Source organism: Tenrec ecaudatus, chromosome 8 (genome assembly GCF_050624435.1).
Source record: "Tenrec ecaudatus isolate mTenEca1 chromosome 8, mTenEca1.hap1, whole genome shotgun sequence".
Lineage (NCBI taxonomy): Eukaryota > Metazoa > Chordata > Mammalia > Afrosoricida > Tenrecidae > Tenrec > Tenrec ecaudatus.
The window spans coordinates 88,226,773-88,298,861 of NC_134537.1; the positions used below are offsets into that span (position 1 = coordinate 88,226,773).

Here is a 72,089-nt window from a genome sequence, read left to right on the forward strand (position 1 = left end):
TATGGCATGGCTGTGTGAGTCTAAAGAGGAATTTATGGACCAGTATTGAACATACTGCTTGTGGATGCAAGTAAAATTAAATCCTTGACATATTTAATCTTTTCTTCAGTCTTTCTTATTCACTGACTAATCTTCACTTGCATATGAGCTGACTGGAAACCCAGGCTCGCTTTAGTCCTCACATCTTTGCAGTTTAGTGCCTTAAAGAAGTCTTGGGAAGCAGATTTGTCCAATATCAGTGGATTTCTTGACTGCTACTTCCATGAGAACTGATTATAGATCCAAGCAAAATGAAATCCTTGGCAACATCAATCTTTTCTGTGTTTATTATGATGTTGTCAATTGATCCAATTGTGAGGATTTTTTCCTTTATATTGCACTATAATTCATTCTAAAGGCTGTGGTCAATGACACTCATCAGTGAATGTTTCAATTCCTCTTAACTTTCATCGTGCAAAATGACCTAGAAGACACACACACACACACACACACACACACACACACACAGGGAAACCCATAACAGAAAGGAGAGAGGTGATACTACAAAGTCTATAGGTCTTAAGGGGAATTCTGGTGGTACTATTCAGAAAACACTGAACTGCTAACTGAAAGGTTGGTTGTTCAAACCCACTAACGCTTTCAAGGGTGAAATATGAAGTTATCTGCTCCTATAAAGGTTTATAATTTCAGAAACTCTATATAAGTCCATTATGGAGTAGAATTGACTCAATAGCAGGGGCTCTAGATAGATTTTTGGTTTTTTAGTTTTTTACAGATATTAAAAGAAATTTGGGGATAATATGAACAACTTTATGTCAATAAATCAGGCTAAAGGGTGAAATGGAAATTCCTTGGTAGACATGAACCCTCTAAGATAATTCTGAAAGAGACTGATAGCTTGAATAAATCTATATCTATTAAAGAAAATTGAAATTGTAGTTTTAAACCTTCCAAAAAGGAAATGCTAAGCCTAGATGGCATTGCTGGTGGTTAATAACAAACAATAAGCAAACAAACAAAGACTAAGTTTATACTAATTCTTTCAGAAATTTTGAAAGAAATCACTTTCTAGAAAACCAAAATTTTCTTAAAACAAATAAAAGTTTTACATCACAAGTAAAAAATGGTAGACTAATATCAATAAAGAGCATTTATTCAAGAACTCTTCACAGGGTTTTAGCAAATTGAATCTTAAAACACATTTCAAATAATAACAATAATGTAATGACGAAGTGAGATTTCTGCCAGGAATTCAAGGTTGGTTTAACATTGAAAAAATACGTGTAGTGATACAATTCACTCTACTAACATACTAAAAAGGGAAGTCTATATAGTCATTTCAATAGATGTAGAAACAATGTTTGGAATAATCCAACATGCATACTTGTCAAAAACTCTTGGAAAACTAAGAATAATTAAAATTTTAAAATCTTCCTCAGTATAACAAAGGACATTCAGCACACTTAATAGTGAAGATGAAATATTTCTTTCCTTTTAAATCAGAAAAAGAAGACAAAGATGACTGTTCTCACCACTTCTTTTCAGCATTTTACTAGAGGTTCTAGTCAGTGTAAGCAGGTAAGAAAAAGAGATGAAAAATAAAGACATATTACCATCTTCACTGGCACATGGAATGATTACCTATGTAGAACATCCTACAGATATGCATAACATTTTTAGAATTAATAAGTAAGTTCATCAAAGTTAGAAGATAAGTACAAAAATTTAATTATGCTTATATATCATCAATTAATAAGAATTTTAAAAACATACTTATAATAGCATCAAAAATATTGACTATTTAGGAATACATTTGAAATAATAATTCCAATAACTATACACTAAACACTAAATCATAGCTAAGAATAGTTAAATATTTAGATATACTATTTATAATAAAAAGTTTTGCTACAATTTAGATGTTCATTCTCACCAAATTGACTAATAGATTCAATGCTGTCATAATCAGAATCCCAGTAAGAGTTTTGTGGTTGACACTCCCTCAATACAAGAGCACCTTGCTCAGTTAAATGGTCATTCCATGATACCCACCTTCCCGACATGATCGCTGAAGACAGAAGTGTGCATAAGCAAACGTGGTAAAGAAAGCTGATGGTGCCCGGCTATCAAAAAGATATAGCGTCTGGGGTCTTAAAGGCTTGAAGGCAAACAAGCAGACGTCTAGCTCGGAAGCAACAAAGAAAGCCCACAGAGAAGAAGCACACAAGCCTAAGTGAACATGAGGTGTTGAAGGGATCAGGTAGCAGACACCAAAGAACAAAAACCATCATTGTGTGATCACCTTCCCCACATAAATGCTGAAGACGAATGTGTGTAGAAGTAAGTGTAGTGAAGAAGGCTGATGGTGCCCGGCTATCGAGAGATCTAGCTTCTGGGGACTTAAAGGCTTAAAAGTAAACAAGCGACCATCTAGCCCAGAAGCAACAAAGTCCACATGGAAGCAGCACACCCACATGTGTGATTATGAAGGGCCAAGGGGACTAGGTTTCAAGCAACAAAGGCGGGGGGGTGGGGGGAATTATATCATCATGAATGAGTGAAGTGCATGATGGGGGCCCAATGCCCATCTGTAGACAGCTGGACATCCCTTGCAGAGGGGTCGTGGGGAGGAGAGGAGTCACTCAGGGTTCAGTATAGCAACAATGAAACTCACAACCTTCCTCTAGTTCTTAAAGGCTTCCTCCCCTCCAATAATCATGATCCCAATTCCACCTTGCAAAGCTGGTTAGACCAGAGGATGTACAGCGGTGCAGTCGGGATCTGGAAACACAGGGAATCTAGGACAGATGAACCCCTCAGGACCAATGGTGAGAGTGGTGACACCTGGAGGGAAGGGGGTGTAGAAAGGAGGAATCGATCTGGGGGATCTACATATAACCTCCTCCCTGGGGGATGGGCAACAGGAAAGTGGGTGGCAGGAGATGCCGGGTAGTGTAAGATACGATAAAATAATAATTTATAAATTATTAAGGGTTCAGGAGGGAGGAAAAACAGGAAAATGAGCTGATTGCAGGATCCCAAGTGGAAGGCGAATTTTGAGAATGATGAGGGCAACGAACGTATAAGGGTGCTTTACTCAATTGATGTATGTATGGATTGTGATGAGAGTTGTATGAGCCCCAATAAAATGATTTTTAAAATAATAATAATAGGAATAAACTCTGGGTAGACTAGAGCATGTGCACTGGTACAGATAGGAGCTCATTACACATGGAATCCAGGTCAGATAAACCCCCCAGGAACAGAATTTGAAGTATTGATACCAGGAAGTTAGGGGATAGGTAAGGGGGATAGGGGAGGAAGGGGGAACCAATTGCAATGAACGATACATAATTTCCTCCCAGGGGGATGAACAACAGAAACATGGGTGAAGGGAAACAGTGGTCGATGTAAGATATGAAAACAATAATAATTTATAATTTATCAAGGGGTCACGAGGGGGACAGGGGAGGAGGGAGGGAAAAGGAGGAGCTGATACAAAGGGTTCAAATAGAAAGTAAATGTTTAGAAAATGATGGTGGCAACATATGTACAAATGTGCTTGATACAATTGGTGTATGTAATGTTATAAGAGCTGTATGAACCCCCGATAAAATGATATTTTTAAGTGGGGAAAAAAGAGTTTTGTAGTTGAATCCCATATTCTGAGATTTATAAGAATATGCAAAGGATCCAGAAGAGTCAAATCAACTTTGAAAGAATAAAATAAAATTATACTATAACTCTTGATAGTAAGATTTGCTTAAAGTTATAATAAGCAATTTACATAATTTTGGCTTGAGTATAGACAAATAGATTAATAAATAGAGTCAAGAAACACACACACACACATATACTTGTAAACATAGTAATATTGGTCTGCTGACCAGCAGTTCACCAGTTCTTCTGCAGAATAAAGTGGAAGCTTTCTACTTCTGTAAAGATTTAGCCTTGGAAACCCACAGGCACAGTTCTACTCTATCCTGTAGGGTCGCTATGAGTCAGAACAGACTCACAAGTAATAAGTTTTATGCTTGTAAATTTATAGAAAGTGTGAAAAAAATTATTTTCAAAAAAATTTATTTTCAATTATTTTCAAAAAGTAATTCAACTGGGAGTCAAAATTCTTTTTAGTTTTGGGAAATTTTAATAATCATATGCAAAAAATACATATAGATACACATATAAACTTTGATTCCTATCTTATTCAATATACAAAATAAATTCAATGTAAACAATAGTCCTAGCTTTAAAAGATAAGCCTATAAAACTTCTGGAAGAAAATATTTGCAACTCAAAGTTTTGCTAAGATTGCATAAAAATACAATCAATAAAAATCAATCAATTGGACTTTATCAGATCTAAAACTTCTTTTCTTTCAAAGATACCACATTTCAAGATCAATCCTGAAAAGCATGTTCTCAGTGATAGGATACTATCCAATTTTATGCACTAAACATCATTGTCAAAGATAAAGAAATTGAGGATCTTTACCAACTTCTACACACTGAAATTGATCAAAACTTCAATCAGTTGAGCAATAATTACCATTGATTGGCTTGAAAGTTAGAAACAAAGTAGCATCTGTAGCTAACAGTACAGGTTTAGTGATAGAAATTTTGCTGAGATCACATGATAAGCATCGCAAGAGTAACAACTCAATTATTGTAAATACTTTTTTCAACAACGTAAATGGTGATTGTAGAGGTGAATTTGTCAGATGGAATCAAATTAACTTCATCCGTGGAAAGAGACAATAAGAGAGCTCAATATTATCGGGCAGAACAAGGCTATCGGGGCTGGCTGCAGTGGAAGTCATCAATTGCATATGAACATGAGTTCAGGTTCAACTTGAAGATGAAGACAATAAAAACAAGTCCATGAAAGCCAAAGTCAGATGTTAGTATATCCTTGCTGAACTTAGAGACCAACTCAAAAATTGATTTTATCATTAAGTTTAATCATTAGATTAAACAGTGATCATTTGCTCAATAGATTAAACATTAATGATCAAAGACTAGGTGACTTATGGGATAATATCAAGTTCACCATACATGAGGAAAGCAAGAAGTCATTAAAAAGACATGAAAGAAAGATAAAGCTAAAATGAATCTCAGAAGAGCCTTTGAATGTAGAGCACTAAATGGTGTAGTGGTTAAGCATGGTGCTATGGTCCTCGTGGCCAGCAATTTGAGACCACCAGCAGTTCCGCAAGAAAAAGACCAGGCTTTCTACTCCTGTAAACAGTTACAGTCTCAGAAATCCACAGTCGATCGCTATGAGTCAGCACTGAAACGATGGCAGTGCGTGAGAAAGCAAACGGAAGAAATGATAAAGTAAAGGGGCCAAACAGAAGATTTCAATGGCCAACTACAGAAAACCAAGTATAGAAATTATACTGAAGTGTACAAAGGCCTGGCATTAAAGAAACCCAAATTGAAGGATACACTCAGCTGCCCAAACTGCCAGAAACTCAAACAAGATTAAGAAGAGGAGGAAGAACAAGGGAAATGACTGCTGAAATTTCAGAAATTTCACTGAAAACAGGGAATACCTGAAAGATATTGCCTATGTAATATCTCAAGCTGAAAGAATGGAAGAAAATATCAAGCTTCAAGCTGTAATATTAAAGGGTTCTATCCCATGGGCAAGATATTAGCCAACATAGTAAGTATCAAACAAAGACGGAAGGAATACACCAAATCATTGTACCCAATGTTTAACCATTTGGGAAGTTAGCTATGGTCAAGAGCAGATGGTGTTGAAAAGAAGTCCAAGTTGCATTGAAGGCATTATTTAAAGACAAGGCTTCAATTGTTGATGAAATACTGAAATACTTCAACAAACATATGCATTACTGGAAGCTCACACCCATCTATAATAACCTGGCCAGCAAACAGGAAGAAATCCATATTTGTACCCATTGCAAAGGGAAAAAAATCAACAGAAGGCAGAAAATATTGAAATATATATCACTTACATTTCACACAAGTAAAGTTTTGCTAAAAAATAATTCAAAATGGTTGCAGCACTGCCAAATCATATATGGGTTTTTTTAAAATAACAATCATAACAAGTAACTTAAGGAGTTAAGGAATGCTATACTTGTGATTCATGCAAAACACCAACATTTGGGGTTGTACATATTAGAGAAATATCTCAAAACAGTTTTCAAAATACTGTAACAGCCAATACATAGAGGCTTGCCTTAGGTGGGCATAAGAACACAGTTTAGAAAAGGGAAAAACAACAGAAACTCACAGCACTACTCAATTTCTGTAAAATCACTGAGCAAGAAAAACAATATTGAATTTCACATACGGATTCTGCACAACTTCTATAAAGTACTTGACTTAAATCCAAGAGCAAAAGTTAAGACTCTCCTCCCCTATTTTTGGTAAGCTTGGTAAACAAGCTTGGCACACTTGGATGACTTTCCCTGCTGGATTTTACCTGGGAGCAGCCTTTTAAATTTGTTCATGTAAAAGAGGACAGGTTTGGCACTTGCACACCGATGTCACCAACATTACTATTTCTAGGGATCTCAGTAAGATTCATAGTCTTTACTGCTGGCGCCGCACAGGCTCGAGTTCCTGCTAAGCGAGCCTCAGATTCCTCCAGTTTATTTCGTGCATCAATGTGTGTAACACTCATTCATGTGGGTTTCCAATAATATTTCCCCCATCACCATAGCTGCAAGAATATTGTGAACTTTATCTACATGGAAAATTAAAACCAGTTCACAGACATTTTCAAAACACTTGTCTCACATTTCCACGAATACTTGAATGAGATCTAAAATGCCAAGTTCACTTTCTGAAGAATCCACACAGAAGACAAAATATTATGTTGTGTAATGTCTATCTATCTGTTTGTTGTCAGATCCTCTTAACAATCCTCCTTCTAGGAAAGGACAAACATGTTCTCTCAGATGCCAAGTGGAAGGACTCTCTGATGATTGATGGCAGTGCATCTTCGCCATAGGGTTGGTCCAACTTGGAGAACCGTGGCATCCTGTGCTTGTGGAAGATGGGGATCACCTTGATTATGACTGGGCCGCGCTGACCTGTGGGGACTGTGGGGGGCCATGGCAGTGGCCCCTACCAACAATCTTTACAGAAGCTGACTGCTGTATCTTTCTCCTACCTAATAGCTGGTGAGTTCAAACCAGTGACCTTTCAGTGTGCAACTGAGCCCTTAACCAGAGCTCCCCCAGGAGCACCAGCAGGGCTCCTTGCCTGAACGCCAGGAAGTACCAATGTGGAGCCCAAGGCGATTGGGATCATTTTATCTAAAGGAGAGTGATAATCTAATGGAAAATAAACAACACCCGGTGAAGAATAGACTCAAGAAAATCCAGAGAGACAGAGTGGGCAAAATAGCTGGACTCTTGAAGTTCCCCAACAGCTCCAGTCAGAAGAAAGTAGCAGCAAAGAGCCTTGTTGACTAAATAAACAGATTAGATTTTCTGCCTTATATTCTTGATCTCTCAACAATTCTTCCTCATTTCATGAGTCATTCTCTTCCTCTGGCGATCAGACTCTCCTACCTTTCTGGACATTCGCTCTTGCTCCCGCTCTCACTCCAGCTCGTTTGTACCTCCTCTTCCACTGCCAAGTCGTTCAGTGTGCGATTTCTGATCACACCTTCTAAGTAACTTCAAACTGTGCGATGATTTTATAATCACCTATTCAAGACCCCAAATGCACACTCTAGCTCACGGCCCCTCCTGTGGATTTACCCCTTGCCCCAACTCTCTCCTCACCTTGCCCCACTCCAAACGCCTGGCCCGATGGGTATCCCTTCCTCCTGGAGCCATTTGTGTGACTCCAAATGTCACTCTCACCCCAGTCTGAACAATCATTATTGTTCACTTTTATTTTTTTTAAGATTTAAAATTTTTTTTTAACATTTTATTAGGGGCGCATACAACTCTTATCACAATCCATACATACATCAATTGTATAAAGTACATCTGTACATTCTTAGCCCTAATCATTTTCAAATCATTTGCTCTCCACTTAAGCCCTTTGCATCAAGTCCTCTTCTTCCCCTCCCTCCCCGCTCCCCCTCCCTCATGAGCCCTTGATAATTTATAAATTATTATTTTGTCATATCTTCCCCTATCCGGCGTCTCCCTTCACCCCCACTGTTCACTTTTATTATACAATTTTTTCAATACAAAGCTCACCATGGTAATTTCCTGTTTAAAACCTGCTAATGGCCTCTCATTGCCCTTAGAGGAGTTGAAAAAGGTGAACTACAATATCATGTTTGATCTAGCCCTGGTTCGACCTTTTTTCATCTCCCCTCCTATCAACTCACTCTCTCCCTGAGTATCACATTGTACTTCTTTTGATTCTCAAACATATCACATGGTATCTCAGGATGGTCCCGTAGGCTTCATACAGAGAGACTGTGTGGGCTATGTGTGGTGATCCGTGGCACCGAGGAACACGATCACCCTGCCCTGCCATTACTTAACTACATTTGCATGATTGTTCAGAATTTAATTTAAACTCCACCTTCCCTGGGGATACTTCTCTGGCTGCCCGTACCAGGTTTGCTCAGAATGCTTTCTTGAATGTTTGAGTTGCCACATTCCGCAAACTCACAGTGACAAATAGCTCATTGTTTATCCATATTTCTTATAGCACCAAATTAATGTCATTCAGAAAGGCCCGAAAATAATTGTCAAAATTAAAGACATTGGTGGCGTTTCCCTCTGGTACCATGGGACATGCCCTCAGTAATATTTAACAAACTATACTTTCTCTCTATCCCTGACAATGAACTTAGCTTAGAGATGGGATGCAAGGGGCGGGGGGGGGGGCACACGACCTAAAATAATCTGAATCATTCTCTTCACTTCAACCTGGAGAGGATACTACTATGTGTATTTGCAACCTCCCCTCCCCGCACCTCTCAAAGGAAGGCTATAACCCTGCAAAGCTTGACAGGTGAAGATGGAGAGTCACAAATTTGGATGGCAGAGAAAATGGACTCTGATGAAAAAGAGACTTTGAAACTAAATTCTACAAACTTTACCAGGTGTGCACCTCCTATACTAATTATAAATATAATTTTTCCAACCATTCTGAGGTCTGAGGATTGGGGACCTCTCAAATGAACAGCACTGATAGCTGTAACATTAAAAGTCCTTTCTTTAGGTAGAGAGAAAGTTATGAAAGCCTTGTACTCGTTCAGATTTGTCAAAGGTGTTCTTGTGTCCCAACACCACTTTCTCAATTCAAAAAAAAAGAACCCACAATCAGAGATGGGATCAATTTCTAGTACAGGGCAAAAGCGTGTCCAACAAGACAATGAAAGAAACAAAAGTAACCAGACAATTTTGTTTTGCTACAGTATTTTAGGTAGCTTGTGGCAAGCTCAGTAGAAATTGCTAGAAGGAGCAGTGTAGGGACATGACCAATGGGGAGATAAATCTAACAGAGACACAGACGGGAGGCTGTACTCCTATGCCTCTGCGTACAGCCTGGCCTGACACCCTTGTATCCTAGAACTTTCAAGGTTGGAAGAGAAATACCATTTAGATGCACCCATGTTTCTGTTTTCCCTACTTCGCTCAAACACACGGCATGGGAAATTTCTGTCCATTTGAAGATCCACAGGTGCCATTGAATCCATTCCGATGCACACAGACCCGATGTACCAGTGAACAAAACACTGCCCAGTCCTGTTGGAGTCCCTTGATGCGGTCAGTACGTCAATCCATCTTGTTGAAACTCTTCCCTTTTAACAAGCACGATGTCCTTCTCCAGGGACAGGCTTTCCTGACAACCGGCCCAAAGTAGGTAAGATGAAATCTCACCATCCCTGCCTCTTAAGAGTATTCTGGCTATATGACTTCTAAGATCGATCTGTTTGTTTTTTTCTTTTGCAGTCCATGATACTTCCAATATTCTTCATTAGCATCATAATTCAAATGCATCGATTCTTCTTCAGTCTTCTTTATTCAATGGCCAACTTTTGCAGGCATATCAGGCAATTGAAAATACCATGGCTTGCGTCAGGCATATCTTAGTCCTCAAAGTAATTCCCTTGCTTTCCAACACGCTAAAGAGGTTTTGTGCTGCAGATTTACCCAACACAATTGTGTTAGTCTGGGTAGACTGGAGAAACAAATGCACAGAAACTCATATGCATGTAACAGAGAGTTTTATATAAAAGTTAAGTACATTAAGAAAGCATCTCAACCCAGTCTAGTCCAAGCCCATACGTCCGACATTAGCCCATATGCCTGACACCAATCTACAAAGTCCTCAATCTTGCAAAACATACGCAATAACGCTGAATGCAGGAGGAAAGCCAAATCAGTGAGCATGTAGGCATCTCAGCGCTGTCAGGGGTCACCACATGGCTTCTCCAGCACTGAGGGCTGCATTGGGGTAGGTCCATGTGGTTTCTCCTCAGGGATGTCTCACAGGAAGTGAGCCTTGCCAGCTGAGGCAGAGAACTAGCTAAGGCAGTCACACACTAGTCTGACCACCAGAGAACAAGAAAGGCAAGGTTCACCGAGCCATTTATCTCATCGCCCTTCAATTAATCCCACATGTGTTTATTGGCATGTTTAGCACAAAAAAACTTTAACTAGCTCAACAATGATTGTATTTTTTTGAACTGTTGCATCCATGAGCATGGATTGTGGATCCAAGCAAGACAAAATCCTTGACAACTTCAATCTTTTCTCCATTTACCGTGATGTTACTACTGGGTACAGCTGTGAGGATTTGGGTCTTTTTTACATTGAGTGGTAATCTATACTAATGACTGTGATCCTTGGTCTGCACCAGTAAGTGCTTCAAATCCTCCTTACTTTCAGCAAATGAGGTTACATCATCTGTGTTTGCATGTTGTGAATTAACCTTCCTTCAATCCCGCACATAATCCAGCTTCTCTGATTATTTGCTCGGTATACACATTGAATATGTATGAAGAAAGGATACAACACTGATGCACACCTTTCTTGATGCTAAGCAATGTAGTATTCCTTTGTTTGGTTCACACACTGCCTCTTGAGCCATATACAGGATCTATATAACCACAAGACTGTCCATAGTTCACGATAGCTTTATGATAGCATAGCTTCTGATCCACACAACTGAATACCTTGGCATAGTAAATAAAACACAAGTGAACATCTTTCTAGTATCCTCTGCTTTTAGCTAGAATCCATCTGATATCAGCAATGACATCTCTTATTCCGTGTCCTTTACTGAATCTTCCCTTAACCTTCTGGAAGTTCCCTGTCAAAATACTGTTGCAACCTCTGTTGGGTGATATTCAGCAAAATTTTGCTTACATGTGATAATTACAATATTGGTCTCTAATTTGAGCGTTCATTTGGGTCATCTTTCTATGAAATGAATACAAATATGGATCTCTTCCTGTCAGTTGACCAAGTGACTATCTTCTAAGTATCCTGCCATTGACTAGTGAATGTTTCCAGTGATTCACGAGCTTAATGAAACACTTCAGTTGGTATCCCATCAATTCCTAGAGCCTTGGGTCTGGGCTAATGCTTTCAGTGAAGCTTGCAATTCTTCCTTCTGTATCGTTGGTTTTTGCTCATATGCTACCTCTTGAAATGGTTGGATGTTGACTAGTTCTTTTTGGTACTAGTGAATCTGTGTATGCTATACCATTCAACTTTTTGTCCAAAGAATCTTTCAATACTGCAACCCAATACTTGATTTCTTTCTTGAGTTCTTTCACTTTAAGATATCCTGAGCCTGTTCTTCCTTTTTGGTTTTGTAACTCTATGTCTTTGCACATTTTGTTTTGACATTTTATTTTGCCTTCTCAAGCTGCCCTTTGAAATTTTCTGTGCAGCACTTTGACTTCATCATTTCTTCCATGTGCCTTAAGAGCAAGTTTCAGACATCCACTTGATGTCCTTCTGACATCCACTTGAATCCTTTCTTTCTTGTCTTTTTGATGACCTCTTGCTTTCTTCATGAATGATGTTCTTGATGTCATCCCACAACTAATCAAGTCTTCTGTCATTAGTGTTTAATGCATCAAATCTGTACGTTAGATGTTCTTGAAATTCAGGTGGAATAGATCTAAGGTCATATTTTGGGTCTCATGAATTTGTTTTAATTGTCTTCATCTTCAACCTGAACTTACATATGAACAATTGGTGGGTTGTTCGACAGTCAGTCGCTGGCCAGATTTTAGCTGCTAATATTGAGCTTCTCCATTATCTCTTTCCACAGATATAGTTGATTTGTTTTCTGTTTATTCCATCTGGAGAAACCTAGAGCTAGCTTACTCTTAGGCACTATAGGAGTGTCCAGCACTTATAAGCTTTCCAAGGAATTAAAGATGAGATTTCTTTTTAATTTACTCACTCCAAGGAAAAAGTCACAGAAAGAAAACTGCAAAAATGTAAATATATATGTAAGTCAATGTCAAAAATATGTAACATTATGCAATCATCAATTGCTGCTCAGCACTTTATATAAAAATATGCTTCTCATGGAAAATGAGTGCAATGTAATATGTTTGCTATTCTATGTTTCAAGGACTCGAGTAGAATGCAGCCTAAAGTTTCTAAATGCCGTTGGTTACCTTGATAAGGCCGTACCTTTAGATGATGTGAATACATTTCTATGATGCCCACACATACACATCCTGGAGCTAAAAAAAAAAAAAAGTTACAATCAATGGGGAACCAAAAATTTGAACCAAGCTACTTTCATGATAACAGCAGCTGGGTTCTATTACTTCTTACTGGAGTCAACGGGCTCTCCATCCTCAGCTCCCATAAGCCCTTGGTGCCCACAAGACTCAGTAGGGTGTGGATTCTTGAACTATGTAGTAAGCTCTTTCTGGAAATAGCCACAGGATTCTGCAGCCCAGCACAGCTCTTTCTCAGTAAATCTACCTACCCAACCCTGTGAAAAGCCATTCGCAGGCCGATTTTACAGCTGATGGCTTTGCATTCACTGCTTCTAAAAGGATCTTGGGGCTTTCAGTAGCTCTTTTTAATTCATGGTAAAAGGCAACATTTTAAGGAGTGAGTGGGGGAAGGGATTTGAGAGGGGCTGAAAGAAAATCTCTCTGATCCTGCTAATGAAAATGAATGTGTTTGAAAGAAGACACACATGGATTCGGTGGAGGTACAAATTATCAGAGCCTCCCTCACTGTGTGCATGGAGCACCTGGTCCAGTCCTCCACAGCATCTTGGGGAGGATACGGGGCCTGTGCGTGAGGACCACTGCTGGGGTTTCAGAGAGATGCCTCCATTGTCATGCACTTTTCTCTGTGAACCAGAAATATATCAGGGTTCATGGAATTAGTCTGTGCCCCTTCATTTCTCTACCTCTTCCGAGGGGAGAGAGAGAGGGAGAGAGAAGCTGGGGTGTAAAATTACCATTCCCATTACCTTTCAATCAATCTATTTTAAAAAGCCTGTTATAATACCAAATCTAGAAGCAGTGTCTTCTTACTGGTACTGTTTAATTTTAAAGAATATGGCACTTCCTTGCTGTTTTCTGCACTCTAGTGCCTGTGCATGTGATTTAATCACCAAATGAAGAAACAAGTAAAGCCCCCTAACTCACACCACACACACACACACACACACACACACACACACACACACACGCACACGAAGTTGCTTTTCCTTTGCTAATACAACCAGAGAATAGATGAAGGCTGTCAGTTACAATTAAGTAAAGGAGTTCTTTTAAGCTCCACTATGAGAAGACACTATTACAATGTGCTGTATGCAAAGAATAATATCTTATTGCCTCGTGCTTTTTTAAGTTAAGTTTCCCTTGGGAGTGGGTAGCAACTCCACGAATGGCAATGCTTGCCCCTGGCATTTACCACTGGGTCTGAATCTGTAACTTTTTCTCCCTCTTCTTCCCCCTTCCTATTATTGTCACTGGAGTGTGGGGAATGACATGTCCAAGAAAATGCTTGCCTTGGGGCCGAAGTGTGCTTCCTTTGCACTTGAATTTCTGTTTATTCCACTCAAATCCCTTACAACTAGTTTTTAAATGAGCTGTGAGTTCATTTCCCTAACAGCTGACAAGAGCCATGACCGATGAAAGCAAACAAAATGGCACTCCGTGGCCATTTTTGCTACCATTATAAAACCCTGAAAGAAGAAATTCTGACTGTGCGTCCTGCTCTTTATTACTCTGATATAGTAATCTGAATATGTTAGCGCTCCCGTGCTACCCACCCAGAGCCAAGAATGGGTTTAACTTCATTGCACTTTAGCCATAAGCATATTAAATGCAACTTGATTATAAAATGCAGGTGAATTGCCATAATACATTTCTTGGCAAGATTTCCAAACATCAAGTAAGAAAATCCATAATCTTCTGGTCTGACTCTTTTGCGGACTTGCCAGGTAACTTTCTACAAAGGCTGTTTCCTCCCCACACCTCCCATTCTCAGCCAATAAACGAGTCATAATAGATTTGTCTAGCACCCAGGAATGACTGCAAGACACTTCTTTATACTTGGACAGAATTTTGCAAACGACAATCTGGCTTTAGGCTAAATATGTCAGCATGATGCTTTAGCACGTCTTGTTGGGGTGATTTTTTTTAATTTCAATTTCACACTCAATGGCGCATCAATCAGTCTTCTGTATGGCTCACAGTTTAGCGCTGTACACATGCTGCCTTGGGTTCAGTTCATGAATCCATGTCTTGCCCCACAAGCTGACTGGCTGCGCTATCCTAGTTACTAAGCCCATTCCAGGTACCGGAAGCCTCCTGAATGCACACTGACGGGTGGTGGGCTTTTTGGTTAAAAGTGCTAAACGCTGATCCTCTGACTCGAAGGGGTGTGTCCTAACTGCAATAGCCAAGTGCAATCGTGTGCAGTAGTCGACTTATGTGCATTCCAAACCAGTCCGTCCTTGAACAGAGGGCCACCCCTTCCTTACAGAGTGCGGGGAGTCAGAGCCAGGTCCAAGACACGGGAAGCGCGCTCATGCGCAGATGTGCTACCTCCACAATTCCCCGCAAGAGTCCAAGCAGTAAGACAGGCACAAAAGGTGCCCGAAATAGGGTGGAAACTTATTCAGCTTTGAATTCAGGGCAGAGACCAAGTAGGAAAATGGTTGAAAGAAGTCTCTTTTTCTTCAGTAATGGGAAGCATTGCTCGCTAGTACTTTGGAACAGATTTGATTTGTTTTCATCAGAGAGCTCAAAGTAGCACGTGTGTACTGCTTGATTTATCCGTTCATCTGCCTTAAACAATGCAATGCAGATACTGCCCTCCTGTTACCATTAGACAGAAACTCCCCGGAAACCTCTTTCCGTATTAGCCAGGAATAGAAGAGCAAGCGGGAGCATTGTCGTACTTTTGCAAAACTGTCCAATACAGAGGCTCATTGTAGTCCTCCGGCTCACCTGCTAAGTCAGATACATTTCTAGACCGCAAACTTCAGTGACCGTCCTGAAACGCATTCTGACGGTTAATGACAATGGCTAATCTAACATAGCGGCAATTCACAACTTTTTCCTCCTCACTGTTGGTTGATTCGAGCGCCCTCATGTGTCTCAACAGAGTAATGTCATTTAGATATTCCAAATGGCTATTTTTTAAAATAATTTTTAATACAGTTTATGATTTGTGTTGTTGAGAAAAGCACACCGATGCAACCGTTTCTGCATTACGACTCATTCTTGGGGCTGTGCACCCAACCCGTCTCCCGGCCGTTCCCCCTCCAGCCCTGCAGCGCGGCTGCTCCTCCCTGCGGCTGCTGTCTAAGCTTCCCAGTCGCTCTGGTCAACTTGGTCTCCGACAGCTCTTCACGGAACATAATGCTCAAGACAGACATTTCTTTTTTTTAATCTTTCCGAACAGTTTTATTAGCACTTCAGCCACATGTCAGACGATCCGATCACTCCATCGCCTCAAGAAGAGTTGCACAATTATCACCACAGTCAATGCTTGAACATTTCTTCCCTTCCTTCTACTCGTTGTTATTTGTGCAAATCTTTTTTCCTAATGGTGGCAAAAATATGCCCAACCAGACATTTTCCAACTCCACCCGTTTTACAGGTATGACCCAGGGTCACGGGTACTCTGTGTGGTACAAACATTGTGGACATAGCCTTGTGCAACCGATCCAGCCACCATTAACGGTCTGCTCAACCCGCGGAAGCAGACACTCTTCTGTACTAGTAAAGCTAAACTGCCGTTGACATTTCGGTGACAACGAGGAAGGCCCTCAAGGAGATGGAGTGACAATGGCCGCCACACGGGGCTCAGGGACCACAACAGATGTGAGCTCCGCGCAAGGCTGGGTGGCGTTTCGTTCAGCTGTACATACAGCCAGGACTGAAGTATGAAGATGATCTCAGGGTAGTGTGTGTGTGTGTGTGTGTGTGTGTGTGTGTGTGTGTGTGTGTGTTGGGGGGGGCGTTCAATTAGCCTCTAGGACTCTAGCAATTTGGATTCTGTGGGAATTTAGTGGCAGAACCATGACCGCGAAATGATGTTTGAACTTTCTGCGAGAGCCTTGCGTAAGACCGAATATTTCCAGGCTTTGCTGGAACCATGAACGTGTCCTCCTGCGCGAAAAGTGACGTGGTAATTCAGAGATGAAGGAGCGAGAAGAAAATGGTAATAGAGCCAGCCGCAGGCTAATTTCAACTTGCCCGCGCGGGTTTAAACGGGTTAGGCTATCCCGTCTTCGTGTGTCCCTCCATGGGCAGTGCTGTCACCGTGGAAGCCGCCCCATCACCATAAGGGTCCTTCCACGGAAGAAGCACCGATGCTACATCATCACGAAGGAGTAAAGCTCAAGACAGCGCCCCGATATTCTTCCCTCTGGGCCCTGGGTTACTGTGGAAAGGAAATGGCAGCGCTTTGCCCACAGACAATGAATGAAGACACGTTGCGTAGCCAGGAAGACACCCCCCCCCCCCCGTGAATGTTAGTGTAATCCAAGCCCCCAAATTCTGTTCCAGCCCGTTTGCCATACTGCATATGCAGAAAACACACGTTCCACCCCATAAGCAAATGCTCTGAGACGTAGTGGGGAACTCAGGGGCACAGGAAAAGGTGAGCCCATTCTCTGTACCTCTACAACACCTGACCCAGTGTCAAGTCCACACAGAACGCTCCAGGAGGGCCAGAGTGGGCTTTACCCATTGACTATATTGTCTTATGTTTTGTCCTCGGTAAAATATAAGATAATCAAAGACAAATAAAGAGGCACAAATCCATTCAAGAATTGGGAGTCATCCACACAAAATAATTCTGGTTCCATCATATAAAAATGAAAATATTTATTTCCTTCCCTTCGTCCCTCTTGTCCTCCTTGTTTTTCATGAGGTTAGGAAGGCATGACCCAAAAGTCAAGCGCTGCAGACAGGCCCAGAATTCCCAGAGAAAAAGAGCCATCCAACCTTGGTCACAATGTCAGATCAACCTGGTTAAATGTTGTACCACATCCACAACCACAGCAGCAGCGGTGCTGTTTTTAAAATAGTTACCAAGAATCCATGCTCTTGGGGCTTCTCTCACCGCTGCTCTGAGCTAGCCAAAGCCCACAAAACCCCGGAGATGGTTTTGGCTTTATCCTCCCACTGAACTCATGCCAGCTCTTCATGGGCACAGCCAGGGCAGCATCATGGCCTTAGGTGTTGGCAGCTCCTCCCACCCACTCCTTAGCACTTTCCCTGCTCAGGGGCAGTGGCAAAGGCTACCTCTCTTCCACCCACTGTACCTGGAGGCAGCGCCCCCCACCCTCACCCCAGCCGGCCAGGCTGAGGGAAGGCATCTTACCTGCCTGAACTCAGGCAAATGCTTTATTAGTCAGCCTACTGCCTTCACAGAACGTCAGAATGGACCTGCCTAACGGAGATGCTAGGTAGTCTGACCAATGAGAAATCATCACTCATAAACAGGGAGGAGAAACCCCTGATGGGTATGCTGTCTCTCCACTCTCACGTAATTGGAAGAACTGGTTTCTTTAAAAACTAGAGTGCTTAGATTAATTGAAAAGTTCTATTTTATTTAAATGGCCCTGCCTCTGTATCTCTGTTCCTTTTCTCCAGTCACCTCCTTTGCCTGGGCCTCATCACCACCAACTAACCGGTCCTCCAGCCTCCATTCCTTTCTTCTTCCCAAACATCCAAAAGATCTTCCCAAAGAACGGATTTCACTACCTTTTGAAACAAGTCCGACTCAAGAACCTTTAATGTCACAAAGAAACAAGGCACCTCCTCAAGAGTCCCTGATGCTCTTTTGCCATGGCTTCAGCAACGTCCGAAACAGCAGCACAGACATCGGGATACCTTCCAACACGGACCCTTGGGAAGAAGTTTTGCTTTGAGTTGGACATCCTCGCTCTCCCCTGTTGTCCTCCAATGTATTCCTGACATTAATTCTATTGCACACACACCATGGCAAACTCCTACTGGACTTCTTCCAGTAACTGGTGAGATGCTCTGCACTCCTAACAAAGAGCCTCCCTCCAGATGACGGTAAGTGAGCAGAAGTAAGGAGGAACAATAAATCAACGGCAGAAGAAAACACAAAACACATCCTGACACTTGCAGGACATCATGTTCCAGCAAGTGCACCAGATAATGGGCAAACAAATATGCATGCTAGGAAGCAACTCGGCCGTCTACAAGGCCGGTAGCTAGGTATCACACGAGGGAAAAATGGTCATCTGACCACGGGAGAGTGGCTATGGAGATAGAGAATGCTAAGGGAGGGGACTCAAGATCCTTAGGAAGAATATACATCTGTCCTCTCCCTCTCCTTCTGAAAGAACACAGAACTGCTACATTTCACTGCCATATGTCTGCTCCTCCTGCCAAAGGCGATAAAACACCTCTGAGTGTTCCAGGACCCAAAAAAAACCCTTAAAATTATATATATATGTATATATATAATATATATAGCAGCTTTCTCCTGAGTTCTTAAAAAGCAATTAACAGGGGCTCACCTCTTTTCCCCACAATAACGTCTTTAAGGATCCTTCCAAGAAGGCTTCCCTTGTGGCTCTAGCCAGTGATTATTCCCATGCCTTCCCTTGGAAACTTCTGACATCCAGAACCTTAAAGGCACGTTCATGGGGCTGGCCAGGTTGCCCACTGGACTGCAAGTTCCTCTAAGACAAGGACTGCTGCTTTTTCTCTGTCTCCTCCCTTTCACCATCCCTTTAGCATCCAGCCATCCAGAAGAGGCAGTAAACAGATGCTCAAGAAGCACGGCCATCGGCCAGTAGCTCTAAATCACAATCCGTCCACTCTCGGGTGAAAACTACGCTTTCCCTTTAGCACGCATGTACTTTAGATATTGCCCTTCTCTTGATTCCTGCTGTCCTTTTCTCCAGAAGAGAAAGTCTCATACTCTAAGCCACCACCATCACCCTCTTTTTTTCAGATGACCGGATGGTTGAATGTCAAGTGTTCTGTTTGATGCATATTTCCCACGATAATAATGTATAAATAAATAACTTTTTTGTAAAGAAGGCAATAATCACTCCCCCTGCACAGACAGAGTTGAGTATTGGCTGGGTGCGCAGTTCTGGAGTGTAATGCAGTTGGCACTCTTCTTTCCACTGTTGTTTGGAGGTTTTAGGATTTAAATGGATGGTACTGGCTCTGCTTGTGTGCAAGATCATGCAGCCCCTGTCCCTAGGAAGCACTTCACCCCTTTCTCGTTTACCTGCTGCTCATTTTAAGAGGCTATCATCCTTACTCTGTCTCACATAGGTAGTACCTGGTAGAGGCCACCTTTCTCCCCTGAAAAGACCTCTCTTGGCTCTTCACTAATTTTCACAAGTTAGGGTCAAGCCTTGGAGATCCTTTTAGCCCAATTGTAAGAAATAAGAGCTTCTGTACTTGGCCTGATCTGTGACTTCTTTGTAATTCTCCCATCAAGTCTAAAGATAATCAGTCTTCTCTTTTACACATTCTGGTCTTTTCTTCTTCTTCTCAGTCCAGCCCCTTCCCCTCTGAAAAAAATGGACTGGTTCATCCAGCAGGTTTAGTCCTGATTTGGCCAATTGGTGGTGTCAATGTGATTAGGAGGTTGCTGGGCTTCCAGTGACAGTTTATTCACTTTCAGGTCCTCATGTGGTCTCTCTGCTGAGTGTAGTATGTGTAGGTGTAGGTGTGCATTCACGTACTTCTAATAGCTAATACTCTGACTGAAGAAATGGAATCAAGGTGAATTTGTGTGGCTGAATAATAACATAGTTTTCAAGGCATATGGGAGGTCAATCTTGGAATTTTACAAATTGGAAAACAGAGGTAAGGATGGGAAAAGGACTTGGCCAGGGTCATAGAGCGAATGAATTCGAGCATCAGGTTCGCAGCTCAGAGCCACCGCCACTCAGTCCTGCAGGGTCATATATACGCCTCTTTAAGGATGCGTGAATGTGCATGAGAATGCAGTATTCCTCCAGACAACAAAAATAGATCATAGATCTGTGAATACAAATGTGGAGAGAACTGTGTGTGCAGCTTACAACACAGAGAGCTGTTCAGATGAGGTTAAAGCTACTGCATTTAGGAAAAATCAGAATCAATCCAAAGTGATGACCCCTCCCCATCCTGTTCATTCTTCCCATTTCCCCCAAGTAGCCCATTTTAAAAAAAAATAGGCACATTTCAAAAAGCCTCTTAGGGAGGTTATCATACAGATTTTTTTTCTTTAGTTTGATCAACACAACTGTTTTCCTTAATTCCAAGAAAATAGCTTTTTTCACACATCTATGCACACACCATCTCACACACACATAAAACATTGCCAGCAGGTACTTTTAATTTGCTGGAAAATATTTCTAAGAAGTCAAAAAGCTTCAGCTGAGTGAGTGTGCCTTCCTATTGGCTAGTCAGACCAGCTGAGGGGCCTGATTGGTCTCTGATCCAAAGGACCGATAAGAAGGGCTATAAAATCCCCGGGTGCAGCTCTTGGGCCCCCAGTTTGGAAAAGCCAGAGGTGCCAGGAGCGGCGACTGCAGCAGCAGCAGCAGCAGCAGCAGCAGCAGCAGCAGCAGAAGCTTCAGAAGAAGCAGCAGCAACACCCCTAAAAAAAAAAATTTTTTTTTTCCCTCAAATCCTCACCTAAGCCTTCAGTGTATCCAGATCCACATCTTTACTCAAGCCGGGAGAGGGGAAAAAGGAAAGGGGGGGGGAGGAAAAAAAATCCAACAACTTAGCGAAAACTTCTCAGAGAATGCTCCAAAACTCAGCAGTGCTGCTGGTGCTGGTGCTCGGTGCTTCTGCAACCCACGAGGCGGAGCAGAATGACTCTGTGAGCCCCAGGAAAGCCCGGGCGGCCGCTCAGAACTCAGGTAAGCAGCAAACCCAGGACCGGTTCCCCCCCTCCCCGCCCCCAAAGAGCTGTCCTCATTTGCCTCTGCTTTTGCAACTGTGTCTGTGACGGCTGATCTTGATAATAAATGTGCTTCATGCCTGATGGCAATAAACTGCCGGTGTAATCCAATAGCCTTAGGAAGTGGAGCGCCTTTGTTTAATAAATTGCATGCAACTAACGAAGAAGCTGGGCGCTCGGCTGAGGGTATTTCATTGCATAAGCCTAGCCTGATTGCCTGAAATCTGGCACGTACCCTCTTTGGGGTTGGGGGGTGGAGGAGGGAGAAAGGGGGCGGGGAAAGGGCTTGAATGCTGGCCTGCTTCAAAGCGCTCTCTGTACTTTCCAGAGAGCTGATCTGAAGGTGAGACATAGTTTTTCTGATGCTGTTCCTCTTACGGGTGAGATCCTAGAACTTGACATCCCTCCCTCGTTTGGGGGACCCCCCGAAAAGCTCCCGACACAGACTGCTTTTACAGAACCACAGATGGTCTGAAAAATCCAGGGCGTTTTCAAGGGAAAGCTCTACACATCCCACCCCCTGCCTCTGCTCCTTCTCTGGCGCCGCCGGGTTCCCAGGCTCCATTCAATTGCTGGTGCAACCCAGGACCAGAGAGTCCCTTGAAAAGGAGTATTTGTGAAATGCAGCCGCTGTTTCTCCCGGGAAAGCTCTCCCCTGAGCCCTGACTCTTGGAGCCTTTTCATTGTGTCATATCTTGGCCTCTAAAGCGAAGGAGCCTTGAGGAGGACGCATTGGCACCTCTGTCTTCTGACTTCTCTTGAGCCCCTCGCTCCTCTTCCTCCACTGGCTTCTGCCCCAACTGTCAGCAAAGATGGGGTCGCAGGTGTCCAACGCTGCAGCTTGTGCTCCTCTTGGAAGAGGACAGGTCCCTGCAGAGAGGAGAGCATTGGCTTCACTTGGTCTTGTACTTAGTTGCTATAGAGATGCAGTGATTCACAATTCAGGCTTGCCTAAAACAATAGAAGCCCTAATGCATATTAAAACTGCTTAAAGCAAAGTTATCATTTGAACCCCGTGGAAATATATAATTAGGGAAATGACTTGTAACATCCCAGAGGCTGCGGGGGGGGGGGCAGGGGGAGGGGAGCCTAACTGAACCCTGCTTTTGATCTCAGGGGAGAGTCTTATGGTATAAAGGCTGCAGATCATTGCTTGCCGAGCTGCCTGCCAGAACACCCCCCTTCTGCCGGAGAGACATGACTTTTATGGGAGATCTTATCCACCATGTAGAAAGCCTCCTGAGAGTTCTTTGCGGTTTTCTTCGTCTTGCACAAGGGGTGTCTCAGCCTTGTTACGCCACACCTGTATTTCTCTCTTTAAATGGGGGTGGAGGATTTAATATGAAAGAGTATACATACCTCAAAGCACTGTCCTGTAGTCAAGGGTTGGGGTGAAACACGAGCATACAGGATTTTTGGCCCCCCTCCCAATATGAAGGTGAGTGAAAGGTCCTGAGTCAGAAGGGTCTCTATGTGAATTTCTGGCAAATTCCTCTCCTCCAGTTGTATCCTTCCTGGTCTGGAGTGAATTCTGGGAAGTCAGCTGGATTCCCTGACCCTTTTGTCACCTGTGCCATGGCCTTCAGGCTCCAAGGTGTAACCTTTGGCTTTATAGAGCAACCTCAAGGCCACTGGGCCTTCTATGAACTCCCGTGTTACTTCTGCAGCCTCTAAGGTGGAGGAAGGGAGAGGAGATTGTCTCCCGGGAAGCCTCCCCCCTCCCCAGCCCGCCCCGGATCTTCTTGTGCTCTAGTTCTTGTAGGTCCAAGGGGCTTGCTGGCCCCTTTCTTCTCACCTCCACACCCCACGTTGAGTGAACCCATCTACTGAACCCACCATGGACTTCTAAGATAAATTCACCTGAACCCTTGGCCTTGAATTTTGCCTCTGCCCCCACCTAGTCCCTTGGAAACACCCTCACTGTGTAACCTGCATTGGGTGGGTTTGTCTCTTCCAGCTGATGTGATTCGCTGCCTCAACAGTGCTCTGCAGGTTGGCTGTGGAGCTTTTGCCTGCCTGGAAAACTCCACCTGTGACACAGATGGAATGTTCGACATCTGTAAATCCTTCTTGTACAGCGCTGCTAAATTTGACACTCAGGTAATAAGACCGTGGCCCCTGCAGCCTATGTGCTGCTTTCCATTAACCGTGTGCTAGGCCATCGTGCTGACGACCCCTTCTTGGAAGACACGAGCTCTGCTTTTCAGCGCACACACTCCTACACACACACACACACATTTTTGTCCAGGAAATAAGTTCTGTTACAGGACACTTCCCTGCCCACTCCGAGGTATGATCTCTCACTCTCTAGCAGAGGCAGGCTTATAAGGGGAGGGGTGATGAGCAGAAAATCCTTTACCAGTAAAGTTCTTCTCACTGTGTGGTCAGCACACACTAGCTTACACATTTAATTATCAAAGCCTCAATCTCCAATTTTCAAAGCCATATCCTATTTTTAAGTCTCTCTCTCTCTCTCTTTTTCTCTCTCTCTCCCTCCCTCCTTCCCTCCCTACCTCCCTTCTCCCCCTCTTTCTCACCCTCTCTTTCCATTCTCCTCTTTCTCTCTCTCTCTCTCTCTCTCTCTCTCTCTCTCTCTCTCTCTCTCTCTCTCTCTCTCTCTCTCTCTGCCCCTTCCTCTCTTTCCATTCATCCCTCCATCTACCTGCCCACCCCTCTCTGTCTCTGTCTCTCTCTGTATGTGTGTGTGTCTCTCTCTCTGTCTCTCTCTCTCTTCATTGTCATGGAACTCAACATGGTCCAAGAGAAGAAGAGATCTTTTTGTTTTATTTTAATCATTAGCCATGGCAGTTTCCCCATTTCAAGGAGATGCTGACGTCATGCCAGTATCCAGGCTAGCCCCCTTAGAGACACCCCCACCCTAGATGCGGTCTGCCCTGTACCTCCTTGTCAGGTCAAGCTAAGCTTGTGCCCCCTTTGCTCTCTCCTTGTCAGGGAAAAGCGTTTGTCAAAGAGAGTTTAAAGTGCATCGCCAGTGGGGTTTCCACCAAGGTGTTCCTCGCCATTCGGAGGTGCTCCACTTTCCAGAGGATGATTGCTGAGGTGCAGGAGGAATGCTACCGCAAGCTGAACGTGTGCAGCATTGCCAAGAGGAACCCCGAAGCCATCACTGAAGTCGTTCAGCTCCCCAATCACTTCTCCAACAGGTAAAAAAATGAGCCTGCAATTTTCCAATACGAGGGAAGAGATGTTGGCTAAGGAGCCATACAGGGAAGGCGGTGGGGGTAAAAATGCCACAGTCACACTCTTATTTTAGCTTACAGTCTTCTCAGCTTTGGCAGGAAGCAATACGTTTGTGATTGGTTGTGACAGATTCAGCAGCCTAGATTCCCCCCACCCCCACCGGTGATAGGGACAGTCTTTCGATGCATCTAGCAGAAAGCTTCATCTGCACCACCCCTGAGTGCATATTCATTGTCTGTTTTCTCGCCATATGCCAGAAGGAAATGGTGACATTTTTGGAAGCAAGCGTTTGAAACATCAGATGTCGTTGAAATTGTGACTTTGCAGCAGGACAATTGACAATTAACCAAAAAACACTCAAGTTAAAAATGGCATGATGCAGCCTTTTAAAAAGCTGCATGAATTTTGAATGAGTCTTTAGCCCAATCAGATATTTCAGTCATCAGCCTAGAATAAGGCACCTCCCTCCCCTAGGATTCCCATTGTCTGTTCAGGAGAAGCGTGTACTCTCTCCTTTCCATTCTCTATCCCTCTCATTCCATCGCTCTACTCACTGATTTTCAGAAATGATGTTCTAATGGATTCCCAAGGCTACGCAGTCTCATCGTAAGCTTTCAAAATTGGTGAAAAGACACTGACCTACTCATAGCTGAGCACAGTGCCCTTCTAGACTCCAAGTTCATGCTCTTCACCAGGCAGACTCACACATGATGCACGAGAAGGCTGGAACCCCTCCCCAGGCACCTGGCAGAACAGGGCTTTCTGATCGGTAATGACATGAAGAGAGATGCAGATGGTGCCGGAGCAAAGGTGTGGCAGAGGGAATGTAGGATGGTCACATGCAGCCATTCCCAAGCTTCCTGCGATTCCCCACAAACTAAAAGCTGCCTCCCCATCCTAAAGTTCGATGATCCTTTCAGTCACCAGCCAATATGTACATGTTCACAAAGACAAGTCCTAAACTGGAATTCTCACGCCTAAGTGTTATCACTACTTGTCTGATTAATTTCTTTGACAAGGACACCAACCCTCCTTTAGCTAGTGTCAACTGTCTAGTAGTCCATCTGATGCGTGCAGATGAACAAGGTACTGGCTGATATCTAATTTGGGTCTCTGCTGATAGATGCTTGAAGACAACAAAGTTCGCTCCTCCTTAGGGTAAGGGGAAGGTCCCTCACATGGATTTGTTGGTAAAGCTCCTGATAGAAAGACCCATAACTGCCCCTAACTCACTTCTCAAGGACGAGCAGTTCAGTGGTCTTCAGAATGACATGCCGATGGGGAGAAAGCCCTTCTCTAGTCCTTGGAATTGATTCTAACTGGGGATCCCCCTGCCTGATATTCCCAGAGAAGAAAAATCAAACCCACCAACTCTTTCAAACGATCTATCTCCCTATAGGGATCTCAGTTTTAAAATGATCCTAGGAAGATTGTTACTGCATCTGAGGGAAGATTGCAAGAAAAAATGAAACAAAACTGGCAAATCATTGCAGACTGCCTTCCTCAGGAGGAGGGCTAGGGGGAAGTACATGTTTGTACGCATTGGGTGGTGGGCAGGAGGAGGTGCTTAACAAAAGCCTTCTTTCAGTTAGATCTTTTAAGAATCCCATGACGTTGCATGATCTATGCTATGACCTGTAATTAATTTTGAGGCAATACTGATCCTGCCCATATTAACAGAAAAGGCACATTCCTTGAAGAAAGGAGAGGTCCTGTAGAAAGGATAATAGAGATGCAGACTGGTAACCCCAAATGGTTTCAGAAAAAAACGGCAACAAGGGGCTTATTTCCACTTTCTTCCGAAAAGAGTCACAAGAGAAAGTCTTGCTGTGTCTCTTTTTCATCGGGGGGTGGGGGAGGCTGGTTGTGGGGAGGAGGGGGTAGGAAGGGGCCAGTCTTTAAAGACCAGAAGCTTCCATTCAACTTTTACCTCTCTCCAATTACTTCACTTCAACTGGCTAATATTATTGCTCTTAAGAAGGTAGGGATTTCCGGTTCCGCGCTGGGTTTGACTTGCTCTATTTCAGCTCCTCGCTCTCCCGAAGCATCCTGCTTTCCCACCCTCTGTCCCACCATAGACACACGCGAAACTGGTGCCAACTGGCACAGAACTGTGAAAGGAAGTAGTTACAGGTTCATTCCACCTTCCTGTGACTTATCTAACATGAGAATGGAGGCTGGGAGAATCCAAAGCCTGTGCCTGGACTCCTTGTCAGAACAGAGATGTTTTCCATGAGAGGAATGTGGCTGGAAAAGAAGGGATGGCTGGGTGTCCACACACCCCCACCCCACCCCACCACTGGCTAAATTTGAAAACTGCAATGTGAACCATGAGGGAAGCAAGACAATTGATCAGAGAGGCAGGGCAGTGTGAGGATGGGGAAGCAATTTGACTAGTCCAGATCCAGGGTGGGAAAACTGACAAAGCTTCCAACTCTCTAGGGCATGCTTAGGGAACAGGAAACAGAAGAATAATATTGATCAAGGGAAACAAAGGACTATTTATAAACCCTCACACAGAACGTTCCTAAGCAGTATGTGTGTATTTGGGTAAGCATGGCTGAAACAGTAGCTATGGAAAATATCTGATCTTATTCTCCACCAAGAAGCAACAGAAAGAAAAAAAAACTGGTGGAATTTTCAAAGTGGGAAGATAGATACAAGTGTAGAAAAATCATTCCAGATTGGTGATCAGAGCATTTAGCTCCTACTCCCACACCCACCCTCCCAGCCTTTGCAGCCCACCCCATGGAGCCCTCCTAAGGAACCTATTATCAACTTCCTAGAAGTGTAGAATTCCCTGGCCAGAGATAATCAAACAAGTTATCTAGATTAGCTGCCTTGCTTTACTAATTAAATGAGGGAGGGCCAGGGAGTGGTCGTGACCTGCTGAAGGTCACAAGGCTAGGGAAGGCACCCTTGGGTCTAAAGCTCACATGACCTTGAACCAAGCGATTTGATCTCTACTCAAAAATGGCAGTCAACAAAACCTGCAGGAAACATCCCCAGTCCCCAAATAGAATACAGAGTTCAATGACATTTACATGCAGCCTGTGGTTAGATGCAGTTGAGACGGTACAGCGACTCAGAGTGACCTCGTGTACAGCAGAAGGAAACACTGCCCAGTCCTGTCCAGCCAGTCAATTGTTCCTGTGCTTGAGCCCACCTTTGCAGCCCCTGAGTCAGTCCATCTCCTTGAGGCCTGCTCCCCTTTTTCACTGCCCCTCCACTTTACAGCGCATGATGGTGATCAAGCATTAAGTTCAGCTTCATTTTTCCCCAGAAGAAAAGGTTTGGCCTACCAAAAGCTACAGAAACAACATGAGTTAGCACACGCACTCCAAAAATTGTCTTCAACTGCTCGATAATATGTGGCGATTGTTAACTCAATCTTTGCTGCACACACGATTCCTTAAATAATCCATCTCACTTTGAGACTACCAGGGAGGTACTGCCTCACTGACCAGCGCAATCCCAGAGGTCAATGCCACAGTAGAGACACAGAATTAACGATGGCCCCCTCTGGAAAACTGGATTGCCTTCAAAGTCCCATGGCAAGTTTTCCAACCTTAGAGGTGCTATGAGGGAAGCCAGGGACTGTGTTCCGACTCCCGGGAACTTTCTTAGCCCACCCTTCTCGAGTTAACTGCGCTCCAGGAGAGCAACTACTAAGGGGGGATTCTGGAGCGTTACTAAAGACAGTGAGGCTGGCATCAGGGAAAAAATGCCACCGGATCGGGTATCCTTGCTGGGCCAGCAGAGAAAGCACCAGAAAAGGCAGGAACATGGGCTGAACAGGGCAGACCCTTGAAGAAAGTGGCGCCTGAAGAACCCGTCTGCCTGACAGGCGGGGAAGCGTTTCCTTCCAAAGCTTGCGTTCCTTCACGGAATGAGACTTCCGCACCCGAACAAGCACTTCCGTCGTCCCTATCCAAGGAAAGCCCTTCTTTTCCAGCCTATGGTAGGGGCTCGTCTGATGTGAACCGGCCGTTTAGAAATCACACGATTGGTGTGATGAAGTCCACCTTGGGGCTTAAGGGGACCATCAGAATCTTTATCCTCTAAAATAAAACTGAGATCCAGAGAACCCTGGTCCCAGCAGCACACAGGTCTATGAAGATGCCTGGAAGGAGTTAGGTGGGAGTGCAGGTGTCCTTGACTATGGGAATATGTTAGCCGACTCTCAATTTTTCCACAATGAGTTGGCTCCCGATTTCCCCATCCCAGGGAGATCTGCTTTGACTTAGATGCTTTATAATTCCGAAGGCCTGGAAAATGTTCTTCTGTGCCAGAGAATCCCAAACTTAACAGCGGCTAGCTATAATGCTCCGTTGAGGAAGGGGCATAGGCAAACTCTCTTGGTGACCTGGACACCCCACTTCTCTTTGCATCCCTGCCTTTGTTTCCTTACTCCCAAAAGGGTGATGGTTTTGCTTCATCACCCATGCGCTACTCCAATTATTGTAAATCCTTGAAAGGACCTCTTTGGGGGGTTAAGTTATTCCGGAAAGATGTTTGATCCTGTGCTCTGTAAGGTGAATTAAAAATAACCAGGTTTCTCTTCATGGAAGATCCTGTGCCCCAGAGAGCCTCAGGGTCCTCTGGAGAAAGGGTCTCTCCCTATAAATATTACAGGTCACCATCTTCAGAGCGTTTCTCGTTAGCTAATGGATTTTGACAACTATTGCTTCACAGTGATGCAGAAGCATATCCGACCCAAACTGGATAAGACCTGAGCTGTCTTCCCAAAAGACAGGATAGGTGACCGGGTCATCCTTTCTAAGCCGTGACACCCAGGCACACTGTTGGGGAGGTTTAATGAGCTTGCACCAAAGATGAAGATGGCTTCTATCAGACGCAAGGGTTTTGTGTAAAATTTGGCATGGAGGAAAAGAAAAAGAGTCACCAGCTGTTACTGAGGCAGTCTGACTCGCGGTGACATGCAGATGCAGCATGGGATTGCCCTGTAGGCTGTGCAAGGCGGGGGCCTTTCCTGAAGCAGGTTGCCAGGCCCATCTCCTGAAGCACTTCTGGGTGGCTGCAAACTCTCAGCTTTTCAGTTAGGCAAGGGACTTGTAATCTTGACCCCAACCACTGTTAATCCATTGCCATCAAGTCCCTGCCAGCTCAGCCGTTCTGATGGCAGCGTAGAGCTGCAGCATCGTTTCAAATGCTGGAAATCTTTCCAGGGGCCCCTGGTGGCACTACTGTGTTCGAGTGCTCGGCTGCTACCCGAAAGGTCAATGACTGCAATTTGCTAGCTGCTAGGTGAGCTAAAGATGTCCAGCAGACCCACTCTTGTCCTATAAGGACTTGATGAGTCCAAATTGACTTGGAGTTGGTCAGGGATTTGGGGGTTTGTTTGGTTGGTTTCAGTCTTTTTGGAAGCAGACTGCCACATCTTTCCCCAAAGATCTGCTAGGTTTCCATAACTGACTTTTCAGTAAGCAGACAAGCACTTACTTAATTACAGTGCCACCAAGACTCCGAAATATACCTCTCCACGGTGTCCCATTTGGTTCCATGCTGTGTTGAGCGAGCAGCACAAGGTCAACAAAATATGGAGCTGCTTGCTTCCTTAAAGATGTACCATCTCAAAGGCCCCAGGGAACAAAGTTCTACTCTGTCCTAAGTAGTTACTCGCCTGATGGCTTACAAGGAAGCAGACCATGTGACAAATCCACTTCCTCAGGGACCACAAAATAAACCAAGAAATCTAAAGTGAAGGGTGAATGGAGCATGAGAGTATCCTAAAGGATACCCAGAAATAAGATTCACATTACTTTTCATCACCACGCGCCCACACACAAATGGCCACCGAGGGCTGTCCAGCCCAATTAAAGAGCCAATATCATTGGGAGTCATCACAGACTAATCTGTATGGTGTTTCTAGCAAGTCCACGATAGGCAAACACCGGAGATAGAGTAGTAGGCGAAGGCTTCACAGAGTCACTGAACTACAATGAAGGAGCGCCTGTGTCTCAATCTAATGATCTTTACTGTGGGCACTCGGGCCTCCCGCCTATACTGTCTCTTTGGAAGAAGGCTGGAATTATGGTTAGTCGACAGCACTTTTCAAGGCTGGCTGGGTGGATGAGATGGAAATGAGATTTAGTAGAAAAATATATGAAGCAGACAGAAGATGGGAGCCCTCCCTTCTAAAGCCAGTTTCCCCAGAAAAGCACTCATGCTAATTCTGTACCTTCATGGACACAACCAAAATAAAGGACATTGCAAAGAGCCATGAAAATAACTGCAACTGCATAGGCGGTGACTATTAATACAACTATGCAGTGTTGAGCTCATCTCCCTCATGAGCTTCTACCATCTATGACCTTGGATAAGTCACGTCAGCTCTCCCGCTACAGTGGCTTCTTTATCAAATGAGAGCTGATCTAGTCGCTGATTGATCTCTGGGGTCCATCTAGCTCCATGATTCTGTGCTTCCAAAAACTGTAGTCTGTACAGTCAGCCTACTAGCTACAGCATGGCCTACATCTCCTGAACTCTGAACACAAAGACCTTGCGTTGTACTGAAAATCCAGCTGGCCCCTGCACTCCCGCTAAGCAGACATTGCCTAAGGGTTGGAAACCAAAAGGCACCTTGGTCTGGCCATCCGGGACCAGCGTTGGCTGGAGCACAAGTCTCACCTTGCTCTCGCTGAATGACAGACACGCTGACTTCTTTCTCAATGCAGATACTATAATAGACTCATCCGGAGCCTGTTGGAATGTGATGAAGACACGGTCAGCACAATCAGAGACAGCCTGATGGAGAAAATTGGACCCAACATGGCCAGCCTCTTCCACATCCTGCAGACAGACCACTGTGCCCACGTACACCCACGAGCTGACTTCAACAGGAGGCGCACCAATGAGCCACAGAAGCTAAAAGTCCTCCTCAGGAATCTCCGAGGTGAGGGGACCCCTCCCTCCCACACAAAGCGCACCTCTCCTGAGAGTGCATAACCAGGGAGAGATGTGCACCGCCTCGCCAAACTAGTATCATTTTAGAGGTGAGAATACACCGACTTTAAGTGTACTGTGCCTGGTTTGATTTTTTTTAAAGTAGTTCTTATTTTCTACCATACCCCCACCCTTTACAGAGAATTGCATGAAACTAGGCTTCTGTAACCAATATTCCAACATTCTGCAATGGCAGCATTCCCACAAACAGAATACATGTGATCTTCCTGCCTCTCCTCTCTAATCACCTTCCTTTATCCCATGGCCTTCTCCGGCTGACCTCAAACTACCCTCACACCCCCCAAAATTCATGTAATCCCACCCCCCCCCAAGTCATTGTAATTTGAAAACGTGGAGCCCTTTAGAATGGTTGTCCCAGTAGAGTTAGCTGATAAGAAACAACTTAATTTAAATGCATGTCTTAAAAGCTCATAAAGATGTTAATTGGAATTCATATTATGAATCTGTGCTGGCCATGGACGAATATGAATGTCATGCTTGAATTCTTGATCTCGAATGAGCTAGTGTCTTATGGTCTTGATCCTCCAATGTCTAGTTTCCTTTCCAACACATTTACCAAATTGCTCAAGCCTGGCTCTTCCACCAGACTTTGAGCCTGCATCTTCTTGCATCTAGTGAAAAACAAAAAGCTAACATCTTTATGTACTGTAACTGCTCAGAGCTTTAAAAGTATCTTTAACAATTGTCTTAAAAACCAGAGAATCTTAAGGTCTAACTGTGGAATATAAATAGCTGAAAACTAATGTACTGTACATAAATTCCAGAGGACTCTGCTTAAACAAAGCAGTATATAATAACTTTATTGCATATAGATTTAGTTTTGTAACTTAGCTTTATTTTTCTTTTTCTGGGAATGGAATAACTATCTCACTTCCAGATATCCACATAAATGCTCCTTGTGGCCTTTTTTATAACTAAGGGGGTAAAAGTAGTTTTACTCAACATCAAAACTGAAGATGGGCCTGTATGAGATAGGAAAAACCAACAGGTTTATCAGATGGACCTCAGGTCAGGTGTCAATCTCCCAGCCCACCTCAACCCAAAGGCTATGCTTGACTTAGACCGATCCTGAAATATTTTGTCACCTCCAACTGGGAATTATAAGACACCCCCCACCCCCAAAAAAGCATCCCTTTGGACTTGGGCCACTTCAGGTGTGATACGGCCTAAACCTTGGGAAGTGGCAGTTCTTATCTTTCCACCTTTCATGGGCACCCTCTACTCTGGAGAAATGATGGCAGGGTGGGGAGCTTCCCGTTGAGTCAATCAGGAATGAGTCAATCAGCCTTTGGGTCTTTCGTTCAGGGGACTTGGAGCTGAGGGGGTATAAAGAATCCTGGGCTGTCCAGCCTTAATAGACTCCTCTTACCTTTTGTCCTGTAGCACTCTGCCTGCCAAAGTCGTCCTGGCAGCTGGGCCATCTCGGTAGGGTTGCAACAACCAGAAAGAGGGAAAATAAAAGAGCTGGTGGTTTGATCCTTTCTGCCGTGATGTTTACAAGATGGCAACGGCCAAAGCCAAAAGAGTGACCTATCTATGAACAACAGTCGTTTCTCAGGGTCATTGTCCTTGAACCCAACGGTCCCTTAAGAGTGTCACTACCCGCCGAAGGTCAAGGTTGAGAGATGAAGAGGGCGGAGGGGTAGGACTGTATGGGCCACTCCAAACTTGCTTAGGTAGAAACTCTTGGTGCTTGACTCTCACTAGGCTAAACTCCAGATTTGACCAAATCTAGTGACAGCGATCCTGGTGGGAGGAGGGAGGGCATATCTCCATTAAAAAAAAAAAAAAAAAGTTTGTTTTTTTTTAAAAAGCAATACAACTGTACCACAAAGCCTTTAAAACCAGAAATGTGCTGCTCAGGGACCAAGAACAAGTTCAGCAGAGTCAGAGCAGCAGCAGCAGCAGCACGGGCATGGCTGCCTTTGTTCCACACACACAGCCTCTAAGCGGGCGGACATCAGATTGTTAAGGACATTTTTATACTCAGAACTGTCCCACTCCCAGGTGCCCTGCCTCAGCCTCTTGGAAATCAGGTAGACCATATTGTAAGTTGACTCTCCCACTCCTCAGCCCCGCCCCCCACCCCGCCACTCCCAGGCCAGGCTGACTTCTCTGAACCAGAAAAGCTATTTAAGTCTTGTGTGTTGTGTCCTTCTCGCAAACCCACTGAGCCAGGACCCCAGTGCAACCATGAGTTCCTGAGTATTCCTAACACAGGTCTCTCTGACTTCAGTCCATCGGATTCTCTTTGTCCCTCGGACTTCTTCAGATTGTGGTGCCCTCCCCACCCCTTTCCTTCCCACAATGATATTTATATATGTATCTGTAATACATATATCTACACACACGGAAAGAAGCCGTTCTCACAACGTTGCTAGGTTTTTGCTTCTCTTTTCCCCACCCCTACCCCCGCCAAACTCCCCGTCGATCTCGCAAAGCTTCCCCTCATGTTTTCTGCGCAGAGTGATCGGGGGCTGACCTAGAGCAGTTTGTTTGCATGATTCTTCTGTTGTGATTTGGTTGCACTTTAGATACGTTTGTGCCATTATATTTGCATTGTGTATTTATAATTTAAACGATATTTAGGTTTTGTTTTTGGTTTTTTTTTGTTTTGTTTTTCTTTTTTTGGCTGAGTACTGGAATAAACAGTGAGCATATCTGGTATATGTCATTATTTATTGTTAAATTACATTTTTAAGCTCCATGTGCATATAAAGGTTATGAAACATATCATGGTAATGACAGATGCAAGTTATTTTATTTGCTTATTTTTATAATTAAAGATGCCATAGCACAATATGAAGCCTTTGGTGAATTCCTTCTGAGACAAAAAAAAATTAATAATAAAGTGTTAAGTTTTATCTGTTTCTTTTCCCCAATGTCTTTCATTGTTATTCTTGAAAAACTCCTGCAATGGGAATATCTGAACACAAAGGTACCATTTGGTCCTTCCCTCTCCCCTGATCCATGTGACAAAGGAGGCAGATTGCATGGTGGTTACAGGGCCCCAGTTGTGGAGTCAGACAGGGGGGATCTGCAGTCTGGCTCTGTTACTTTGTAACTGTGTGAGGTCAGGCTCTATAAAATGGGGGGAGGGGAATGGTGGCCATCTCATGCCGCTGTTAGTGGGAGAGAAAAAGACATGAAGTTCTTGCAACACACTTACCACACCGCTGAGAGGAAGAAAAGAAAAGATTGCGGTAAATTCATTCCAATCCACCTGTCACCTTAGAACTGTGCTCCATGGCTGTGATCAGCAGGTCTGTCTTCTGAGGGAACTCTGCAGGGATCTGAACCTCCAACCTTGCCATTAGTGGTCAAGCATTTAACCACAACACACCGGGGACACCGTCCACCATGCTCCCAGAGAAAATGTTAGCTCTGGTTTTAAGCAGAGGAAATGAGAGAAAGAAGGGGCATGCTGCCTCAGAAAATGGGGAAAGATTCACAGAAGATTAACATATGGCTCTTCCTGTATGATTACAGGGAAAAGGGGAGGTGGACGTCTATGGGGGGGTTTCTTTGTTTTTTTGTTTTCAAAGGGGTTGCATAGGTATAAGTTTTTCTTTTAATTAGTGGATTTTCACCCCTACACTTTAAATTCAAATGATATTTTTCTCAAAATTTCATTTTCCCAAGTTTGCTGTCATGAAGTGGTTTCCGACTCATAGGGACCTATCAAGGGTTTCTGAGGCTGTCAGTCTTCATGAGAGCAGACGGCCTCACCTTCCTACCACAGAGCGGCTGGTCCGTCTGAATGGGGGATTTTGCGGTGAGCAGCCCAGCACTGACGCAGTGCTACCACCCGGGCTTCTGCAAAGATGCACAGGGAAGTTCACAAATAGTACAGAGTTACCACTCCAAGGTCATAAATATACTGTAAGCACTTACATTTTAAAATCGATCTTTACATATTTAATAATACATATTTTTAAAAGTTATCCTGAATCGTCATCTCTCAGTATGTATTTATGTAGAGAAACAGTAAACTATACTATTCTGCAGTACTTAACAACATAGATCCATGATTTCCATGAACTCAGTCCAAGCGCTAGTTCCGTGACTGACTCTGTGACCTTGGACCAACCGACTGAAGTCTTCACAGCTTAAAGATAAGTAAAAATAAATAAAATAATAGGCCCAACCTCCTCCGAGAGTAACTGTCAGATTTATGTAAGTTACATAAAAAGCACTTAAGCATTCTTCATTCTTAAGTGTTTTTTATGTAACTTATATAAGTCTGACTGTTACTCTCGGAGGTTGGGCCTATTATGACCCCAGTCCTGCCTTTCAGTCCTGGCCAGACCAGAGCATGAGCACTGGTACAGATAAGAGCTCACGCCACATGCAATCCAGGTCAGATAAACCCCTCGGGAACAAAAATGGGAGTATCGGATACCAGGAGGGTAGTGGGAAAGGGGAAGGGGGGCACCAGGAGGCGAGGAAGGGGGTATTGGAAGGGGGAATTCATTGCAATGATCAACACATAGAGCACACACACACACACACACTGGGGGGGTGGGAGACGAACAACAGAAATGTGGGTTGCAGGAGACAGCCGTCAGTGTAAGGTATGAAAATAATAAATTATAAGTTATCAAGGAGTCACAAAAGTTGGGAAGGGAAGGGGGAAAAGAGGAGCTGATACCTAGGGCTCAAATAGAAAGCAAATGTTTAGAAAATGATGATGGCAACATAGGTACAAATATGCTTGAAACAATTGATGAATGGGTTGTTATAAGAGCTGTAAGAGCCCCCAATAAAATTATCTTTAAATTTAAAAACCAGGAAACACAAGGAGGAAGTGGGAAGAGTAATGTTACACTGTGGGGATTGCAATCAATGACATGCAGCCAAGTGGAAATGATAAAAAAACAAACCAGATCTGCTTTATAAGTCCCAACCCAGTTCACAATAAAAGGTGTTAAAAAAATTTTTGTTATGTATTCTATTTAGAAAAAGTGAAAGAGCAAACTCACTGCCAGTAAGTCAATTCTGACTCGTTGTGACACTATGAGACAGGGCAGAATGGCCCCTGCACATTCCCAAGGCTGTTTAACTCATCATGGGGGCAGGAAGTACCATCTGTCTCCCACAGAGTGGATGGTGCATTTGAACTGCCAACCATGTGGTTAGCGGACCAGTGTATAACATACTATGCCAGGAGGGCATCTTGGTTCATAGAAAACTTAACAATTCAGCCATGGAGTTAATTCCGACTCAGTGACTCTGGAAGACAGGGTAGAACTGCCCCTGTGGGTTTCTGAAACCAACTCTTATAGCAGTAGGAAGCCTTGTCTTTCTCCCACGAAGCACTGAATGGTGTCGAACTGCTGAGTTTGTGGTTAGCGGCCCAATGCATAATCATTAGGCCAGCAGGGCTCCTTTGGGCATAGATAGAACCTTCAAAATATTATCTAAGTTGAGTCCTCAACAAATGTAACTTACCATGTACATTAATGGTAACACTCTCATTTAAACTTGCCTACCACACCCATCATGAGCCTTTTTAGGTACAAAGTACCTTTTTAGGTACTATTTTGGGACAAAGAAGTGTTTTAGCTCCCCTTCGGTTTATAGATGTACTTAACCAAGATTTCATGACTTTAAACGAATAGTTAATAAATAGTTAAACATACAAAAATGCCAAACGATAACATAATGAATACCTACATCCCATCACTAACCTTGATAAAATAGCAGATATAATATTCTCCCGGGTGTGCCTCCCTAACCTATTCACATATTAGCAATGATCCATGACTTTAAATTGCTTGAAGAGTCATGGCTTAAAATGAGGAAAATTGCTCAAATTATTGAACTATATTTGAAATGTTTTAAATTTCTATCAGTCTTTTGAAAGTAGAGTTTAACACATGATGGGATTGGATTGCCTGAGTCTGTGCATCTAGGATAGGAGAAGAAAACACGGTCATCTCAGCCCCCGTGGGCTCCATCTGAATGACCACTGAGCCACCATCATGACTCCAAGTCAGAGTTGTGCCCACTTTAATGTGCTTACGAATCACCCAAGGAGCTTTTTAGAATGGTTCGGTGGGTTTGGATGGGGCCCAATTTTCTGCATTTCTCACATGATCTGCTCCCTGGAAGATGCTCTGAGTAGCGAGATCCAGCAATTAAAGTCCAGCCAAATCCATCCTTTAACTCTAGGCATTGTCCCAGGCATCCCAGAGATGCTGCTGAAAGGCAAATGTGGCGAATTAACTCTGGCTGAGTAGCATCCCATTGCCTCCAACATGAATTTCCAGCATCTTGACTCTGAATTTCAGCCCTTCGATAACAAAGCCCTCCTTTCGCGCACACACCCTTATTGTTGTTGTTAGGTTCTGGTAAGTTGGTCCGGAATCACAGGGACCCTACGTACAGCAGGATGAAACACTCGTGGGCCTGACACCACACCGGTCTCACAATTGTTGTTCTGTGAAACCCTTGTAGGCCTTGTGTCCATCTACATCCTTCCCGGTCTTCCTCTTATGCTGACCCTCTACTTTAGCGAGCAGGTTGTCCTTTCCCACAGACTGGTTCCTCCAGATAACATGTCCAAAGTACATGAGATAAAAATCCAACCATCCTTATTTCTAAGGCATATTCTGGCTGTACGTCTTCCAAGACAGATGTGTGTGTGTGTTATTCTGGCAGTTCATGGTATATTCCATATTCTTCACCAACGCATGATGCCAATGTCTCAATCGGTTTCCGGTCTTATTTGTTGACTGTCCTGCTGTCACATGCACACAAGGAAGCATGTACCCTGGATTTGGTTAATGCTAGCTTTTTATTATTGCTTTAAAGGCATTGCGAACTTGTATGCCCCAGTATCTTCCTACATAGTACAGGTATCATTTCTTCGGTGAGTGCCCCAGACTCCGTTTCATTCCACAAAGTCCACGTCTCCCTCAGAAGCACTCTCCCAAATGCCATCTTGCACTGCAGACTGCTTTTGAGGACAGAGTGAGATGGCCAGCTCTGTATTCCCAGCCCTTAACACCAAGCTGACATGCACTACATATTTGAGTGTGGCAGAAAGCATGAGCTCTTTTTACTGCCACCAGCTATGCCGTAGCGCCCTCCAGTACGATGGGGGCCTTAGCGCGAAGGTGTCTTTGGAGACCAGACTGCCTGGATGATAAAATAGGTGAGTGTGTATTTGAAGATTAATGGAATTTTCCCACAAACTTTTTGCAGCCAACTAATTCCAGCTATCATTTTAGGAGTCGTAAAGGTTACCATTTTATAACCAAACCGCATAACTATATTTTTTCCAGCCCTGCTAAAAATGTTATCTTGTCTTTACTGATAAAAATGTCCTGCCAAAAATGTTATCTTGTCTTTACTGATAAAAATCTTGTCCTTATTTTGATAATCTGAACACCAAAAGACTCATAAACACACACAGATTAGATAGTTGTTAAGTACGTCCAAGCCATCACACTAGAAATATACACACAATATACACACTGTGACCACCTGCACTTAAAGCGACAACGTGTTTCCATGTGTCTAGCGATTTTGTCATGCATTACTCTGGTAACAGGCCTCAGTTCATAATTCTTCTTATCTGTAATCAAACTCTGCCATAAATTACATTGCCAATGCCTTGATTGGTTGATTTTTTTACCCCAGGGAGCTCTAACGGCCAGAGTGAAATATTGGCAATGCCAGCCACTTCTCTACAGTATGATCCAAAGAGCAATGCACGTAGTTCCATTTCGAAATATTGAAGCCCAATTATTCAATAAGTATCAACTCAGCTTGTATGCACTACTTAGCACTGTGCGTGGGGGCAGTTTGCAGTGTGCTAAACTGAGAACCCACTAACTCAAATCCTCCAGCTTGCCAATGAAACGCACTCTGCACCCCCTCTGTGGCTTCCAGTTGAGGATCCGATGCTATGTGAAACTCTGGTACAATGAAGCCACACTGCAGGTGTGCCGTGCTGTAGGAAAACCTGACACAGTCTATGTCCCACTAGAGACTGACTACTGGCTTCCAATATTTGGTCAAAGTCCAGTTCCAATGACTGCCTGCTCACCTGCTCACTCCATCTCTTACTCACTTCTTCCACACTGGCCAATGCACCTCTCCTTCCCATCCCCTGCAATAGCCTGAGGAGGGTCTCTCTTGTTTTTTCCAACCATCTATTTTACCAAATATGGCAAGTTCACCTTTTAGAACTTAGAAAATGCACCCCACCCACCAAGAACCCTTCTCTGCCTGCCTAAGAGTGGGTTGGGTGTCCATTCTACCTGCTGCTCAAACATCCAGCGCTTACCTCACTGCTGGAAGAACTTGAACGGATGATTTAGTTGGTTTATTCATCCTCATTAGACTCTAGATCCTCTGAGAGACAGTTCATTTGTCTTCTTCCAAAACTGACACATAGTAGGTAATTAATAGGTACCCACAGAATTTAATTGTTTGAGAATATTGCATTGTTAAATTAAAAAACAATTACTCACTTTACAGAAGACTTTGTTCAAGGACAACAGCTAGACACACAAAACACTCCATCTATGAGTATAAATATCCTAGTAGGGAAAGCAGCATAGGAGATGAAAGCAAATTATGAAAAAACAGATAAAATTGGCCACTACCGATGGAAACCGGTCAGAATATGTACTGTATAATAACGAGGCACAGTTCTCACCTATCCAATTGAGAAGGATTATTTTTAATAATCATTACAGCGCCAATAGGTATTTCAACAATGCAAAACTTACAAACAGTATTGATAAGAATGCAAAATAGATTACCTTTCAAAGATAAATCTAGTAATACTTCGACAGTCTTAAAATTGTACAAAGCCTTTGACCAAAACTCCACTTTTAGAAATGCACTATAAGAAACATAATACACATACATTCTATAATAATTTACTACAGGGATATTGATCACAAAAACTTTACTGTTATAAAATGTAAATAGTAGATATGTATGATTGAGTAAACAAATTGAGATTAAGTAATATTTAGCAGATAAAATTATATGTGTATAGGTATAGGAAATAGTTCATATATAAATTCAAAAAAGACAGCACAGCATGTGTAAATACTCTTGATTTTATAGAACTGTATACACATAAGGATATGCACTTATATAGTAGAAAGTTATAAAATAAAACATTAGTGGTGATAGTCCTTGCTTCATAGTTGCTTGATTTTTTGCTTTTTTTCATACTTTCAGTATTTTTATAAGATAAAAGCAAAGCTTTTAAAACCATGAAAAGCCAGTCTTCAACAAGTCAGTCACTTATTGTTTAGAGCAAGCCACAATAGGAATTTAAAATACTGATCCATGTACACTTTCTTTATATGTGTGTGTGTGTATACATATATATATACTGTGTATGTATATATATGCCTGTATATACCCACACAGAGAAACATATATGTATTTGACCCCTTCAGAGCAGCAAGCTTCTTTGATATATTTGATTACCTGCTAATATATTTGATTACTATCTAAAAGAGATGTGTCTATTCCAATGAAAGTGCTGAATCACAACTCAAAGTCAGGGCCATTATCCAGCTCCTACTAGCTGCCAGCACTGCACTAATAACAGACCAGGACTAATAACTACCTTCAACCCTGCAAAGTGATTACTGTTCACAATTCTGTCTCATTTTCAAATGAGCAAAAAACTAGCCCTATCAGGGTGCTAATTTGCCATTCTTTTCTATAGAGTTATGAAACCATCGGAATGGTACATATGTTCTGTTTTCTTTCAGGCTTTGAACAGCTTTGAACCCGTTTAGTTATGGCTGACTGCACTCAATCAGAACAGATCTGAATTTCTTTTTATTTTAACCGATCCAAGTTTTTAAAGCATAGGTGAACCTCAGCCAGACCCAGGAATGGCAAAAATTACAGCCAAAACCCTGGGGTGGGAGGTGTGCTGAGCCCTAGATTGCTGCTGAGGCTGTGGATGGCAACGCGCATTGAAAGGGGAGCAACCAGCTGCCATCAGTGAGCAAAGCGCTGCTGGTTTCTGACTCTACTGGTTGCTTTGCCCTGGAAGTACAGATTTACAGGATCCAAAGCCACTCCAGGACAAACCATAAGAGAGCCACTGCCCTTGTTTTCTAAGGGAGATAAAATTTCTAGCAGGGTGTCCTGTGGTAACATTTCCCCATTCTGGTTAGTTGTTCCCATTCGACCCTGATTTATAAATCTGGGTCCCTTTCGTGTGTGCTTTGTCAGCCTTGACTGAGCGAGGAAGACCCAATGGGAAGCCCTGGTTTGGCCAGAAGGGGACCTAGATTCACACCTGGGAATGATGCCCCTTCTCCAGACACTTGAGTGCTAAATTGGTACTCTGCTATCTGCAAGGCAATTCGCTATCGTGGAGCAGGTGTCTGTGCTTAGGAACCAGGGCAAAACCAGCCACCCTACTTTTAATGAAATCCAGTCCTCGTTAGAGGGGAAGTAGCAGCCCTGGAAATACAGATCTACAGGCCCTACAGCTATTCCGTGACAAGACATCCGAGACATTACAGCCAAGCATGAGCACATTTTCCAACCTCCAACTCGGGCCATGTGGTTTGACAAGCAGGGTTGTTCAATCAGCCAATAGGGACATTAGGAAGCTGCAATTTTTGGTAAGATCTGGGTTACAAGGTCACCACCATCCCCACCTGACCCCCTCTCTACCCCCAAGGACTACTCCTCTCCCACTTCCAAGAAACAAGTGCTCAAGCATCTTTTAAGTTATCAAATATCTAACAATAAGAACCCAAATGGGAATCCCAGGGAAGTCTGTGTACTTGGAAATAGCCAGAAGCGCCTTGCTCTAAGGCTTCTGCCAGCTGTAGGCAAGCCCACTTTCCGGGCATTAGCTTCCCCACGCCTCTGCTAGGGGGCGGCCCTGCTGGCACAGGGCCCTGGCCTCAGGGTCAGTGGCTGCATGAGTGTGCAGAGCCCTCAGTCCAACTTCTCCTGAACCCTCTACTCCTGCACTAGTCCTACGTGGCTCTAAAGAGGACTACCTCTGATCATCTCCACCTTCAACTTCTTCCCCCCACCCTGCTACCCCCGATCCCAAGTTTTCCTGGAAAAGCAACTCATGATCTAACTTAACTAGGTTTCTGAAGCATGTCTGAACAACAGCATGCCCAGTATACTCAGATAGTGGAAACAAACGCTTTCCCTGTAAAGTAAATTCATAGGGGCCATTTAAGAGAGTAGCTGCGGGGCCTGGCAGAGAGCCGGCATTGCCTGCTGCCAAAACCTAGCTTTCCTTTATCTTCCTTTTGTTTTTATAAATCATTTTATTGGGGCTCATACAATTCTTATCACAATCCATACATACATCAATTGAGTAAAGCACCCTTATACATTCGTTGCCCTCGTCATTCTCAAAATTCGCCTTCTGCTTGGGTTCCTGGAATCAGCTCATTTTCCTTTTTTCCCTTCCCCTCCCTTCCCACCCCTGTCTCACGAACCCTTAATAATTTACAAATTATTATTTTATCTTATCTTACACTGCCCAGTGTCTCCCTTCACCCACTTTCCTGTTGCCCATCCCCCAGAGAGGAGGTTATATGTAGATCCCACAGATTGGTTCCCCCTTTCTACACCCCCTTCCTTCTGGGGTTCTTCTTCTTCCTCTTCCTTCTCTTATTCTTCCTCCTCCTCCTCCTCCTCTTCCTCCCCTTCTTCCTCTCCTCCTCCTCCTTCTTCTTTTTCTTCTTCTGCTGCTGCTGCCAAAACCTAGTTTTCCTTTCTCTTCCCTTTTGGGGCTCTTCTTCTCCTCCTCCTTCTCTTTCTCCTTCTCCTTCTTCTCTCCCTCTTCTTCTGTTTAATGTTTGCGGACTTCTCAAAGCAGGTGACTGCAGCCGTGTTAATGCAGCAAGGTGTGACAGCATCTCTATGACTTCAGAAGTCAAGTACCAGGAGAAGAGTGGAAAGTCCTTGTAAATGACCGCATCCTCTGAACAACATTCCAGGGAAGAGACTGGTTATCTGGATTTTAATTTCTCAGGCTCCTTTCATCTCATCCTCTGAAAATACAGCTCAGAGGAAGATCGCCCATGAAGAACGTATCGGAAAGGCAGTACTGACATTTGGGGGAAGCATCTGACTGAAGAGGGTGGCGTAGAAGGAGCGTAAAGATTGCAGGAAAGAAAAGTTGCAGTAGCAGCTAGGAAGAACGTACTGTACTCTTGGTAAGCATTTTCTGCCCATTCATAAAAACAGACTTGAACGCATTCAAAACCTGAAATAATCTGAACAGACCCCAGCCTGAAGTTCACTCCTGGGTTTCCTTTGAAGAAAGATCTAATTAAGCAAATAACTAAAATAGGCAAACTTAGAGACTGTTTAGCTTCCTTGGGAAATCGAATTGTTTTCAAGCCTCAAAGTAGCTCTTATTTAAAGCAATTTACTCTTACCTTTAAAACTCGTGGCTTAAAACTCTGGAAGGCTACCTGACATGTGCCTCATCCAGGCAGGGCGGGGCGGGGAGGGGAGGGGCGGGGCCGGGAGGGGAGGGGCAGAGCGAGGAGGGGAGGGGCAGGGCGCGGAGGGCCAGGGTAGGATGGGATGAGCCCTCCCCTTCCCAGATTGCTATCAAATCAACTCAGACTCAAAACGGCCCCGTGTGTGGGGTAGAGCTGTGCTCCACAGTTCAATGACTGGCTCTGCGGAACAGACAGGCAGGCCTCTCCTTTGAAAGAAATCTTAATAGACCCAAGCTTTCAACGTCTCAGCAGCCAAGAACATTCATTAATTGTAGCACCCAGGACACCAGAAAAAAATCTAGGCAGCCTAGGGTGTTACCTGTTAGTCTGGTCACAGAAATCAGCAGGTCGAACCCACCAGCTACTGCAAGGGAGACAGGCGAGACCTCCTGTTCCCATACAGAGTACAGCCCCAAATCCCACAGGATAAGTTCTATTTTGTACTCAAGGGTTGCTATGAGTCTGAATCAACTAGATAGTAGTGAGTTTGGCTTTATGGGAGGGACTCCAGTCTGAAAACATTCCTCATTATAGGAAAGTCGTACTTCCACTTGGGGCCTGGGAGCCTGGGGACACCAACATCAATTGGCAAAGTATAGTACACAAAGACAATGTTGTATATCTGGTTTGGTAAGTGGAAACTGGAGTCTCAAAGCCTTATGAGCAGATCGAAGGTACAACTGTGAGTCTCTCCCTGCCTGGAACCAAAAGCGGTGCAGGAAACCAAAGACATGTGAAAGCAATAGTACAATGGCCTGACAGACCACGTGAACATCAACCACAACAGCCCAGAGTGCAGAGAAACAAGATGGTGCCCTGTTGCTGCTGCTGCTACTACTACTACTACTACTACTACTACTACTACTACTACTACTACTACTACTACTACTAGAGAGACCACATCAGAAGATCCTGAACTGAATAGGAGAAAAATGGGGAACAAATCTCAGAATCATAAAGAAGACCAGACTTGCTGGTCAGATAGAGACTGGTGAAATCTTAGTCATCTGTCAGGCCTGGAACTTCAGTCACTCTATGGCTCAGTTTTGAGACAAACCTATAAGGGTGTGTTAGTCTGGGTTGACTAAAGAAACAAATTCATAGACACTCATATGTGTATAAGAAAGAGCTTTATACAAAAGAGCAACTATATATTGAGAAAACATCCCAGCCCAGTCCAGATCAAGTACATAAGTCCAATATTAGCCCCTATGTCTAATACCAGTCTATAAATTTCTCTTCAGACTCACACAACATGCAATGACACCAAATGGAGAAAGATCACAGGCCAGTGGGTAGAGAGTCTTGTGGATCCAGTGGCAGTGGAAGCATCTCAACACTGTCAGGGGCCTCCACGTGGCTCCTCCAGCTCCAGGGCTCTAGCATAGCTTCATGTGTCATGTCAGCAGAAAGGTGAAGCAGAGACTCTATGTGTATCTGGCCTCCAGGGAGCTATTTATCTCTGTGGTACCTCCAAATGAGGTCATCGAGCTGTGACCTGGTTGACTGGCTAGACTCCACTTCTTCACAAGTTGACAAGAGATTATGTAATCGCCACAAAGGGAAACCGTAACATGAGGAAGGTACATATTCCTTAGAAAAATCCACCTCAACTACTTGAGGTCCAAAGGGCAGCGGGGATCAAGTGCAGAAGGCAGGAAGGTTAGGAAAGCAGGAGGACTGAAAACGGAAACACAGGGAGGAAGGAGGATAAGTAATGTTACACTGTGGGGATTGTGGTCAATGACATGAAAGGAATGAATTATTGAATAGAAAACTGATTTGCTTTGAAAACTTTCACCCTAGAGACAATTTTTAAAAATTAAGTGTGTAGACCTGGATGAGTGATGTGTAGAGAACCAAAAACTTCACTGTGGGGCCTTCTGGTTAATAACAATGTCTAGAAAAAGAAAGAAATTTTGACTTAAAATTTGACTCAATATAGGTTAGTGTCCTTCAGATTGTATAATTCATGAACCATCTGTATCAAAGCAGCCAAGATTCTAGGCAGGTTCCAGTCACCTTCTTCCCCCGAGCTCTCCATTACCCCAGCCTCTCCTTTAACCATTCTTCTGAAGAGAACCTTTCCTGTGGCTTGAGTGTATGGAATCGAGAAGAAAGTCCAACAAGGCATTCCTAATAGATTAGGAAGGGGAGCCCTGGTGGGGCAGTGATTACGAGTGGGGATGCCCACTCTAAAGTCAACAGTTTGAAACCTCCAGCCACTTCAAAAAGACCGAACTTTCTACTCCCATAAACAGTTAGTCATGTCAATGGTGGTAGAGTAATTTGAAAAAGGATATCAATAATAGTCCTACAACACGAAGAGTATAAGTGGCACTGAACTGTACAAGTAGAAGTTGTGGAATTGGAGAATGTTTTGCGGTGCATATTTCTTTCAAAATTAGAAAAAACATAATTAAGTGAAAAACAATGAGGACAAGAAAGAAGAAAGCATTCTAGAATTGAATGTGGTAACAATTGTACAGCTCTTCCTGGTATGACTGGATTATTGAATTGTATGACACATGGATGAGGTGTTAATGAAACTGTTCAGAAAGGGCTGGGGGAAGAGTTGCTATCTTGGAAATGCACATGAGTCACTCTACTCTGTCCTACAGGGTTGCTAAGAGTTGGCCTCAACTCAATGGCAGAGAGGTCTTTTTGGTTTTGGGAGGTAGATATAGATGGTCAAGTAGAGCTTGACCTATTAAAGACCTGAATCTAGAACTCAATTAAAGAGAGATTTGAACATAGGCTACTGGAACTAGGGAAGAACACAAACACAGATGAGACACAAATTGATAAGTGGGATCTACTGAAGATAAAACACATGTACATTGAAAGAATTTGCCAAGAGAGTAATAAGAGAGCCCACAGACTGGGAAAACATCTTTAGCAATGACACATCAAAGGCCTTATTATTAAAATCTACAGTACTCTGCTAACTCACAAGAAGAAAAAAATTAATTGCCCACTGAGGAGGTGGGCAAAGGACCTGAACAGAAGTTTCACAAGGGCAGAAATCTGAATGACCAATAAACATATGAGAAAATGTTCCCAATCATTAGCCAGAAGGGAAATACAAATAAAAGCAACTATGAGATACCACCTAACACCCTCAAAGATAGCCCAATTCAAAAAAATCAGAAAGTAACAAGTGTTGGAGGGGCTGTGATGACATAGGAACTCTGGACCACTGCTGGTGGACATGTAGGTATGTATAGCCACAATGGAAATCGATTTGGCAATATCTGAAACAGAGGGAAATTGAGCTACCATACAACCCAGCAATCCCCCTACTGGGCATATACCCAGAAGAGGCAAGAAACAAACCACAGTCAAATATCTGTGCTCCAATGTTCCAACTCCTTGTGATTGTGAACGCCCACTTTGAGGGAAAGAGGGACCAGACTTCAATCCCAGGACATGAATGCAACATACTGCCATGAAGCAACAAACCAACAGAGAGGTCTGTGGGGCTGGCCCCAATCCCAACTTCATGGACCTCTACCCCCAAAAGAATACACTTCAGAGGATATCACTGAAGCTGCAGCTCAAAGAGAGGAGGGCATCTAATCAGGAGGAAATAAAGAGGGAGAGAGAGAGGTTGAAACATTTCCAGGCCCACCAAACCCCAAGGATGATTCAGAGCAGCCACCACACAAAGAGGACCATAGGGCTGGCCCCACCATGAGACATGATGTCCCTCACTCACCCATACTGTTATGGGGGACAACATTGGAGACACAGGGAGGGAAATGTGCTCGATCTGACCCCACCACACCGGGGAAAACACTAAGGGCGTGCAACAGGGCAGCAAGGAGAACAAAGCAATGAAGTCCCTGAAGAATACCACAAATAGACTTTGGGGCCAGGGCATGGCACCCCATCAGACTCGACCAGGAAAACACTCCTAAAGTCAACCGACAGACCTGGAACTATTTATAGACTATTCTTTTTTTGCTGTCGGATTTTTTGTTGTTGATTTGTTGTTGTTTGTTCTCTTTTTTTGGTTATGTTTTGTTTTGTCTTGTTTTGGTGCTTATTAATGTCTCTGCATGTCTATCTAGATAAGATAGGTGGGATAAATAATCCAGAGGATAAAACAACAGGGCCAACGATTCTAGGGCCAGGGACGAGAGCAAGGCACGGAAAAGGAAGAGGGGTGCCAACAAACCCAAGGACAAGGAACAACAAGTGATCTAAAATCGACAGCGAGGAGGGCATAGGATGCTGGTGGGGCTTGATCAAGGGCCATTTAGCTGAGAGGAATTACCCAAACCAGAATGAAGACCGAACACAATAGTGAGACAAGAGGAAAATAAGAGGATATAGAGGAAAGAACTAGGAGGCAAAGGACATTTATAGAGGTCTAACTACAGGCATGTATATATGTGAATACATTTATATATAATGATATGGAAATAGATCTATGTCCATATACTTATTTGACACATAAATATTAAGGCACCAGATGGACATTGGGCCTCCACTCAAGTACTCTCTCAACACAAGAACACTTTGTTCTAATAACCTGGCATTCAATGATGCTCACTTTCCCAACACAATCACTGAAGACAAACTGGGTGCATAGCAAATGTGGTGAAGAAAGCTGATGGTGCCCAGCTGTCGAAAGATATAGCACCTGGGGTCTTAAAGGCTTGAAGATAAACAAGCGGCCATCTAACTGGGAAGCAACAAGCCCACATGGAAGAAGCACATCAGCCTATGTGATCATGAGGTGTCAATGGGATCAGGTATCAGGCATTAAAGACCAAACAAAAAATATCGATGTGAATGAGGGGGAGAGTAGAGTGGAGACCCAAAGCCCATCTGTAAACAATTAGACATCCCTTACAGAAGGACCACAAGGAAGAGACAAGCCAGTCAGGGTGTAGTATAGCACACAACTTTCCACTACTTCTTTAATACTTCCCCCCACCTCCCACTGTCATGACCCCAATTCTAACTTACAAATCCGACTAGACCAGAGCATGTACACTGATACAAATATGAACTGTGACACAAGGGATCTAGGACAGATCAACACTTCAGAACCAATAATGCTAGTATAGATACCAGGAGAGGAAGGAAAAGCTGGGATAAGAAAGGGAGAACTGGTCACAATGATCTACATATTGAAAAACCCCAGGGGGATGGACAACAGAAAAGTGGGTGAAGGGAGACAGTGTGCAGTGTAAGACAAGAAAAAGAAAAGATCATTTTGAAAATATCAAGAGATCATGAGGGAGAGAGGTTGGGGGAGGGGATAATGAGCTGATACCAAGGGATCATGTAAAAAGAAAATATTTTGAAAATGATGATGGCAGCATATGTACAAATGTGCTTGACACAATGGATGAATGTATGGATTGTGATAAGAACTTTAAGAGCCCCAAATAAAATGATTTTTTAAAAATAAAATAAAGATAGATTGGAAGGCGCCACCACCAGAGCTCATTCACACTTTGGATCCAGTTCTATTTGGCCCCAGCACATGCTCTTTCTATTCCAGGTTGTGCTGCCTCATTTCTGTTACTGCTGCTGAGTCACGCTCCCTACCTCTCTTCATCCACTGGGATAGCACCCATCCTTAAAGACACAGTTCAAATCTTACCTTCTATAAGAAATCTTTTCTGAGTCATATCCTACACTATCCTCCTCTTAGAGCAAGGAAGAATAAAATTAAAAGTCAACAGCAAGACAGATATTTGAGACCAAAATCAGAGCTCGTGCAAAGTTAGGCTGCCAGGAAAGTAGACTGAGGCAATCAAAGGACAGCTAAAGCAGCCAAAATAGAGCCAGGATTGATCCCAGGTAAAGCAATAAGTCAATAAAGTACAGCAGAGAACATTCCAGAGGAAAAGTCCATAGGTGAATCTAGGATTTAGGATGATCCGAATGAACAGGGAGACAAGGTTGGGGGAAGGTGATGCAGTGTCACTTCTGAGAGTGTCTTTGAGGAGTAGACTCTTCGGCCCATGGAAGAGGAGGGGATGGGATGGGGTCTGTGTCTACCCTGAAAGCTATATACCATACATACTTGTGTATAAATTGTGGGGTTCGACTTATACACGGGTCAGTGGTAGTATTAGTAATGCTATGGATGGCAGTGAAGATTGAACTTTGTATGAAAATGACAGCAGTGATGGTGATGATGGTGATCTCAGTGAGGACAGCGTCTATGATGACCTCACACCAGCTGAAGCTCTGCATTGGGATACGGATGATGATGAGGAATCCACTTTTGAAGGATTTTAGCTTGGTTGCTGATTGAGCTTAGGGAATAGTACTCTTAAGGTATCATTGTTGATCCCTTATTGTTTTTGTTGAACCTATTTTCCACTTACTGTGCTGATTTACTAATGTTAAATGACTTGTCCTTTTATTTATGGTTTTTATTTAAAATAAATATTTAAATACATTACTCCACTGATGTCTCAATTTTCAGTAATTTTATTTTCATTTCTTTTGATTACTGAAACTCACCAATAGCTTCTGCATTTTCTACCCTAGGCTTATACTCGAGTCAATCAGTTTTTCTGGTTTCCCAGGTAATAATTAGGTACCTCGGCTTATACTTGGGTCAGCTTATATTCGAGTATATACGGTATTCAGAACTCAGGAACTGATACCATTTCAACCCACACCTTTCACCTGTAAGCAGAAAGGCCACCACCCTTACAATACAATTTCGGGAACACAGGAATAGCACTACTCATTAAAGGCAAACACTTCTGCTGTCTAGTCATTCCTGACTCAAAACAACCCTATGCCAACAGAATAAAAGTGCCCCTGTACATTCATAAGACTGCAGCTCTTTTTGGGAGTAGACAGCCTCATCTTTCTCCCGAGGGCTGGCTAGTGGTTTCTAACTGCTGACCTTGCCATTAGCAGACCAACACTTAACACAAAAAGCCTCTAGGCCTCCCCCACAGCACTACTCTCACAAAAACCAAATTCACTGCATTCAGGTCAAGGTCAACTCATAGCAACCCTATAGGACAGAGTAGATCTGCCCCTGTGGATTTCTGTGACTATCATTCTTTACGGGCATAAAAAGCCAATCTTTGTCCCACAGCGTTACTAGTCCCTAGCATACCTGCCACCACAATCACCTGCTAGATGCCTGCATTTCCACTGATTATGATATAGAACTGAAGTATTTCTCTGAAGGATGAAAACGGGAAAGCTATCAAATAGAGAAGAAGATGCAAGGGCTCCTTCCCCAGGAACAGAGGAATCCCATGGAAGTACAAATGTGTAATATGCTGGGCAGCTGGCCAACAGGTTGGAGGCGCGGGTGGAATAGCTGCCTTCCCAATGGATGGAGGGTCAAGCCCACCCAAAGGCAGCTTAGTGCCTACTTCTTGAAACCCCATGGAGCCCACTTCTTCTCAGGCACACACAGGGTCCCCATGAATTGGCATGGATGCAGCAGCCTGGTGGCAGTCCTGGGAGCAGAGTGTGAGAGGAAGGAGATCATGGCTGGAGTGACAAGACCAGTTCATGGTGCATATCTGAATGATGCTCTAGGTGTACCCCTTATACTCGCATGTTATGAATGCAGAACTGAGATACAGCCAACTGGACTCCCCAGTTGCCCACTAACATGGGGCCCTTAAGACAACTTACAGCAAGCCAGCACTGAGCTTGGAGCCCGGATATGTCGATGTGATTCCTGGCTGTCACTGATCTTTTCCCTGTGATTTTGGACCTGAGCCTAAACCTCCCTGTACTTTCATTAATTCATGAGCAATATGTCTAATCCTTGTCTCATAGGAATGTGGTGAAAATTAATGAGCTTATTTTAAAAAACTAAACTAAACTGATGCAAAAGTCCTTTGGATCCCCAGGAGATGCTATAAACACCAGGTGATCTAATTTAAAATACAGATGTGTGTTTCCATAAATGTGAGCCAATATAAGAACATTCTACTTCACGATATGATGGCTACTTGGCTATTTTTATTTTTTAAGTTCTGTGTTGAAAACGGAATGACTTATAAATGGGAAAAAAGAATGCTGAAGACTTTTGATAAGATATGAACATCAGTAACTTTGACTGAGGGTTGGTTTACTCTGTGCTAGGCCCATGCTAAGCATGGGCCATTGAATTTAATCCAATTAACCCCCATGCAGTCAGTTATTATTTCCACCAACAGCATATACAAGAAAGCAAATGTTCCAAGAAAGCAAGCCACGAGCCAGAGGTTACATGTTTTGATTACTAGTAAAGACAAGATTTGAACTCCAGGGCTGCCTAGTCCCCATCTCATTCCCTTTACACTAAACCACACTGCCTCCTCAATAAATATGTAGACATTAAATATTTGGAGTCCCTGGGTGGTACAAATGGTTAATTCACTCAGCAGCTAATAGAATGGCTAAATGTTGATGTCCACCCAGTGGTGCCCAAGAAGAAAGGCCTGATGGTCTAATTCCAAACAAATCAGCTATTGAAAATTCTGTGGAGCACAGCCCTACCCTAACATTGGCTTGACTCAAACTTGACTCAATAAAACCGGTCTTGTATGTAGTATTCAATGACTTTAGAGTGGTAAGTGCACACGGTCAAGAAGGCTGAGGGAAAAGGCTTAGAAATGTTCATGCTCTCAAATGAGAAAGACAATGAATGGGATCCAGTAAGTGTAAAAGGCCATGTCCTAAATCCTACTTTGATGAGTCGCCACTGGGGTCCTAAAAGCGTGTGAGCTGTCCCCTAAGGTACCACTACTGGCTCCTCCTCATTGGCAGCAAGGGAAAATGAAGACAAGAGAGGACATGTGGAAACAATTCGCCCCATGCACTAGTGCACAGCAGTATCCTCAGCCTCCCCAGCCCACAGACCAACAGAACTAGATAGTGCCCGACTTCATTCCCAATGGCTTTAAAGAGGATCGCATTAGAAGGTCCTATATAAAATGGGAGAAAACTGTGGAACAAACGTCATTTTCAAAAAAGCTCAAGATTACTGATTAGATAGAGGCAAGTGGAATCCCTGAGACTATGGCCTTTTGAAACCCTCCAGCCTGAACTGAGGTCACCCCAGTGGTCCATTATGGTTTGCCACACAATCCTGTGGTCTATGTGAAGAACATTAACACTGTGGAGGTATGTCCTCTTTAGAACAGCAGTTCTCAAGCTGGGGGTCACAACCCCTTTGGGGGGGTTGAACGACCCTTTCACAGGGGTCACCTAGACCATATTTCCGATGGTCTTAGGAACCGAGACACCACTCCTCTATCTGCTCCAGGCAATATGGCCGCATGCAGATACCCCTACATACTGGGTCACCATCACATGGGGAACTTTATTAAAGGATCTTGGCATTAGGAAGGTTGGGCAATGCTGCCTTAGAATAATTATCTGAGCTCAAAAGGACAGCAGTTGCCCCAGGACAAACTGCAGAAGGGTTCAGAAAGAAGAAGCAATGAAAACAGAAAGCGCAAGAGGAAGCAGAATCAGGGATGCTACGTTTTGAGGACTGCCACCAATGAGATAACAGCACATGAGAAGAACAGCATCTGATCTGTGAAGCTCCTCCTGGAACTCACCCTTCCACCCAGCTCGTTGTAAAAATCTTATTGATTGCTGAAGGCTTTTTTGTTTTGTTTTTTAATCATTTAATCGGGGGTTCATACAACTCACCACAAACCATCCATACATCCATTGTGTCAAGCACATTTGTACATTTGCTGCCATCATCATTCTCAAAACATTTTATTTCCACTTGGGCCCTTGGTATCAGCTCCTCATTTTGCCCCTGCCCTCCCCGTTCCCTCCTCCCTCATGAACCCTAGATAATTTATAAATTATTAATGTCATCTTACACTGTCCGACGTCTCCCTTCCCCCACTTTTCTGTTGTCCGTCCCCCAGGGAGGAGGTTATATGTAGATCCTTGTAATCGGTTCCCCCTTTCCATGCCACCTTCCCTTCACTACCTAGTATCACCACTCCCACCACTGGTCCTGAAGGGATCATCCATCCTGGATTCCCTGTGTTTCCAGTTCCTATCTGTACCAGTGTACATCCTTTGGTCTAGCCAGATTGGTAAGGCAGAATTGGGATCATGATAGTGGGGGCAGGAAGCATTTAAGAACTGGAAGAAAGTTGTATGTTTCATCGTTGCTACCCTGCACCCTGACTGGCTTGTCTCCTCCCTGCGACCCTTCTGTAAGGGGTGTCCCATTGCCAACAGATGTGCTTTGGGTCTCTACTCTGCACTCACCTGCATTTACAATGATATTAGTTTTTGTTCTTTGATCCCTTCGAATTTTTAAGGAGCACAGAACTGAATAGTCTTTGAGGAGAAAGGAATCTTGTGCGGAGAGATGGGACGCTGGCCCTAACGTACTGCACTTCCCTTCCCTTTCGGACTCACTATGACTCCATAACCCTTTACTGAGTGCCAATCAGGCCCGGAACTGGACCGTGTGGTCCCTTCCAGCTGCAACATTCTGGGGCGCTAGGAAAGCACCTCCACAGTTTCAAGCAGCGGGTAATTTTCCTGGTGTAAATTACAGTGTTTAATTCTTTTCAATATCACATGATTGCTGAGGAGAAAGGGGAAGACTTGCAAATGGCTCTAACCTGCAGGAATTCGGTTCCTCTTTGCAATCCAAACAAGTCCTGACTCTCCTACTTTCCAACTCTGCAGCCTGACAGCTCAGCACTCTGCAGATGAACACACCATTCTCTTCTGGGAGCAATTGCCTCCTGGCCCCAGGGTGGGTTGGTGACCTTGTGCTTCCTCTGGCCCACATGGTGTCCACCTGTTTCCTCTCTCTCCGCCTTGCAGTTCTCCAGATACTGCCTAAGGCCCAGAAGCAGAGAAGAATGAGGCCCACTGCCCTAATCCCTGAAAGCAGAGCTGAGTTTAGTGGGTCATTCAGGGCAGCACTGGAGTCCTCCCTGTCCAGCCTTGAGAGTGCAGCCTGAGACCACTGGGTCCCCTCCAAGCCACGTGCGCACTCCATCTGCATGTCTCAAGGTCTCAGGCAGGAAGTGCACAGTGCCGGGGGCGGGTGAGGTCCATGACATTCCCCCCAGAAAGAACTGTAGAGGAAGTCAGACAGCTAAAATGTGAGCATCCATGAAACCAATACCATTTGTATAATTTTATTGGAGACCAACCTCAAGATTCCAGAGAAGAGACAGCCAAAAATTACTATAGCATTTTGGAAACATGCAGAGGATATACACACAGAGACAGACACACCCACATACTTCTCCCAAAATTTGCCAATGTCAGAAATCCCAGACTATCACATCTGCCCTTTTTGCATCTGCATTTTGTTACCATAAACTGTCTAACCAAAACCGAGATCTTTTGCCGCTGGAGTGGTATTAACGAAAGCGGTGATTTTAAGCAGAGCGGGTTCAGGTCTGAAGGCCGAAGCATGCTGGGGGTACCCACCCCGACACGTTCCTCAGCAAAGTATGTTCACCATTGGCGCTACCCAGGGACTCCCCAGAGACCCAAAACCCTAACTAGCTGCAAATGGGTCTATCCCATTCATTGTAAACCCAGGTATGTCAGGGTAGACCTGAGCTCCATCCACTTTTCAGTGGCTGATTTTGTAGGGAAGAGGATTGCCAGACTTTTCTTCTGAATCACCTCTGGGTAGACACGAACCCACAGCCTTTCGATGATCAGCCAAGTGTGTGGAGAGTTCACACCACCCAGGGACTCTTCTTCTCCATTGCATTTTCACTTCAATTTCATGCCTGTCTCGACAATCCAACTGTTAAGTAACAGCATCTAGTGCTGGGATGAGAAATTAAGGTGCTAGAATCTGTCAGTACTGGTTATCCTAAACTCCCTGTGCCTCGAGTTCTTTATCCAGAAAATACAAGGTGCTAGTTCCTATCTCATAAGACTATTGTAAAGATTAAATAACTGAGTATATAGAAAATTCCTTTTTAATGGTTGTGTTAAGCTGGGTAGACTAGAGAAACAAATTCATACACACTCGTGTGTATACAAAAGAGCTTCATATACACAAGAGCAGTTGAATACTGAGAAAACATCCCTATCTAGTCTAGATCAAGTCCAAAAATCCAATATTAGCCCCTAGTCCAATACCAATCTAAAAAGTCTTCTTCAGACTCACACACACATGCTGAATGCAGGAAAATCACAGGCCAGTTGGGGGAAGGTCTTGTGGATCCAGTGGCAGCAGAAGCGTCTCAGCACTGGCAGGGGTATCTATGTGGCTCCTCCAGCTCCGGGTCTCGGCTACCTCAGCGTAGCTCCATCAGACTCATTGTCAGTAGTGTCTCACAGGGAGTGAATAAGTATCCCACCTCAAGCGAGTTATTTACCACCTTAGCACAGCGGTTCTCAACCTGTAGGTAGCAACATCTTTCGGGGTTGAATGACCCTTTCCCAGGGGTCGCCTAACACATCCTGCATATCAGATATTTGCATTATGATTCTTAACAGGAGCAAACTTACAGTTATGAAGTAGCAACAAAAATAATTTTATGGTTGGGGGGGTCACCAGAACATGAGGAAGTATATTATAGGGTCACAGCATTAGGAAGGGTGAGAACCACTGCCTTAGCACCTCCAAATGAGGCCATCAAGCTGTGACCTGATTGACACACTAAACTTCACCCCTTCATCTTTAAGTTTCAAATTGATAACCGATTATGGAACTACCACAATAGTAAAACCTGTAATAAAGTATGGATATTTGTTTCCCTTCTTGGTCCCTTCAATACCTGGGTTAGTCTACCCATTACTTCAGTGTAAACATCTTCCATAGCTTTAGGTAAGAGATACCAATTACTTCCACCAGCTCCCTACTCCCACCCTTCCAAAGCTCCCTGCAAAAGAAAGTATTTAGAGTCCATCAATTTGATATTATTAAACACCTTAGAGGTAATTCAATACATCATTTACAGGAACTTAATTGCTCATAGAAGTGCCAGGAAACATTCATCTGAAACCTATTATATACAGAGTACTTATTCTTGGCTTCACAGAGCTAGCTGTAGATGAGTGGGTCTTACACTTTTCTGTATCGGCCTGTCCCTTGGTTAGCTGGTGACTACAATGAACTTCTTTGAGTCTATAGCATGGATTCTAAGTTAAGAACCCCTGGATTGGAGTATTCACTCTAAGACTATGTAAAACACACACATAAAGCACGAGTTAATAATATAACTTAAGACCACACATATAAGACCACACATCAAGAAATTATTTTTTCATCTATACTTCATTGTTATGTCAAAATCAATTGTGAAAATGGTGAAATATTTCCATTCTGGATGGCAAATGGCATCTGTCCCAAAGACCTCCCAACCCAGAGCCTCCTTTCCCTGGAGACTCTAACTCCTCTCCCGGGTCCTAGAGGCCACCTTTATCATCTAGCAAGTGAAGGGAAATATCGAGCCCAGAGTGTAATTGCTGTGATTCTGTGCCACAACTAACCAGTTTTGAAAAATTAGTGCCCCAAGTTTGAACATCATCCCTACTAAACAATGAATCTCCAACAGATGGTGCAGACAAAATGTCAGAAAAGTTTTATATAGAACTGAGGCCTACGATTGTATCAGCTAACTCACTTTTCTGTCCCTCGCTGAAGACAAAATGGGTGCATAAGCAAATGTGGTGAAGAAAGCGGATGGTGCCTGGGTATCAAAAGATATAGCATCTGGGGTCTTAAAGGTTTGAAAATAAACAAGCTGCCATCTAGCTGAGACACAACAAAGTCCATATGGAAGAAGCACACCAGACCTGAGGTATCGAGCGGATCAGGTTTGAGGCATCAGAAGACCCAGAACAAACAATCATATCGATGCAAACAAGGTGGGGGTGGAGTGGAGACCCAAACTCTATCTGTAGACAATTGGACATCCCCGCACAGAAGAGTCACAAGAAAGGGACGAGTCAGCCAGGGTGCAGTATGGACAATGAAACATACAATATTCCTCTAGTTCTTCAATGCTTCCCCCACCCCTATTCCATTATCATGACCCCAATTCTATCTTATAAATCCGGCTAGACCAGAGCATGTACACTATTACAGATAAGAGCTCTCAACACACAGAATCCAAGACAGATAAACCCCTCAGGAAAAATAATGGGAATAGCAATACCATGAGGGTAGGGGGAAGGTGAGGGGAGAAAAGGGGAACTGATCACAATGATAGATGTATAACCACCCTGCACCTCTCCCTAGGGTAGCAAACAACAGAAATGTGAGTGAAGTAAGATAGTGGTCAGTGTAAGATACAAAAATAATAATATATAAATTATCAAGGAGTCATGAGGGAGGGAGGGTGGGGAAAGGAGGGTGGGAAATGAGGAGATGATACCAAGGGCTCAAGTAGAAAGACAATGTTTTGTAAAGGATGATGACAACATATATACAAATCTGCTTGACACAATGGATATATGGATTGTTATAAAAGCTGTAAGAACCCCCAATAAAATGATTTTTTAAAGGAAAATTGGATCGAGTAACTCACCTTTCTGACACAATCACTGACAAAATTCTGACTCATTTATGTAAAATGGGTGTATAAGCAAACGTGGTGAAGATACTGATGGTGCCCAGCTATTAAAAGATACAGCATCTTGGGTCTTAAAGGCTTGAAGTTAAACAAGTGGCCATCTACCAGGAAGCAGCAAAGCCCACATGGAAGAAGCACACCAGCCTATATGATCATGACGTGTCAACAGGAAGAGGTATCAGAAGTTCAAAACCAAGCAACCAAATTGATGTGAAGGGGTGGGATGTAGTGGAGACCCAAAATTCCCCTGCAAGTTAATTGGACGGTCCCTTTCAGAAAGGCCACATGGAAGGGATCACAAATTCAGGGAGCAGTATAGCACTGATGAACCACATGACTATTCTATAGTTCGCTAATATTTCTTCCCCTTATTATTATGCCTTTTATTTGTTTTACCTCATTAACCAGCTAGACTTGCATGTGTTCCTTTGTATAATTAAGATTGTTGAACACATGAAAGCCAAAATAGACAACCTTTCAGAAACAGTAACAGGAGTAATGGTTCCCTGAGGGAACAAGAAGGGGAACAGGGCTGGGGGAAACAGCTGAGAGCACTAATGACTGCACAACCCCACTCAAGGGGAGTGAACAACAGAATTGTATGTAAATGGATAAATTGGATGGTGTAAGATGCAACAAAAAATAAATAAAAGTAAGATTCTGGGGGCAGGAGGGAGGGATAAAGAGGAACTGATATGACTGAGTTCAAAAGGAAAGAAAATGTTTTGAAACTGACTGTGGTAGCAATTGTACAATGTTGTTTGATGTGCTTGAACTATGGAATGTTATGATACCTGTAAGAGCTCCCAATAAAATTATATTTTTTAAAATTGCATCAGCTATAGATCCCACAGAGTGGGGAGTCTATTCCAGAGACAGAAATAACAGAAGAATAAATGCAGGGGAAGTGTTCATTGCACAGTTGGATAACCGACTCAGGCAAGCAGATGATACATATTAGGAACAAAAATAGAAAAGTAGACAGAGACCTATATGTGGAGTCCTGAGTGGTAAGTTAAGTTTGGGCCTCAGCCTATGCTAAGGAATCACCCCTATCTTTTTTTATTTAATCATTTTATTGGGGGCTCATACAATTCTTATCACAATCCATACATGTATCCAGTGTGTCAAGAACATATGTACATTTGTTGCCCTCATCATTCTCAAAACATTTTCCTTCTACTTGAGCCCTTAATATCTGCTGCTCATTTTCCCCCACCCACCCCACTGCCCCCTACCTCCTGAACCCTTCATCATTCATAAATTATTATTATTTTGTCATATATTGCACTGTCCAATGTCTCCCCCCGCCTTCTTCTCTGCTGTCCCTCCCCCAGAAAAGAAGCTATATGTAGATTCTTGTAATCAGTTCACCCTTTCTACCCCACATTCTCTCCACCCTCCAGGCATCGCCACTCTCACCACTGGTCCTGAAGGAGTCATCTGTTCTGGATTCCCTGTGTTTCCAGTTGCTATCTGTACTTATGTACATCCTCTGGTCCAGCGAGATTTTTAAGGTAGAACTGGGATCACGATAGTGGTGGGGGGGGAAACATTTAATAACTAGAGGAAACAGGCTGGTGTGCTTCTTCCATGTGAGCTTTGTTGCTTCTGAGCTAGATGGCCGCTTATCTTTGAGCCTTTAAGACCCCAGACAGTATATCTTTTGATAGTCCGGCAAAATCAGCTTTCTTCACCACATTTGCTTATGCACACATTTTTCTTCAGCAATCATGTCAGGAAGGTGTGCATCCTGAAATGCCAATTTAATAGAACAAAGTGTTCTTGCATTGAGTAAGTGCTTGAGTGGAGGCCCAATGTCCATCTGCTGCCTTAGTGCTTAACCTATAAATATATACACATAGATCTGTTTCCCTACACTCATATAAATATATTTAAATATGTACATTCCAGTCTTTGAACCTCTATAAATACCCTTTGTCACCTAGTTCTTTCCTCTATATCCTTTTACTTTCCTCTTGTCCTACTCTCATGCTCAGCCTTCATTGGGGTTTCAGTAATTTCTCTAGGTTACCTTGCCCTTGCTGAATCCCTACCAGGCCTCTCACACCCTCCTTGCTACTGATTTTGGATCACTTATTGCTCCCCTGTCCCTGGGTTCATCAACGCCACCTCCTTACCCCCGCCTCCCCCTCTCCCATGTCCCCCCAGAACCATTGGTCCTGTTGTTTTCTCCTCCAGACTATTCATCCAGTCTATCTTATCTAGATAGATCTGTAGAGATAATAATATACACCAAAAATCAAGTCATAGCACGATAGGCGATGAGTTAGTACACAGCTATGACAACAAAAAAGGAAACCAATTGCCCATAGAAGAATAAATTAATTAAGAGAAAAAAATTAAAAAGAAAGAGAAACCTGTAAATAGATCAAGGTCTGATTTTTCATCTCTAGGCATGTCCTTCAGTCAGGTCCAATGGGGTACCATGCCCTGGCCCCAGAGTCTGTCCTTTGTACTCCCTTGGGAGCTCCCTGCTCTGCTCCCATGGTTGCTGTGTCGCACGCTTTTAGTGGTTTGCCTCGGTGTCACAGGGTCGGTCTGGGCCAGTCCCGGCCATGAGTCTCCAGTGTTGTCCCCCTTAGGGCCCTGGGCCATCAAGGGACGATGTGTCTCCTAGTGGGATCAGCCATATTGTCCACTCTGTCCATTGACTGTTCAGAGTGGGAATATCGTCCTCCAGGCCTGATGGGCCAGGATGTGCTCCACTCTCTTCCTCTCCCTTCATTTGCTCCCATTTGCTCTGATCAGACATGCCCCTCTCCCCTAGCTGTAGCTTCAGGGCCGTCCTCTCAAGTAAATTCTTCTGGGGGGAGGGGCAGTTGTCCACGTGGCTAGTATGGGGACCGAGCCCTCAGGCCCCTCCGCTGGCTCCCCACTCCTTGCCCGCACACTGCATTCGTCTGGCACTGGCTTTATATTTGGTCCCTCTTTCCCTCTTTCTGGATCAGCCCTATCTTAAAGGGAATAAAGACACTCTTCACTAAGATACTTCATGATTGCCAACACACGATTCTGAAATTTTTCAACCTCACAGAGTGAAATGAAAAATTCAGAGAATAACAATAAAATTATTGTGATTCTCATTGCCTATCCTGCTATGACTCGACTTTTGGTACATATTATTATTTCTACAGATCTATCTAGATAAGATAGACTGGGTGAATAGTCTGGAGGAGAAAACAATGGGACCAATGGTTCCAGGGGGACAGGGGAGAGGGGGAGACAGGGGTAAGGAGGTAGTGCTGACCAACCCAGGGACAGGGAAGCAACAAGTGATCTGAAATAAGTGGCAAGGAGGGTGTGAGTGTCCTGGTAGGGATTCAGCAAGGGCAAGGTAACCTAGAGAAATTACTGAAACCCCAATGAAGGCTGAACATGAGAGTGGGACAAGAGGAAAGTAAAAGGAAATGGAGGAAAGAACTAGGTGACAAAGGGTATTTATAGAGGTTCAAAGACTGGAATTTACATATGTAAATATATTTATATGAGTGTGGGGAAACAGATCTATGTGCATATATTTATAGGTTTAGTATTAAGGCAGCTGATGGACATTGGGCCTCCACTCAAGCACTTACTCAATGCAAGAACACTTTGTTCTATTAAATTTGTATTCCAGGATGCACACCTTCCTGACATGATTGCTGAAGAAAAATGTGTGCATAAAAAAATGTGGTGAAGAAAGCTGATGGTGCCCGGGTTTCAAAAGATATTGCATCTGGAGTCTTAAAGGCTTGAAGATGAACAAGAGGACATCTAGCTGAGAAGCATCAAAGCCCACATGGAAGAATCACACCAGCCTGTCTGACAACGAGATGTAGAAGGGACCAGTTATCAGACACCAAAGAACTAAATATCATATCAATGAGTGCCCACCTTCCTGATATGATCACTGAAGACAAACATGTGCACAAGCAAATGTGGTGAAGAAAACTGATGGTGCTGGACTATCAAAAGATATAGTGTCTGGGGTCTTAAAGGCTTGAAGATAAACAAGTGGCTATCTAGTTCAGAAGCAACAAAGCCCACATGGAAGAAGCACTCCAGCCTGTGTGACCATGAGCTGTCGAAGGGATCAGGTATCAAGCATCAAAGAACAAAATAATCATATCATTGAAAATGTGGGTGAGTGCAGAGTGGAGGCTCAAAGCCCATCGGTAGCCAACTGGACATCCCCTTACTGAAGGGTTGTGGGAAGGAGATGAGCCAGTTAGGGTGCAGGGTAGCAACAATGAAACATATAACTTTCCTCTAGTTCTTAAATGCTTCTTCCCCCTCACTATCATGATCCCAATTCTACCTTACACATCTGGCTATACCAGAGTATGCACACTGGTACAGATAGGAACTGGAAAGACAGGGAATCCAGGATGGATAATCCCTTCAGGACGAGCGCTGAGAGTGGCAATACAATACCGGGAAGGTGGGATGGAAAGGAGGAACCAATTACAAGGATCTACATATAGCCTCCTCCCTGGGGGATGGACAGCAGAGAAGAGGGCAGGGGGAGACATCAGACAGTGTAACATATGACAAAATAATAATAATAATGTATTAATTATGAAGGGTTCATGAGGTAGGGTGAGTGGGGAGGGAGGGGGAAAATGAGCAGCTGATATTAAGGGCTCAAGTAGAAGGAAAATGTTTTGAGAATGATGATGGCAACAAATGTACATATTTGCTTGACACAATGTATGCAGGTATGGATTGTGATAATAATTGTACCAGCCCCCCCAAAAAATGATTTTTTAAAATTACTGTGATTTCCATACCGGTACTTGGGATCCCTGAGTTTTGTCTGACTCTACCTGATTCAACATCTTAGGAGCTGTTCAGGTCCTTTCTAACTCCAAAGTTATTGGATACTGTAATACAGATTAGGTTCTTATGTACCTTTTTCTCCTAATAGATTCAAAATAGGGAGTTGCTCTAGTTAGTATACAAATGACCCCCATTTGTTTTTCCCTTGCTACCAGAGCCAACAAAAATTTTCCATTCAAGCAGTCACTTTATTCTACCCTAAGCTCAAAACTAAGCCCCGAATTCACTGCCATCAAGTCCATTTGAGCCCATGGTCACCCAACAGGACAGCATAATGCTGGGCCCTATAATTTTCCAAGACAATAATTCTTTACAGGAGTAAAAGCCCCATCTTTCACTTGTGGAGAGTTTGGTGGCTTCAAACTGCTGACCTTGAGATTAGCAGCCCACTGAGTAACCACTACGCTATTAGGGCCCCTACTTTTCAGTTTGAAACAATTGGTAATGATGAATTTTTACTAGGTGAATCTCTGGGTTTGGTTGGGCATGGGCTTGAGGCACAACTTGAAAGAGTGAAAAAAACAGTAGATGGAGCGGCACCTTCCATACGGTGGTACATTATTCATGCCCATTGATATGGTTCAAGATCAGAAAGGGAGCGACAAAGGAAAAGCTGGAGGAGAGAGAGGGAGATGGAGAGAAGGAATGGAAAAGAAGGGAAACAAATTCATGGACTGAAAGTGCTAAGTAAATCCTTATGGCAGTTTATCGGATAAACCCATCCTTAAGGGCCTCACGTCCATGAACCTGATCATACCAGTGACCATGAAAACTCCTGGCTCCCGGTGTGCAGTCAATGGCTAAGTCCTCCAGGCTGAGAGCTGTGTGTTCCAGTAACGCAGTCCAGACCAGGGCCGGACATCCACGCGTCTCTGGGAACCATCCTGCAGGCCAGCTCGCAGCTTCCTTTGCCAGGCTGCTGCCAATGCATCCCTTCACATCTGAAGGTCACGGCTTCTCTCAATTTCCCCACCTGGCCAGAATGTCAGCTCACTAAGTTGACAGCACACTGGGGTCCCAGGAGCCGAGACTCAGGCAGGAATTGCAAGAACAGGAAGAATTAGAGGGTGGAAGCAAGTCAAGTCCAACCAGGATAGTGATGAAACACGAGAACCCGAAACCGGCCCTTGTGGAGCCAGATATGGGAGATAAAGTTAAGAGCTAAGAGGCAATGAGAGGCAGAGATGGAGGTGTGGAGAATGAGCTGTCTTAAACTCACAGGCTTGGACAGATATGGAAGAGCTGAAGCTCTGTCTCCCTGACCAGGAGAGTCAATGTATTCACTACTATTTGTCCCCATTGCGTGCACACATGCACTCAGACATGTGCACATGCACACACCCCCATACGATCTGAACCTTTGCCCCTTTATTTTAAAAGATAGTCAATGCCACATCCAGAGAGGACTGTAGACTCCACGGAGGAAAATGAGGATCTAGGTATAGATTTTATAGCAAATGACAGGAGAACTTAAGAGCAGTAGCTTTCGTCTCCTTTGCTTTGGTCACAGTCACCTCTACCATAGGACACAAGGGTCACCAGGGCGTGTCATCAAATCTCCCCAAGTATTAAGAAATACAGGGAAAACAAAACAGAAGATGGGACTAAATATGGTTAACTAATATCTTTAGAATTTATAACACATTGGTCTTCACGATCGGCCATGTAAGATACTTGCCATGCCCCCCAGACAGAGAAACTGAGTCTGTGAACTTTATGTGACGTGGCACGAGGACACTCAATGTGCAAGTCACGTTAGAGGTGAGGTTAGGTATTTTTTTAAATGCACTGGTGCACCCTCTCCTACAACTTCTTAGGTCATTTACTCTCATTCCAGGGAGCATGGGACTCTGTACTATGAATTGAATGGTGCCTCTAGAGAAGACTCCCATACAACCTGTTCAGTCCTAATCTGCTTCCCCCCAAGTAGCAGAGAGCATTGGTGAAAACGCCAATGATTCACAGGTTGTTATGATTGGGTAGCTGTTTGAACACCAAGTCTCTCTGAACCAGACTGTAGCGGCTCCTTTGTTCTTCGTGCTACCACGAAGGCAGGCACGGCTTCAATTGACAGGGGTAGAAACCCGGCGAATGAGATGACGTCTCACAGTCAGGTCCTGACCAAGAGCACTCTCACATGACCCATATCAGCTCAAAGTTTCCAGAACCTTCCCTGCCCCAGAAATGTTCCTCCCCCCGTAACAACTTAAAAAGGCTCAACCCCAGGACTTCTCAGGTGATAATTCTCGTTCAAGGGCTGGGGCTTATTTCAAACCCATATCCACTCCCTCAACCTTCCACACACAATAAAGTCAGGATGTCTTGACATTTTACATTCTAAATAACCCTCCTCTCTTCCTGAATGTCTGTCCCTAGCCCTTCCGCCAATTCCCAGCCCCACCATGGTTTAGGCCCACCATCTTTTCCCTGGGCTAATGTAATGGGCCCCCAACTAGATCCCCTGCTGTCCGTCTTTACTCCTTGACTCTGACCTCCACGTTGCCTCCAGGGGGATCTTTCAAAGACACCCATGTGCCTCTCATTCTGCGGCGTGGAACCCTTCCGCGGTTTCCATTGCTTACGAGAGAGAGTCTCGGTGATTTACCCGGACAGAAGGAGCGCTTCATAAACTAGCTGCCTGTTTCTCCACACTTGCCCTGCCTGCCTTCCTTGACTATTATTCTTCGGTAAAACTGCCTGTAGTTCCTGACATATCATGTAATTAAAAGGAATATGTCTTTATTCATGGGCTACCTCTGACCTGAACTCTCCTCTCTGCCTTGCACTGCTTCTTTATTAGATGACATCTGCTCAGACTTCAAGCCTTGTTCTAGTGTCATTTGCTCCAAGGAGGTTGAATTCAATGCCCGGGTGGGCTAAGAGCCCACTCCTTTGCATTCCTGTAGCAAGTTGCATCGTGGCTCTTGCTCCATGACATTAAAAGTGCCATTTTTGACTGTTTATGTTATCTCCTTCAGAGATAACAAATAACTTGCCCAAGGGCCCAAAGCAACCCCAGATGTTTTTTGTTTGCTCACAGTGTATCTCTTTTATTGCTGTATTAAATGCCAACATTTAACAAATAAGAAGAGTGATGTTCCACTTCTAGCCAAGATAGAGTAAAAGGGACCAATTTCCTCTCATGCCTGAAAGAAAAACAACCCCCAAGACCAATAAAATATGAAACAATCATTTTCATAAAACTGAACACCAGGCAATGCAGGTCCGTGATTCCTGAGAGATGAGGAATACATGAGGCAAATGCCACCATCGCCCCAATGCACGGCTTTGATAGTGGTCATGGCATGGTGTATGGAAGGTGGAGTCAGGGACTCCCTGGGCTGAAGAGACAGAGACTAGAGACCAAGGTGGCTACCATCCACGAAGCATAATATCAGAACAAAAGAGAGCTGCAGGCAGACAGAACCCCGGAAATATGCTGAGAGTCCCTGCTGGGTACCAGCAAAATGAAGACCAGTGCATGCATGTGAGAGGCCCAAGGGACGCCAGGGAAAAAACGAATCAGGAGGATTAGTGGGAGAAAGAATCCAGCATTCTCGTAAGACCAAGAAACTGGAAATTTCACCATTCATTGAGCACTGGCTAGAGTACCGAGGAGGACCTACCCTCGGCGGTGGGCGACGATGAGTCCTCGATGAAATACTACTCCGGCCCCACCTATCAACTCTTAAAAGCTAGGTACCAAACGGGATCAAAATATTTCCAAGTAATTGGGGGTCATTGGACTTTGGGTTGGATTTCTTGCTTTGAGTATGACCAATGAATGCTGGCTTGGGACTGGCATATATTTAAAGTTTGAATGCCCTCCTGGCTTCCTATGACATGCGTTAGTCTGGAAAGCATGGCTCTACTCTTGTGAATGAATGACCTGAAAATTGTGTCCTATTACCAACCCCCATTGTTCATTTAATTAGTGTCCAGTCGCTTAAGAGTTTAATCTCTACAAGTCAGCAATTCATGTATCGCAGTCTGAAGCCAGCCTACACCTGTGTAATTTCCTTTCCTTAGCAGTGTTTTAAAGTCTATACCAGATTCATTGGCTAGGTTAATGATGCTATCAATAGAATTATCTTTTGTTTCAGAGGGCATTGATAATGTTGTCTATGTAAAATGACAATGATGTCTCTAACATGAACCAGGGACATTGGCAGACCATAGATATATGAATGACTTTGGAACTTGTACTTCATTCTGGCCCCAGTCTAAGAACAACTCATTCTTATATTATGGTCCAATTTGACACTCGCCCTCATGAAGAGATCACTGAAGATATGGGTGCTATAGCAAAGTGTGGTGAAGAAATCAGATGGGGCCCAGCTTTCGGAAAGAATATGGTCTGTGGTCTTCAAGCCTTGTCTTCAAACAAGTAGCCATCTAAGTGAGGCATCAAGAAAGTCCACATGGAAGAAACATGCCCGCCTGTATGAGACAAGGATTATAAATAATAAATTCCAGATCCAAAGTAGGGCTGAAATTATCAGAGCTTAAATTATGAACACCTACTTCGCAGAAGGCTGTGGATGGCAGTGGAGGCCCCACATCCACTTGCAGTGAATCCCATCTGAACCTCGTGCAGGGATGAGAATGACCTTGCTGTTAGAGAGAGAGGATTAGAAAGTCGATTACAGAAGATGCAGTTAGGCTAAAATACAATATCATTTTATCTCCCTTTCAACCCATTTTTAAATTGTCTCTGTTTTAAAACGGTCTGCTTTCTTTTCAAATTGAGATTGTTCTCTGCTTTGGCTGGTCATGTTTGTTGTCTTGCTTACTTCCTGTTTGTGTTTCTGTCATTTTCTGGATATGAAATCCAGGATGGGTAAATCCTGGGACAGGAAAGGATGAATAATTACCTGGGGCATTGCATGGAAGTCAGAGGGAAAGGGTGTGCTGAGAACAATGTGTACAAAAAGAAAATATTCTGAAATTGATTGTGATGATTACACAGTTCTTAATGTGATCAAATGATTAGATTGTAAGAAATGTGAAGGATGTGCCAGTAAAACTATTTTTAACCAAGCAAACAAAAATATAATAGCCTTTTATAGTGCAAAGAGATAAGAAGAGATATGGAAACTGCGAAAAGACACTTATGTAATGCTCAGAGATTAAAACTCTAATGTCTATTTTAAAGTATGCTGTCTGCAATTGACAATAGATCAGACACTGCAGGGGGGAAAGTATTATAGGACTTGAATATATAGTAATAAGAACAATACTAAAAAAGAAATAGCAGTTTAACAATGGAAAGAACAGATGTCAAAAGAAATTTCAGCAGATTCGTGTATGTTTAATGGAGTAAAGGTGAAGCTTTCTGCTCCTGTAAATATTGACAACTTCAAAAACCGGGGCAGTTCTACCCTGTCCCAGAGGCGACTGTGAGTCAGAATCCATTCCGTGGCAGTGAGTTTGGTCTTGTGGAAATGTAAAAGTAACTGAGTTGCATGACTCCAACTCTGACATTCTGGAAAAGGTCAAACTACCGAGATAATGGAAGGACCAGTGGGTTATCAAGGAGGACAGGGTGAGAGAGTTAGTGAAGGTCTCCTGCATGATACTATAATGGTTGATGCACAACGTCATATACTTGTCAAAACCCAAAGAAATATATAACACAAGGAGTAAATATCAATGCACAGATGTGAGTTTATACTAATGTATAAATGTTCCTAATTTATTTCTAAAGTAACATACGAATGCAAGGTGTGACTAATAAGAGAAACTTAGTGGGGTGGTTGTGAGTTTATGAGAATTTTTGGAGGGGAGTTCTTTCTGCTCTATTTTTTCTGTAAACTTACACTCTATAAAAGTAATAAGTCTATTAATTTACAAATCCATAAATAAATGTTAAAGCAATATATGGGGACCATTAGATACAAGAGATAAAGAGATATGATGTCAACAAATCTATTATTAGAGACAATACAAGCAAGAAGTCAGCAGCATAACCTCTAAAGAACTGAAATAAAAAGGCATCAACTTAGAATTCCACTCGCAGCAAAAATCCATTCAAAAACAAAGAAATATACTTTTTCAGAAATTCTAAAGTAGAGAGAATTCATTAAATGAACCACACTAGTTCTAAAATTTACTCAGTGATGCTATCCCAATTCTTCCTAATATGATTAAACTATTGAATCATATGATATGTGAATTATAGGCCATAAAAAACATGTCACATTCTGATATCTTGATGTAAATCCTTCAAGGAGAAGGAAAATTAAGACAAATGGAAACGTGGTTCTGCACAAGTGAAAGAGCAACAGATGTAGCCTTTCAGGAACAAATACTTAGAACTCCGTAAACACAATGTTTACATGATCGCAATATACCTAGCGGCTGAAATGTAAGTGTAGATGAAATGTACACCAAGCCCACCATAAAGGACAGAGAGGAGAAATGAAGCTCTGTTCTTGTGATTTGGAGATAACACACATTGTTGCTGGATACCATTGAGTCCGTTTGGCTTCATAACGACTCCATGTGACAGAACTGCTTCATAAGCTTTTCTGGGCTGCAATCTTTACGGGAACAGGCCGCCAGTTCTTTCCCCTGGACAGCCTTCAAGCTGGTTCAAATTTCCAACCTTTCAGTTGGCAGCTGAGCACTGAACCCGTGCACCACTGTTGCTACTGTTCTTAGGTGCCATCGAGTCAATTCCAACCCACCATGATCCTTTGTATAACAGATGGAACCACCAATCCGTCTTGTACCATCCTTTTCATTGTTGTGTGCGTGACGTTGTTAGGTTTGAGCCCTGTTGCGTTGTTGCAGCCACTGTGTCAATCCATCTTGCTGAAGGTCTTCCTTTTTCTCTGCCCTTCTTCTTTACCAAGCAGGATGTCTCCTTCGCTAGGTCTCCTTAAGTCCATGATGGAGCACAATATCGCTTGAAGACAGACTACAAACCTTGAAGACCCAGTGAAATAACAAAACAAAGAGTTGCAGACAGAAATCAACAAAGGCAATAGATGAAGAAGAAAGGAAGAGGGACAAAGAACACTTTGTACAACAGGGCAAAACACTGCCATCCTCATCATCACGGCCTCATGGGAGTTCATTGTTCTACTCGTGGTTTAAACCGTCTCAGAGGGTCTTCCTCTGTTTCTCTGACCCTCTGCTTTACCTAGCACAACGTCCTATTTCAGGGAACAAGTCTGAAGTACATGCGACAGTCTTGCCATGCTAAGGAGCACCCTGGCGGTGTGGCTTCCAAGACAGATTGGGTTGTTTTTCTGACAGTCCACGATACTCTCAACAACCTTTGCCAGCACTGTAATTCAAATGCTTCCATTCTGTTTTGATCTTCCATATTCACTGTCCAGCTGTTTTGCTTTGTACAGGTTGTATAAACACATATGTGTTCTTGTTCTGTCAACTGAAAGGGCCTACGAGCAATGATACTTCATTAGCAGTAAGCAATTCTAATATCCATATCTTAGCATTTCAGATATTCTCTAGGGAACCAGAGCTCATTGGAGAAATGACTGAATTTAGGACTGAAGCTGAAAATACACAAGACGAGCCTGGAGCTTCTTGTTGTACCAGAAAGTAAGGAACTGCTAAAAATAAAAATATAAAAGCACAATAATGGAGCTATGTCAAAGGAACACAGGAGCCTTTCTAGTGGCCAAATCTGCAATTTAACCAACACAATTAATAAGCATAGTTGCATGGGATTATAATTCAAAGTTTAAAATAAGTATCCATGGGTCCATATTAACATTATTTTATGATTGATTAAATAAATAATTTATGTATTTTCATAAGCACTCTGTTATCAAAAACATGAACCATAGTTCTTCACTCTTTAAAGTGTATATTGTGCATCCTATCTTCCAGTCATGTGGAGAGTACTGGAAAGGAGGGGATGCATGATTCAGTGACAAACTCTGATCAATGCTATCTCAGACAGGTGATCAATAGTAATCTGAACAGTGACAAATCATGTGGCCAGCATGCATCGTCATCTGATGTGATGAAAATGGTATTTTATGTCTGTGGTCATCTTTTCCGGAACATGTATTAAGGTGACTCGGACTCAAGGTGAGCCCCGGCCACAGAAAATTCCAAATGGCTCATTTTTTAAAAGTAAACTTTCTTCCAAGGAGCCTCTGGGTGGATTCTAACTAACTAACCTAAACCAGGTGGTTAGCAGCCAAGCTAACTAGTATGACCACATGAACACATGAAAGCAATCTGCTCTTGAGAAAACTATCACATAGACCCCCCACACACACTGAAAACACTTCACCAGGTGTCCCTCAAGCACCAGCTCAGTACAAAGACTGTCTCTGACACTCCCACAGCCCAGAGGAGCCTCAGTAATCCTGATGGCTAACTGCAATATGGTTTCCTGGTGGCGGTCCTGGAAGAGAGAGAAGGACACTATGGAAAACCAAAGCTATCTGAATAACGCGTGGATGTCACTTAATAAAACTGCTGCGTGTTGAAAATAGGGAGCCTGGGTGTGGAGAAAATGGGAACTTCCCCATCTTTGAAGCTCTTCTGTAAATCAAATTATTCAAAAGTTTAAAATGTATAAAATGAATGTTCGCAGATATTATTTATGAGAGCCTACTCCACATATTTCAAATTATAGATATCATTGAAAAAAATTGGAATTTTACAACACATGATTGTGCTCATGTGGAACCTCTGCAT

At 43.5% G+C, this 72,089-nt stretch overlaps 1 protein-coding gene and 1 pseudogene across 1 annotated transcript; one reads left to right on the forward strand and one right to left on the reverse strand.

The window, feature by feature from the left end:
- Window positions 1–6,477: 6,477 nt before the first annotated feature.
- Window positions 6,478–15,547, reverse strand: LOC142455466 (AP-3 complex subunit sigma-1-like; annotated as a pseudogene).
- A 5,411-nt stretch (window positions 15,548–20,958) lies between these two features.
- Window positions 20,959–34,388, forward strand: STC1 (stanniocalcin 1). The gene is made up of 4 exons (XM_075556498.1): window positions 20,959–21,317; window positions 23,316–23,458; window positions 24,311–24,522; window positions 31,258–34,388. The coding sequence occupies exons 1-4, from the start codon at window positions 21,200–21,202 to the stop codon at window positions 31,526–31,528; spliced, it is 744 nt and encodes a 247-aa protein (XP_075412613.1). The 5' UTR covers window positions 20,959–21,199; the 3' UTR covers window positions 31,529–34,388.
- Window positions 34,389–72,089: the final 37,701 nt, after the last annotated feature.

Excerpts from the sequence above, each read along its gene's own strand:
- STC1 (XM_075556498.1), top strand. The coding sequence starts at position 21,200 with ATGCTCCAAAACTCAGCAGTGCTGCTGGTGCTGGTGCTCGGTGCTTCT. Across the intron at positions 21,318-23,315 it reads GGCGGCCGCTCAGAACTCAG|CTGATGTGATTCGCTGCCTC; the intron begins GTAAGCAGCAAA and ends TGTCTCTTCCAG. Across the intron at positions 23,459-24,310 it reads CTGCTAAATTTGACACTCAG|GGAAAAGCGTTTGTCAAAGA; the intron begins GTAATAAGACCG and ends TCTCCTTGTCAG.